This window comes from Oncorhynchus kisutch, linkage group LG24, assembly GCF_002021735.2.
Source record: "Oncorhynchus kisutch isolate 150728-3 linkage group LG24, Okis_V2, whole genome shotgun sequence".
NCBI classification, from domain to species: Eukaryota; Metazoa; Chordata; class Actinopteri; order Salmoniformes; family Salmonidae; genus Oncorhynchus; species Oncorhynchus kisutch.
The window spans coordinates 39,701,834-39,773,922 of NC_034197.2; the positions used below are offsets into that span (position 1 = coordinate 39,701,834).

General features: G+C 42.1%; 1 protein-coding gene and 1 pseudogene across 6 annotated transcripts; both read right to left on the reverse strand.

The window, feature by feature from the left end:
* Positions 1–3,211: 3,211 nt before the first annotated feature.
* Positions 3,212–10,269, reverse strand: LOC109884828 (RNA-binding protein 15 pseudogene; annotated as a pseudogene). Its single transcript, XR_002254432.2, has one exon. The product of XR_002254432.2 is annotated as an RNA-binding protein 15 pseudogene (transcript).
* A 9,207-nt stretch (positions 10,270–19,476) lies between these two features.
* On the reverse strand, positions 19,477–44,866 carry alx3 (ALX homeobox 3). Of its 5 annotated transcripts, none has more exons than XM_031803714.1 (4): positions 44,396–44,839; positions 23,098–23,375; positions 20,976–21,038; positions 19,477–20,502 (listed from the first exon to the last, which is right to left on the reverse strand). In XM_031803714.1, exons 1-4 carry the CDS (start codon positions 44,757–44,759, stop codon positions 20,140–20,142), a joined length of 1,068 nt encoding a protein of 355 aa, XP_031659574.1. In that variant the 5' UTR covers positions 44,760–44,839; the 3' UTR covers positions 19,477–20,139. The 5 variants fall into 5 exon arrangements, with proteins under 5 accessions (XP_031659574.1, XP_031659573.1, XP_031659577.1 ...); XM_031803713.1 differs by having other exon boundaries at positions 19,488–20,502; positions 20,931–21,038; positions 44,396–44,866; XM_031803717.1 differs by lacking the exon at positions 44,396–44,839 and adding an exon at positions 23,823–23,908 and having other exon boundaries at positions 19,490–20,502.
* Positions 44,867–72,089: the final 27,223 nt, after the last annotated feature.

The following is a 72,089-nucleotide window of genomic DNA, read 5'->3' on the forward strand; positions in this document are numbered from 1 at the left end:
CTATGGCTGTAATGTAACAAGTAGTAATATAATAAGTTGCTAGTGAATCGATTACAGCCAATGGAGGTGGAAAATCATGTTCGGTTTTATTTTAAGTTGCCTACCAGGCTAGACTGAATGGATTGTAGGTGCTGGGTAAAAAGAGAGGAACCACTTATATGTGGTATCCTACTTACTGTAATATAATATTGGCATCACCAGGGTCTCCTATTCCTGTCATTTGTGGGGGCGTGAGTTAGAGGAATCTTAGCTGGGGCTAGGGTTGGGCTGAGGGCTCCGGCTCGAAATGGACAACAGCCATCAACCATTATTTTGGGGGACGCTCCATGGTTAGATTTGGCAGAAATCCAAAATACCCGTAGACGTTGTTTTCCTGGAGCTAAGATAATTTTTTTATTTTACTAGGCAAGTCAGTTAAGAACAAATTCTTATTTTCAATGATGGCCTAGGAACAGTGGGATAACTGCCTGTTCAGGGGCAGAACGACAGATTTGTACCTTCTCAGCTCGGGGGTATGAACTTGCAACCTTCCGGTTACTAGTCCAACGCTCTAACCACTAGGCTACCCTGCCGCCCCGAATAGGATTTATCAGAAGTCATCAAGAAACAGATTCCTGCTCTGAAAACAGTTGTGGGGCATATTGGATCTAATGATATTATGCGAGTGAACTCTGTAAAGCTAAGAGACTATTTTCTTACAGCTCAGATATTAGCAAAACATATCATTGTCTCGGGCTCAATTGCATGCTTTAGTCGTCTTTTGGTCTCGTCACCAGTGGTTAATGCGTCTGACTAAGGACTTGGGCATGTCCTTCGTCGTCAATTAATGACTCATCCGGGTGAAAATGGCTCCCGGCTGTTGTCATCAAACATTGGAAAGGTTGTTGGTCAACTAAATTGATGTGAGGACAATATTAGCATTTACATGTCAGTGTGTTTTTACCATCTCCTCTTTGGTCACTGTGAGAGTTCCACATGTTGTATCTGAACGTGGTGACATGCCGAATGGTGCTTAGCGGAGAAATGTCATTGCTATTTTCCTAAAAGGTATAATCCAATCTTTGTTCTATTTTCCTAATAGGTATAATGTTGTTCTGAAATCTCAAAGTAAATCTGACTTGTATTGAAACTACATGTGATTTTAAATGCGGAAAAGGTATGACATTTTTACATATTAACATGTGTAGTTTATTACCTAAAAATGGATCATGTCAATTGATCTGGGTCTCTCAGGCAGACCCTGACATTTTTATTTTATATTTTATATGAAACCTGGTTAACTGGACTCTGAGGTTGCTATGGATGGTTACAATGTGTTTAGGGCTGATAGTAAAGGCAAAGGGGGTGGCGTTGCTATTTACACAAATACTCTTCTTTCGGTGTCTCTGTTAAAGGCGACCTCCAGTCCTAAACAATTTGAATTGTTGGCTTTAAGTCTCCAGTTGGGTTCAAACTCAAAAATAACAGTTATAGGAATCTATCGTCAGCCCTCCGCCAAGAAGTGTGTACTAAACGAACTCACTGATTTTAATTGCCATTTTTACTACCACAGAGGTGTTGATTGCTGGAGATTTTAATCTTGCATGGGGAATGCAGGATGCTGACTGTTTAAAGGATTTTTGTACTAATCTAAATTTGACCCAGCTGATGACAAAGCCTATTCGTCCAAATTTAAAAGGGATCAACTTTGACTGACCTCATATTCACAAATACTCCAGAGAAATATAATGGGAGTGGGGTATTTGCTTTGGATATTAGTGACCACTGTCCCATTGTATGTGTCAGGGATATACGGATGCCTAGATCCAAACCTTGTTTTATCAACAAGAGGAATTTTAAACATTTTAATGAAGGCCTTTTATTGTGACCTTTATTTTGGTGACTTTGATTGTATTGCATCTATACCGGACACAGAATTGGCTCTTGAACCACTTCTCAAAATGTATTGTAGATAAACATGCTCCCTTTAAAAAACTGATCATTAAAAATAGGTATTGCCCTTGGTTCAGTCCAGAGCTATCTGAAGTCATACAGAACCGAGATGCTGCCTGGGCCAAAGCTAGATTCACAGAGTCAGGCCCAGACTGGCACTTAACAAAACAGATAAATACTTAATTTCTCTTTCACAATCTTTCAGGCGATTGAGAAATCTGTGTGTAAACCTAATTTAAAAAGCGAATTCAGATTATTATGTTAATACACTATCTGATGTACAGGGAACCCAGCTAAATTCTGGAAAGCTGTTAAATCACTGAAGGGTTGTGTCCCCTCTTCTCTCCCCCAATAAACTAATTCAGATTATGTCCCTATTACTGAAAAATGTATATCTTTATAATGTATTTAAATCACCATTTTATCTCTGCAGGCTTTTTGTTTTAATGTATTTCAAAGCCAGCTCTTGAAAAGTGTAGTTTGGATGTTGAGTTTGGTGTAGTGTCGTTTGGAATGATACTGAAAATGCTGGTCAGCAGTTTTATTGTTGGAAATTCACTGTTAGGTCCTGGATAACATTAGACAACAACAACAAAAATCCACAGGTGCTAATCATTTGGAGCCTGGTCTGCTTCAGTGTGCAGCACCCATTAATGCTGGCTCAGTAGCCCACATTTTTTATTTCACATTGTTATCAGGAAGTATTCCAAAAGCCTGGAAATCTGTGTATGTGCTGCCACTCCATAAGGGTGAGGATACAAATGATCTTGACAAATATCGCCCCATTTCAAGACTAGTATTGTTTAGCTAAGATTCATGAATCCTTGTTTAATGTACAACTTAGTTCTTTTTATCTGATAATTGTATTTTCAATATAAACCAAATCAGGGTTTAGGCCTGGGCACTGTACTACCACAGCAACTATGCTAGTTGGTAATGATCTTGTCAATGCCTTGGATGCTAAAAATCGTTGTGCTGCCTTGTTTATTGATCTGTCAAAGGCGTTCGACACTGTTGATCATTCTGTTTTGCTGAAGAAATTATCAAGAGTCTGCCTGGGCTATACAGCGGGTTTTTGGTTTCAGAATGATCTTAGCGACAGAACTCAGCCCATCTTGATAGATGGGGTTAAATCTGAATTATCTTAGCGACAGAAGTCAACCCATCTTGATAGATGGGGTTAAATCTGAATTATCTTAGTGACAGAAGTTACCAAACCATTCTCAGGAATGGATAAATCTAGAGATCCCTCCAGTCTCCACAGATTTGTGGAAATCTGCATTTTGTTGCACTTAATTTGTGGAACAATCTGCAGAGTTCACTGCAGTTAGTTGTGCTGTGGCCACTCAGTTTAAATTATTGATGTAGAACCTCTATGTAGTTGCTTGTGATTGCTTGTATTAAATATGTGTATTTTGTTATTGTGTACTGAATTAGGTTTTTATATACATATGTGTATGTTGTGTTATCATTCTGTTTTTATTGTAATGTATACAGGGCTCTCTTGTAAAAGAGATTTTTAATCTGTGTCTTCCTGTTTAAATAAAGGTAGAATAAATTAAATATACATACCTCTGCTTCTTCCAGATTTATAATAAAGGCCAGGCAGCAGACTCCCCTCTCCTTATTCCCCAACAGGGAGTGACAGCAACAAGCTGTCTCTCTCCATGCCATCAGTGTAGTGTAGTGGCTACCTATGGCTCTTACAGTATCTACAGCAGCGTCCTCTGGTCCCGCAGTTCCTCCATGATCCTCTAGAGGTCATTTCTCCAGTGGCAATGTCTTTTTTTCTCAGCAACAACGGCAGGTGGGATTTAATCTCTGCTATTATTGCACTTGTACTGAGGGGAGGCCGTGATGCACTCGTACTGGGTAGGAGCTATAGGGGATAAATATGAAATATTTCTTCATTTGGATAAGAGGCCTTTTGGTTGAACTGTCACAAAATAAAAACAAATTAAAAATATATATATATGGATCCTTTCACGACGTGGAAATGTTGAGTCAAACTACTCACTTGATCTTTTCTGTTTAAATTCCCCTTGTTCACGTGAAATGTGAAGTTGATGATGTCGGATGTTATTCTGCGGTCGTCGTGGGAAACCGTAGCAGAACAAACATACTCCTGATCCTCTTTCAGGAAAAAGATTCAATCAATAAAAGCACAGCGACAATAAACAATATTCCTATTCATGACATGGGGGCGATCTTCCATCCATTCACTGCATACATGGGAGTCAAATCATAAACTGAAGAAATCTAAATTATGATGGCAACAAATAATCATTCTTCTGGGAGATGTTGACAGGTCACTTGGAAAAGGTCACAGGTCAAGGTGACTCCCTCAGCAGTGCAACAGCTTGCAGTGGTACTGTAGAGCTGCTGTGCGAGTTAAGAAACTGCACCCAAAGAGGTGCATTATGCGTGGCAGCCGGTGACAGGACCTCTGCTTGTGTAGGGAACCGTGGACAAGGCGGAGCCACAGACACACCCCAGGCTGTGGTCAACTCAAACAGACCAGCATTGTAGAAGACAACAGTGAAAGACATGGGGGCATGCGGCAAATCCAGCCTGTGAAGACTCAAACCTTGTAGAGGACAATGAAATGAAAAGGAGCTGCTACTGTATTCCAGCTCCATTCTCCCACATACTGCACTAGTGTGTCAGCCTGCCACTGTTCCACACAGCTGAGCAGCAGGACATGGGCTGGTGGTTGAAAACCAGCAGGACACGGACACAGTGGGCACAGTGGGAGGCTCCTCCATTGATCCTGTGATTCCTGCCCCACTGTGTACTGGGTTCACCTGCTAGGGCAGTAGGACTAACACGAGGAGCCCGGCCCTGGAGGGGTAAAAAAAAAAAAAAAAAGTACTGGGTTCAAAAGGTATGCTATTAATTAGCAACAACTTCTGAACAGCGCCTGTTAGCTAAACAGATTACCAACAGCTCCTAAAAAGGTGTGTATAAGAGAACACACACAGGCGATCATCAGTCTCTAACAATCAGCAAAGAGGTGTTTGGTTCCCTTCTCTTGTGCAACAATTCAAAGTGATAAACCATTTCCTGTTTGGGAACACAATAGACGTGGTAGTCAGAGCAGTTCCCTCTGTTCAATTCATTTCCAGGGCAGAAACAGGTTTCCCTCAAATGAAACAATTTATTGATATTTAGAGGACTAATAAGTGCGTAAATGCACTCTCTCTTTGAGTGTTTAAACAACTTGGCAGTAAGACGAGTGTGGGAAGAGGATTTTCCATTTCTTGTCTTCCCAATGAAATCAGGTACACAAGAACAAAGCGAGAGGGTCCTAATTATTCCACTTTAAACAACACAAAATTACACCACAACTTAAAAGCTGCCTTCTCAGTGAAAATTTAACAAATACTAAGTAGTTTCCTTCTCTTCAGAGATTCCTGTAAAGGTTTTAAAGACATTTAAAAAAGTCCACAGTTGAGGCAGTGAACTTGGGAGACAAATACATCTTTTTCTTCTCAGACAATTTTGTCGTCAACAGATAAAAAATAAACCCTACCTCATCTTAAAACAGTCATATAATGGTACCAACAGTAGGCTATAAATATAAGTCTTAAAAATATAACTGTTGGCTGACAAAGGGGAAAACTGTGGTTAAAAAAATAAAAATAAATCCTACAAAATAATAGCACTACAACTTATAAAACGTACAATCCCCCCCCCCAAAAAACTAAATGATCCGTTTATATATTGAATACCTTTTTACTTATTGATTATTAGGTTTACTGTATATAATTTGTTAGCAAATAGCATTAAAATATTGTCATATTTCAGACAAACTTGGCGACAGAGCATATTGATTGAATGAAACCGGACCAACAAATAAAAGTCAGTTTTTTCGCTAGTGTAATCTTATCACACATTATAGGTCAAAGGTTATAGGTCACAACGTACTACCAAGGGTCAAGTGGTGCTAAAGACAATGTACACAATAAAATCTACCCGTAGCATCTCTCTTAGTAGGCTATATGTTTGTCGCGTCATTGCATTGATGGACCCATCTATATCAGCTGGGCAAAAATCACTTCTAAATTCCTCATTCAGCCTCTCAATATGTTCAAATGTTACTGGAGAGTCGCTTAAACATTAAAACACTTCTGAAAACCGATTGAACACACTGTATTTAAGCTACACCACAGCCAAGTTAAGAATTTACACTCAGCAACTAAAACCCATGTATAGGTGTTTCAACCTCCTTTACACATTTTTGTCACAATCCACTTTGTAGTGTTCCATTAACCATTCCATGAACACACAGGATTTTCAGGTGTAACCGAACCAATTACACAGGGTAAAACACCAGGTGTAACCGAACCAGTTACACAGGGTAAAACACCAGGTGTAACCGAACCAGTTACACAGGGTAAAACACCAGGTGTAACCGAACCAGTTACACAGGGTAAAACACCAGGTGTAACCGAACCAGTTACACAGGGTAAAACACCAGGTGTAACCGAACCAGTTACACAGGGTAAAACACCAGGTGTAACCGAACCAGTTACACAGGGTAAAACACCAGGTGTAACCGAACCAGTTACACAGGGTAAAACACCAGGTGTAACCGAACCAGTTACACAGGGTAAAACACCAGGTGTAACCGAACCAGTTACACAGGGTAAAACACCAGGTGTAACCGAACCAGTTACACAGGGTAAAACACCAGTTGTAACCGAACCAGTTACACAGGGTAAAACACCAGTTGTAACCGAACCAGTTACACAGGGTAAAACACCAGGTGTAACCGAACCAGTTACACAGGGTAAAACACCAGGTGTAACCGAACACCAGATAGCCTACCGTGCATATAGGTACATTCAGATTTCTAGGTTTAGAACACGTTCATGTATTAGAGAAAGCCAGTAAGGACATATCCCAACATTAATGTCCCCAATCATTTTTTTTATGAGAAATCCAAACAGAATGATTTATAGCCTCACCATACCAGTCAAAACAGGGCCTGATGATATCTTTCTCAAAATGTGACATTTAGAATAAAGAAATGGTTAGTGAACAAAGGGTTTTGAGGTGACTATTTTGCTAAAAATATATAATTAACTTTAAATGACGCCAACTGATTGTAATAAGCATAAAGTAGTATAACGTATACATAATTCAACCAAACACTAACAGCAGAGCAAATCTTAAGAGAGAAGTTTAGACTTTTACAAACAGCGGTTGGTTCAAGTTTTCCTAAATGAAAACAAAAAAAGGGGCCATTATACCTCATTTTAAATTACAGTAGATTTTTCATTTTATTTATAGAATGTCCCCCTTTTATAATATTCCAGCAGAATTGTTTCTGCAAATACTGGCTAGAAATGATCACACCCTTTATAAAACAGGGTTCCAAAATTACACATTTGTTGACTTTCAGGGGACATATTATACTTATTTTGGTGGGAAAAATAGTGACATAGCCTATCCTCCCTATCCTCCCCATAACCCTACTCTCTAGTAGCACCCCATGAGGCAGAACTCAACACACAGCATGCAATAGTCGTTTTTCTTCTTCTTTTTTTACAATATCATTGATGTTTTGCTTCCTCTATCTGATTGTAGTTATGATGGACCTCGCACCACGACCATCACCAGATAGTCCTCGTCGGTTTTGGCCAGAGCTTTAGCCGAGGCATCAATGAACTGCTGTGAGAACTCACAGGGAGGGAACGCATGGAGAACACCCTGGTGGTCCTTATCCCGGCTGCCTCCAACAGGCAGGCTGATGACTCCGGCTGCCTGCTTCTGTTTCAGGTAGGACACCAGATTTCGGAGAGGACGCTGTGTTGAAGCTGCAGGGTCCGTCGACGACACCTCCTCGCCGCCGGAACCGGGAACCGCCAGGAGGACGGCGTAGCCGCCGGGGCCGGCAGCTTTGATGCGTCTGGAGACCTCGTCCAGCTTGGGCTGGTCGAGGCGGAGACGCTGGGTGATCTTGAGCTCCCCAACCTGTCTCCCCGTGGGGCCGTCGACGAGGAGGTCCTTGGCCACGCCCTGGTGACCCTCCAGGAGGTGCATGTTGGCGGGGAAGTTGCTGTTCTTCAGGAGGAGCATGCCGTGCCAGGCCAGGCTCAGCTTGGATGACTGACTGCCTTTAGAGCCGCCCTGGTCTGAGGAGCGATCCCTCTTAGCTCCGGGTCCTTTGCTGCTGCTGTCGCCGGCTTTACGTTTCCGTTCCCCTGCTGAGGATGAGAGGCCACTGCTGGAGGCCCCTCTTTCGGCAAGACTCCCCTGGCTCTTTAGTCTCCTGTCCCCCCCGCCAGGATGCTCCAGACTGAGGCGACGGTCTCGTCCAGGGGAGGGTCTGTCGTCGCCGCCACGAGGGGTACGCTCTGAGTCACTGAAGCGGCCCCCGTTGGGGCTACCATCTGGGGTTGGACCCCCTCGGTGTCGGCGTGCCGTGCGGTCAGTGCTGTCAGGAGAGACGTCAAGATGGCGACCGTCATCCATAAGGTGTCGTTTCCGTCTTGGGTCACAGCCGCGCCCCGCCAGCTCTCGCTCCAGAGACCAGGGTTCCCTCCCTCCCGGCCGCCGGTCCCGCTCCAGCGGCTCAAAGGTCCCGGGACGTACTCGCTCACGCATAGCCGGGATGGGGGGCCACTCGGCCCCGGGGAAACCCAGTTCTCTCTCTCTGAAGTGGAGCAGTGGTGGAGTCCTGTCCCTCGGGGGCTCAGCTATGGCGCGGTGGATGAAAGCCTCTGCCACCATGTCGAAGGAGGGTAGAGGAAGAGGCTGAAGGAACTGCTGCTGGTAGTGGTGCTCTGTGTCTGCAAAGTCCACCCTGAGTCTCCTCTCAGGCCCCCCCAGAGGGAAGCCACGCATGTGAGTGCACGCAGCCTGAGCAGCGTCAAGGCTCTCGTACTGTATGTAAGCCCAGGTGTCCCCCTTTCTGTAGTCAATGGTCCTTATTGTACCAAAGCGGTCAAACTCTCTGGCCAATGCTGCTAGGGGGACCCAGGGTCCGAGCCCACCCACCCATAGGCGTGTGGTAGGGGTGGCCTTACCATAGCCAATCTTTATGGGGTTACGACCCACTATCTTCCCAGACATGGTGAGTTTGGCGCGGTGGGCCATGTCGAGATTCTCAAACTTGAGGAACCCGTATGTGCTGGTCTGTCCTCGTGTGGGCTTAATATCCACCTCTGTTATCAACCCAAACCTGTCGAAGGCCCGTCTCAGGTCTGTCTCTGTGACAGTGATGTCCAAGTTGCCCAGAAACAGCGTTCTGTTAGCTCTTTGGTCATCCTCTGGGGAGATAAAATCCTCATCGCGGAAAGCAGAAGCTCTCTCTGCAATGAAAGCTGGACCTGGGCGCACCCTGGCTTCAAACAGGGCAAACTCCCTCTCCCGCTCTAGGTCTCTGGGCAAAGGAGGGGGTGGGGGAGGAGGGAGGCGCCCAAGGGCCAGCTGCTGTAGTCTGTAGTCTCTGTATCCAAGCACAGATGGGGAGAGGGGTCTCTGGGTGTGTAAGTGTCTGTGGCCTGGGGCTCCAACATATGGGTCTCTGTCAACTCGCTCAACTGGAGAACGGCTTCTCCTCCTGTTAATGTACACTGCATCGATTTTCAGAGGTCGGTCATAAAGTACTAACCTGCCCCGTGCGTGTTTAGCAGCTCTGGCATCCTCGGGCTTTCTGAAGTTGACAAAAGCAATTCTCTCGTCGTTGCTGCGGCTTATTTTGACACTCACGTCCCCGAATTTTTTGAATTCGTGGAAAAGTCCATCTTCTATGTCTTCATCGCTCAACTGGGTACCCAGTTCACTGATTTTGAGAGTTTTGTACTCACTCTCGTTGTTGTTAGGTGGAGGCGGAACACGCTCGCCGCGAGCATTAGTCCTTGCCGCGGCTAAATCGAGTGTCAAACCCAGGTTGTGGTTCTTACCGGTAGAGGTTGCAGCAGCAACGGGATAGCTATGGTTACTCCCACCGGTTCGACTCGATACATGTCCATCAAAATCCCGGCCTCTCTTGTCACCCAACAAACTCCTTCTTGTAGATCCTCCGTCACTTTTAGTCGAGCTATTTCCATTATTACTCCCACTGGAAACCGAGATAGCCCTCATTTTCTTGCTGGGCGGGTGGCCTCCTCCCCTGTCTCGGATATCATCCAAAGCCCGAGAACGCTTTTTAATCGGTGACCTTTCTTTGCCTTTCATTGCAGCTCACCATACAACGATTATGACTTGTCTTATATTATTTCTGTATAATGTCTTGCAGTAAATCAGTGAAAAGGTGAACTCCGATTATCACTGACCCTGCCGCAAATCAACAACATCCGCCATTTTGTCTAGAATTCTATCAGAGCCCGCCCCTTCGAGCTGATTGGACTGAAAACTGTGTGGAAAACAACCACCATGTTTACAGTGGATGTCAGTCAAATCAGAAATAACAGAAACTCGAACAATATTTGTTTTGGTTAAAAGTTGTTTAGCATACAGCCATGCGTTCTATATTTAGTTATCTATGTTTTAAAATAACTAGTATTATTGATCATAATAAAGTGTACTACACATTTTTTGTAAAACACTGCACAAAGGAGGAATACAACACCATTCTATTTTGCGCTAGGTTTTTAAAAGGCATGCATTGTGAGAGTTTTTTTTAATGAATTGTATAAAACTATTTCAGTGGGGTTAGAAAATTGACAATCTTTTTTTAATTTCCAATTTTCTCTGTCTAAAGCGGTACTTTTGCAATCTCTCCAGATGATGGTGCCATCTGAGTAGCATACTAAAACGTACTTGTAACCATGCAGTGGTTAGTGTCTTGTAACCATGCAGTAGCGGCTTAAGCAAATACATTAACTACTGTATGTGTTGTGTTTTTCAGAATATACTGAAAGTGCTTTTGGTCAAAATGTTTATAAGACAGCCAATAGTCAGTCTCAGTAGGCCTATATCGGCCTCTATGTGACAGGGTAGGAACCTTAGTTTTGGTCAGTGTTTCCCCTTGGGATGGGGTCAATTGTACTAAGTAGGCAGGCCTATGTGTTAACTGGCTATCATTGTTTGTTTTTTCAAGATTGACATACACTACAGGACCAAAAGTATGTGGACACACCTTCAAATTAGTGGATTCAGCTATTTCAGCCACACCCGTTGCTGACAGGTGTATAAAATCGAGCGGATGGCCATGCAATCTCCATAGACAAAATATTGGCAGTAGAATTGCCCGTACTTTGCTACCAAGTGGCACAGCGGTCTAAGGCACTGCATCTCAGTGCTAGAGGTGTCACTACAGAAACTGGTTAGATCCCGGGCTGTATCACAACCGGCCGTGATCAGGAGTCCCATAGGGCGGCGCACAATTGGCTCAGCGTCGTCCGGGTTAGGGGAGGGTTTGGCCAGGGTAGGATGTCATTGTAAATAAGAATTTGTTCTTAACGGACTTCCCTAGTTAAATAAAGGTTCAATACAAATAAGAGCTCAGTGACTTTCAATGTGGCACCATCATTTTATTTAACTAGGCAAGTCAGTTAAGAACAAATTCTTATTTTCAATGACGGCCTAGGAACAGTGGGTTAACTGCCTCTTCAGGGGAAGAACGACAGATTTGTACCTTGTGAGCTCGGGGGTTTGAACTTGCAACCTTCCGGTTACTAGTCCAACACTCTAACCACTAGGCTACCCTGCCGCCCCATAGGATGCCACCTTTCCAATGAGTCAGTTTGTCAAATTCCTGCCCTGCTAGAGCTGCCCCAGTCAACTGTAAGTGCTGTTATTGTGAAGTGGAAACGTCTAGGAGCAACAACGGCTCAGTGGTAGGCCACACAAGCTCACAGAATGGGGCCGCTGAAGTGCATAGCGCAAAAAAATGGTCTTTCCTCGGGTGCAACACTCACTACCCATTTCCAAACTGCCTCTTGAAGCAATGTCAGCACAATAATTGTTCATTGCGAGCTGCAGGAAATGGGTTTCCATGGCCAAGCAGCCACACACAAGCCTAAAATCACCATGTGCAATGCCAAGCGTCGGCTGGAGTGGTGTAAAGCTCGCAGCCATTGGACTCTGGAAATATGTTCTCTGGAGTGATGAATCACGCTTCACCATCTGGCAGTTCAACGGATGGATCTGGGTTTAGCTGATGGCAGGAGAACACTACCTGCCCGAATGCATAGTGCCAACTGTAAAGTTTGGTGGAGGAGGAGTAATGGTCTAGGGCTGTCTTTAATGGTTTGGGCTAGGCGTCTTAGTTCAATACAATGACATTCTACACAATTCTGTGCTTCCAACTTTGTGGAAACAGTTTGGGGAAAGCCCTTTCCTGTTTATGCATGACATTGCCCCCGTGCACAGAAATGGTTTGTCGAGATTGGTGTGGAAGAACTTGCCTGACCTGCACAGAGCCCTGACCTCAACTCCATCACACACCTTTGGGATGAATTGGAACGCCGACTGCGAGCCAGGCCTAATCGCCTTACTACATTAGTGCCCGACCTCACTAATGCTTTTGTGGCTGAATGGAAGCAAGTCCACACAGCAATGTTCCAACATCTAGTGGAAAGCCTACCCAGAAGAGTGGAGGCTGTTAAAGCAGCGAGGTGGGGGGGACCAATGCCATATTAATGCCAATGATTTTGTAATGAGATGTTCAATGTTTTGATAGCAGTGTTTTTTGATACCTAGTAAGTCTTAACTAGGTTTTAACTTCACCCCCCCCCCCCCTCCCTTCAGATCAGCTGCTAAATCTATTCTACCCTTTCTTCTCTCTCCTTTGAAATAAAACCCAAAGCAACCTGACACTTATAGCTGAGTTCTCTCTCTCTCACCTTAATTCTATTACCTCTCATGTTGACAGTTACAGTAGGGCCCTTTAGGCCTACACTGCATGCTGGCAATTATGAGCTTATAGGTACAAAACTGTTCATGCCGATTAATCACATCAAGCGTCTCAGAGTAGGATTGCTGTTATAGGATCAGTTTCCCCCTGCCCTTATATTTTATGATTTTATTCATTTTTTTATTTTTTTATCTCAAATTATAATAATGCTAAACTGATCCTAGATCTGCACTCCTAATCTGAGATACTTAATGATTACTGGCCTAGATCACAGCAGTTAATTGGGGGAGGACGGGCTTGAATGGAATGGCTGGAACGGTATTGAATGGAATGGTATTGAACACATTAAGCACATGGTTTCTGTATGTTTGATGCTATTCCATTCACTCCATCCCAGCCATTACTATGAGCTTTCCTCCCCTCAGCAGCCTCCTGTGGCTTAGATGCCTGATCATGAGCATGATGTGAGAGGTCAGAATAGCAGCACAGACACGGTTTATGATTCAGGGCAGTCAAGGTACGTCTGTGGCATAGATCAAAAGCTTGGTGTACTTCTTGAAACTACGGTCGGAACGACAGCTTTGCAGATTTAATGACACGTTCAGAGGTATTTCTTTGGGTAATGAGGTCAATATATGTATGTACAGGCGCCAGTGACAGCCCTCACCCAATGACCCCGAATAAAGAGCCTGTGTGTGTGTGTGTGTGTGTGTGTGTGTGTGTGTGTGTGTGTGTGTGTGTGTGTGTGTGTGTGTGTGTGTGTGTGTGTGTGTGTGTGTGTGTCGGACATGGATGAGGAACGTTTGTCGCACACCTAAGACCTAAGCCATTTTCCACTCTATGGTGTTTTTGATGGATGACACTGTTGCACTAATGATAAACAGCAACGCAGGGTAGGCCTGCATATTTTAGCCTGGTTTACTGAGTTAAGATACACTAGCTCCTGTACTCCTGAGTTTACTTGGAATGCAACTTAAGTAGCTAATTCAATGAGCTCTACACACTATTTTCCAGTTAAAATAGTTCATTTTCATTCTGACTGACCAGGCTTTAGAGAAATGTTGAGTCATCTTGTCTCCAGAGTATTTTGCAATGAATAGGGACAGATGATGAACTACTGTCATTTTAATAGAAAACGTTTATAGTACTCACTGTACTGACTGGCATTTTTTACAATCGCCTGAAGTAAAGCAAATCTAATGACACATTTTACATGTCAATTTCACTGCATCATCCTATGTAATGTTAACTATTGTCTGTTTTTTTATAGTTTAACACCTCTTTATTGAGAGTCTGATACCTCACCTTTAAACATTACAGTAAATGTTACTTTGAGAGACCACATGACTCATTCATTGTGAGTCGGAGGCCTATACGCTATTACACTATTTCCTCTTCTTGGTTTCCACAGGGCCATTCATCCGTCTCCTTCATTTCTGCTCTGTTCTGAAGGCTCCTCTTATCTCTTCCACTTCATCTGAGGTTTAATCAGTGCTGGGGCTGTGCAGCTGGAGAGTGAATGCCGGGGTGTATTCATTGGGACTCACAAGGGAAAACGTTTTAAAACAGTCTGAAACAGAAAATGAATATGTGCATTTCTTATTGCACAAGTCCAAGTAGTCGTCCCTCCCTGTTTCCGTCTGCTTTCTTCCATTTAGTGCCTAATGAATATGGCGCTGCTGCTGTCTCCTAGGGTCTGGCTGGAATTTGAAAGCTGTATGTGGGTGTGGAAAGTGTCTCTGACGGGTTTGCTTTTCACTCCCTCTACTATGCTCAGCTCCTCTATTGAAACCACATGTTGGCTTACACAAAACAAGGCACAGATCAGGGGAGGCCGGGAGGGGACTGGCTGGCATCTAATCTGTTCCAGCATTGCTGTCATAGCACTGAAGTAACGAGAGGGAAGGGAGGATGGGAGTAAGAGAGAGAGCACCAAATATTTGCCCATAGCAATCTAACCACTTGGGGAAGAAAAGTAGCTTTGAAGGATCTGTCTTTCACTGTGAATCATTTTAACCCAGAGAAGATGCATTACCCAAAAAAATCTCCCAGATTGTCCGGTATGGCTAGCTGACACGTATTGGGCATCTTGTCATGTTCATCATCTTGTCATGTTCATCATCTTGTCATGTTCATCATCTTGTCATGTTTACCATCTTGTCATGTTTACCAGATGGGGTGGTGCCACGCAACTCTACAGTTCAGAGCAGCACCAGCCATTGATGAGAAGACATTACACACAGAAAGAGCATGTAGTTATCTTCATCTTCCTCCAATCAATAGTAGCCAGCAACCACACCATCCTGCTGCATCCTACTGCTGGCTTGTTTGCCTCTGAAGCTAAACTGCCCTGCAGGGTTGGGCATGTTCGACCCTTGGATGGGAGACCAGATGCTGCTGGAAGTGTTGTTGGAGGGCCAGTAGGGGCCACTCTTCCCTCTGGTCTAAGGAGACCCCAATAACGGTGGTGTATAAAAATGACAAGACCATGCATTTACCACCAATCCCTTCTTATACATTGCTCTCCATTACATCTATTTTTGTATGGGTCATTATCACAGTATACATGATCCCAATATTAGCGCCAAGACATCGCCAATTTAAAAAAGAACATGTCAAGTGGATTGTGAGGATTTATTGGCGCATTGAACCATGCCTTAGTTTGAAAACCATTTGGATATGTTTAAAACAATGACGTCATGTCTGAACTCCAACATCTTTGTGCACGTTCGGCCATTGTCTCCATGAGTTACAATAACTCATGAAGGCTTTCCCTGGGTCATTGAAACCCATATGTAATGTGGAAAATCATGCCACACCACCACTGTGTCAAGTCAAGGGCCTATCAGTATACAGTAATTAATCACCTCTCCATAAAATACTCCTTGTGATAAAAAAAATTATAATGAAGAAACGACCAGGGAATTATAACCCCAATTTCTTCATAGCTCATCATTCATTTGAGTTTTTGGGTTGACCCTCTCTGTTGCCAGATGTGAACTAGGTAGACCCTGCATTCTCAATACGGAGCGGGGACTCTGGAGGGATGCCTGATAGCCGTCCTACACTTCATCATCAATGGCATAGTGCAGTCGCTCAGTTAGTTTTTCATTAATAGGCCTACCACTTTAAACTGATGCATGGGGTGCCATCCGAAGGCCTCTTGATGTGAGGCCAGCTATACTGCTACATACACACCACACACACAGAGCCCCTCCCTCAGCACACCTCAATGGACAAACCTGGATGTTGTGTAGGAATATTGTTTCTTCTGTACTTCCTTCTTTTCACTCTGTCAATTAGGTTATTATTGTGGAGTAACTACAATGTTGTTGATTAATCTACAGTTTTCTCCTATGAAAGCCATTCAACTCTTAACTGTTTTAAAGTCACCATTGGGCTCATAGTGAAATCCCTGAGCGGTTTCCTTCCTCTCCGGCAACTGGAAGATATAGGACGGACGCCTGTATCTTTCTAGTGACTGGGTGTATTGATACACCATCCAAAGTGTTATTAACAACTTCACCATGCTCAAAGGGATATTCAATGTCTGCTTTTTATTTTGACCCATCTACCAATAGGTGACATACTTTGCGAGGCATTGGAAAACCTCCCTGGTCTTTGTGGTTGAATCTGTGTTTGAAGTTCACTGCTCGACTGAGGGACCTTACAGATATTTGTATTTGTGGGATACAGAGATGAGGTAGTCGTTAAAAAAAAATCATGTTAAACACTATTATTGCACACAGAGTAAACTTATTATGTGACCTGTTAACCAAATATTTCCTCCTGAACTTATTCAGTGTTGAAAGTGTTGAATACTTATTGACCCAAGACATTTCATTTAAAAAATAAATAAATGTGTAAAATGTTCTACAAACATACCGTACATTACCAAAAGTACAGTACTGCAGATGTTTTGGTACCCTTCCCCAGATCTGTCCCTCGACACAATCCTGTCTCGGAGCTCTACGGACAATTCCTTCGACCTCATGGCTTGATTTTTGCTCTGGCATGCCCTGTCAACTGTGGAAGCTTATGTAGACAGTGGTGTGCCTTTCCAAATCATGTCCAATTAATTTAATTTACCACAGGTGGCCTCCAATCAAGTTGTAGAAACTGCTCAAGGATGATCAATGGAAACAGGATGCACATGAGCTTAATTTCGAGTCTCATAGAAAAGGGTCAGAATACTTATGTAAATAAGGTACTTCTGTTTTTTTATGTTTAATACATTTGCTAAAATGTCTAACAACCTGTTTTCACTTGGTCATTATGGGGTACTGTGTATAGATTTATGAAGAAAACAATGTTTTTAATATATTTTATATATTTCTATATTTAATATATATATTTATGCCCAACTAAGCAAGAGACGCCTCACAAGTCCTCAACTGGCAGCTTCATTAAATAGTACCCGCAAAACACCAGTCTTAACGTCAACAGTGGAGAGGCAACTCCGGGATGCTGGCCTTATAGGCAGAGTTGCAAAGAAAAAAAACATATCTGACTGGCCAATAAAAAGAAAAGATTAAGATGGGAAAAAGAACACAGGCACTGAACAGAGGAACTCTGCCTAGAAGTCACCTCTTCACTGTTGACGTTGAGACTGGTATTTTGCGGGTACTATTTAATGAAGCTGCCTGTTGAAGACTTGTGAGGCGTCTGTTTGTCAAACTAGACACTCTAATGTAATTCTCCTCTTGCTCAGTTGTTCACCGGAGCCTCCCACTCCTCTTTCTATTCTGGTTAGACCCAGTTTGCGCTGTTCTGTGACGGGAGTAGTACACAGCGTTGTACGAGATGTTCAGTTTCTTGGCAATTTCTCGCATGGAAAAGCCTTAATTTCTCAAAACAAGAATAGATTAACGAGTTTCGGAAGAAAGTTATTTGTTTCTGGTAATTTTGAGCCTGTAATCGAACCTACAATGCTGATGCTCCAGATACTCAACTAGTCTAAAGAAGGCCAGTTTTATTGCTTCTTCTTAGTTTTCAGCTGTGCTAACATAATTGCAAAAGGGTTTTCTAATGATCAGCTAAAACAACGTGCCATTGGAACACAGGAGTGATAGTTGCTGATAATGGGCCTCTGTACATTTATGTAGATATTCCATTAAAAAAACTGCCATTTCCAGCTACAATAGTCATTTACAACATTAACAATGTCTACACTGTATTTCTGATCAATTTGATGTTATTTTAATGGACAAAAATGTGCTTTTCTTTCAAAAACAAGGACATTTCTAAGTGACTCAACTTTTGAACGGTAGTGTATATATACTGTATATTTATTTTCTGGAGTCTGACATTGCTAGTTCGGATATTTCGTCATTTGTATTTTTGGAATTTGTGTGTATTGTTTGTATTGTTAGGCATTACTGCACCTGCAATAACATAATGTGTAAATGACCAAAACTATTTTATTTAACAGTACAGTAGAATTCACTACAGTAAAGTATAATTTAGTTCAGTACAGTGTACTATACTCTACTTGTCTTTACTGTACTGTATTGTGCTCCACTCACTGTACTGTACTGCACTGCACTGTACTGTACTGCACTGTACTCCACTGTACTGCACTGTACTCCACTGTACTGTGCTGCACTGTACTCCACTGTACTGTGCTGCACTGTACTCCACTGTACTCCACTGTACTGTACTATACTCCACTGTACTGCACTGTACTCTACAGTACTGCACTGTACTCCACTGTACTACATGGACATCCTGTGTTGGTCGGTGCTCAGTGGATTAGAATGCTTGTTACAGTAAATGGAAAGAGAGGGTGCTCATGGGTAGGTGTCAGTGAGAGAGAGAGAGAGAGAGAGAGAGAGAGAGAGAGAGAGAGAGAGAGAGAGAGAGAGAGAGAGAGAGAGAGAGAGAGAGAGAGAGAGAGAGAGAGAGAAGAGAGAGACAGACAGACAGACAGACAGACAGACAGACAGACAGACAGACAGACAGACAGACAGAGGGAAAGACAGACAGACAGACAGACAGAGGGAAAGGGAGAGGGAGAGAAAGAGAGAGAGAGAGACAGAAAGAGAGAGAGAGAGAGGGCGGTTGTCCGGACAGACTGTTTTAACACTCTTGCTTTGACCACCAGATGATGAGTTGAACATAACAGTATGTCAGTGGAAGAGAGGACAGTAACAGGAGACACTATGAGCTGAACATAACAGAATGCCAGTGGAAGGGAGGACAGTAAGCAGGAGACACTATGAGCTGAACATAACAGAATGAACATAACAGTCAGTGGAAGAGAGGACAGTAACAGGAGACACTATGAGCTGAACATAACAGTCAGTGGAAGGGAGGACAGTAACAGGAGACACTATGAGCTGAACATAACAGTCAGTGGAAGGGAGGACAGTAGCAGGAGACACTATGAGCTGAACATAACAGTCAGTGGAAGAGAGGACAGTAGCAGGAGACACTATGAGCTGAACATAACAGTCAGTGGAAGAGAGGACAGTAGCAGGAGACACTATGATGAGCTGAACATAACAGGAGACACTATGAGCTGAACATAACAGTATGTCAGTGGAAGGGAGGACAGTAACAGGTGATCCAACTGTGGTTTGTGACTACTACGATTTCCTATCGTAGCCAATTCAGTTGCAGTCATTATGTTACAGATTGCTTGGTATTTCAAATTACGAATTTTTATCACTTAATATGTCAAAAACAAAATTTGATATCAGTAAAATCACTATAACTAATTGGTATGTCTCATGAAGGAGATATGTGGCTGTTTGGTAACGGAATGACAAATCACAATTACAAAGGAAATATTTATTATACTTACAGATGGTACATTTAACCAAAAATAAAAGTAAGTGTTGATTTTAGTTGGCAGGGGTCTTTATACTACAATATTATTGTGTTTTGATGTATTTCTGATACCTTTAAAACTTTTTTTCTGGTAGATGTTTTCTAAGACCCCCTTTATCCATCTGTTTGACCAGAAATCAAAGCCTTTTACTTTATGACAAATGTTCAAGATGGAAAATGGTTTCTATGCATTCATTTCCACAAAAATATAGACTCTTAGTTTTCATTTGACACCCAGTTTTACCTGTTCGTATTCACTTTATATGTTGGTCCTTTTTACATGGAAATGCCCAGGGGACAAAATACCTAACAAACTCAAAGGTTGATCATGTCATGTTTTGAAATCTGTGGGTTTATGTTTTCGGGAGAAAAATAGCAGAGTGTGTGTATACATATTATAGTGAACCACAGGAGAGAGTTTAGACTTCTGCTGTTATCAACATGCAGTAACACAAACACATGTGGCCATAACTATCCATGGCGTAGCTAGTATACAAGATTGAGTTTGAATGTGTGTGTGTACATTGGCTCAGTCAGTACATAGTAGGGCCCTGACACTGTGGTGATCATGTAGGCCAGGATAGAAGACTCCCAGGGTCCTTAGCCTTCATCCGCAGGGCCAACAGGCTGGATGGCTTATACTCTGTCTCGGGCCCTGGCTCAAAGGAGTGGCCCCCGAGGGCCCCAGGGAAGCTGTGGAGAGAGTAGAGGCTATTGATGCCAGGGTGGTGTGGGGGGTGATGGTGAGGGTGGTGGGGGTGGCTGGAGGACGGGGGCATGCCCATGAAGCCCATGGAGGAGAGGTTGCTGTGGGGATGGGGGTAGGGACTCATACAAGAGGAAGACATGGTGTCAGGGCTCAGGACACAGCCCCCGCCGGACCCCCCGCCCCCTCCTGCACCAGCTCCTGGCCACAGGTTGCTCTGCATCTAGAGAGGAAGAGAGTACGTCAGATTAGATTGAGGGATGAGCGTGCGTAGGAGTGACGCCACCTGTCGGAAGACAGTACCTGGTAGGTGGAGATATCATATGTAATAGCAAAGAGAACTATGTGTGTCAGTGTTTACCTGGTAGGTGGAGATATCTTAAGTAGTAGCAAAGAGAACTATGTGTGTCAGTGTGTACCTGGTAGGTGGAGATATCATATGTAATAGCAAAGAGAACTATGTGTGTCAGTGTGTACCTGGTAGGTGGAGATATCATATGTAGTAGCAAAGAGAACTATGTGTGTCAGTGTGTACCTGGTAGGTGGAGATATCTTAAGTAGTAGCAAAGAGAACTATGTGTGTCAGTGTGTACCTGGTAGGTGGAGATATCTTAAGTAGTAGCAAAGAGAACTATGTGTGTCAGTGTGTACCTGGTAGGTGGAGATATTGTATGTAGCAGCAAAGTGGTTTCGCACCTCCTGGATCTTCCCATAGCGTTCCCTCTTCCTCCACTTGGCCCGGCGGTTCTGGAACCACACCTGAATGGAGAGAGAGAGAAAAGGATCAGAGGACATCTGCCACTTACCGTAATTCACGTTCAAATGCCAACGTTTGTTGTAAGGCAACAAACAAAAATCTTAATTTAAAAGGACTGAGCAGCAGTTCTACTTTGCATTTCTGCACATAAATATTGTAGCCTATAATCTGGATGTATTAACTGTTTGCAGGATGGTACTGCAAACTATTACAGTTGCAAACTGAGATAGTTACTGTAGCAGCCAGGATAGGGGACTGAGATAGTTACTGTAGCAGCCAGGATAGGGGACTGAGATAGTTACTGTAGCAGCCAGGATAGGGGACTGAGATAGGTACTTTAGCATCCAGGATAGGGGACTGAGATAGTTACTGTAGCAGCCAGGATAGGGGACTGAGATAGTTACTGTAGCAGCCAGGATAGGGGACTGAGATAGTTACTGTAGCATCCAGGATAGGGGACTGAGATAGTTACTGTAGCATCCAGGATAGGGGACTGAGATAGTTACTGTAGCATCCAGGATAGGGGACTGAGATAGTTACTGTAGCATCCAGGATTGGGGACTGAGATAGTTACTGTAGCATCCAGGATTGGGGACTGAGCCAGTTACTGTAGCACCCAGGATAGGGGACTGAGATAGTTACTGTAGCATCCAGGATAGGGGACTGAGATAGTTACTGTAGCATCCAGGATTGGGGACTGAGATAGTTACTGTAGCATCCAGGATAGGGGACTGAGATAGTTACTGTAGCAGCCAGGATTGGGGACTGAGATAGTTACTGTAGCATCCAGGATAGGGGACTGAGATAGTTACTGTAGCAGCCAGGATAGGGGACTGAGATAGTTACTGTAGCAGCCAGGATAGGGGACTGAGATAGTTACTGTAGCAGCCAGGATAGGGGACTGAGATAGTTACTGTAGCATCCAGGATAGGGGACTGAGATAGTTACTGTAGCAGCCAGGATAGGGGACTGAGATAGTTACTGTAGCATCCAGGATAGGGGACTGAGATAGTTACTGTAGCATCCAGGATAGGGGACTGAGATAGTTACTGTAGCAGCCAGGATAGGGGACTGAGATAGTTACTGTAGCATCCAGGATAGGGGACTGAGATAGTTACTGTAGCAGCCAGGATTGGGGACTGAGATAGTTACTGTAGCAGCCAGGATAGGGGACTGAGATAGTTACTGTAGCAGCCAGGATAGGGGACTGAGATAGTTACTGTAGCAGCCAGGATAGGGGACTGAGATAGTTACTGTAGCAGCCAGGATAGGGGACTGAGATAGTTACTGTAGCAGCCAGGATAGGGGACTGAGATAGTTACTGTAGCATCCAGGATAGGGGACTGAGATAGTTACTGTAGCATCCAGGATAGGGGACTGAGATAGTTACTGTAGCAGCCAGGATAGGGGACTGAGATAGTTACTGTAGCAGCCAGGATTGGGGACTGAGATAGTTACTGTAGCAGCCAGGATAGGGGACTGAGATAGTTACTGTAGCATCCAGGATTGGGGACTGAGATAGTTACTGTAGCAGCCAGGATTGGGGACTGAGATAGTTACTGTAGCAACCAGGATTGGGGACTGAGATAGTTACTGTAGCAGCCAGGATAGGGGACTGAGATAGTTACTGTAGCAGCCAGGATTGGGGACTGAGATAGTTACTGTAGCAGCCAAGATTGGGGACTGAGATAGTTACTGTAGCAGCCAGGATAGGGGACTGAGATAGTTACTGTAGCAGCCAGGATAGGGGACTGAGATAGTTACTGTAGCATCCAGGATAGGGGACTGAGATAGTTACTGTAGCAGCCAGGATAGGGGACTGAGACAGTTACTGTAGCATCCAGGATAGGGGACTGAGATAGTTACTGTAGCAGCCAGGATAGGGGACTGAGATAGTTACTGTAGCATCCAGGATTGGGGACTGAGATAGTTACTGTAGCAGCCAGGATAGGGGACTGAGATAGTTACTGTAGCATCCAGGATTGGGGACTGAGATAGTTACTGTAGCAGCCAGGATAGGGGACTGTAGGATGTGTAGGATGTGATGGAGAGGGGGATTACCTGTACACGGGCCTCTGTCAGTTCGGTCCTAAGGGCCAGCTGTTCCCGGGCGTAAACGTCAGGGTAGTGAGTCTTCTGAAACACTTTCTCCAGCTCCTCCAACTGAAAGGTACTGAACGTGGTACGGTTACGACGCTTCTTGTTCTTGCCCGATAGGTCGATGGAGTCTGCGATTGAGTCCCCTGTTTGGAGACCATTGGTTGGCTCCTTCAGCTTGATGCAGAAGTCTGAACCAATCACTGGGTAGCCCATGGGCTTGGGACCCACCTTCTCTCTGGCTGAGGGCAGGTAGAGAGAGAGAAAGGAGGAAGATAGGGCTTACTATAAGAAAAAAGTAAATTGCTGTGTTTAAGCGAGGCTCTGATGTCTACCAGTGGTAACATTGTCACACAGAGATATTCAGATTAAACAGCCAACCTAACATTAATGTCCACTGAGGCATCAGTGTATTCTCCGTTAATAATAAACAGGATTCATTAGCGTCCACTGTAAGAGGCATCAGCGTAATATTCTCCATTAATAACAAACAGGATTCATTAACGTCCACTGTAAGAGGCATCAGCGTAATATTCTCCATTAATAACAAACAGGATTCATTAACGTCCACTGTAAGAGTATCACAATGTTCTTAATAATGATGGTCGGACCAAGGCGCAGCGTGAGTATAGTTCCACATCTTTTAATTCATGAATAAGTGAAACTGAAAACAAAATAACAAAACTTACAAAGACCCGTGACTACGTAGTGCTCAAACACAGTTATACATAAACACTATCCCATAACCCACAGGTGGACAAAATGCTACTTATAAGTATGATCCCCAATTAGAGACAACGATAACCAGCTGCCTCTAATTGGGAATCATACAAATCACCAACATAGAAAATCAAACCTAGAACCCCACATAGAAAATATAAACTAGACCTACTCTACCATAGAAAATACAGGTTTTCTATGGTCAGGATGTTTCAAAGAGGCATCAATGTAATATTCTCCATTAATAACAAACAGGATTCATTAACGTCCACTGTAAGAGGCATCAGCGTAATATTCTCCATTAATAACAAACAGGATTCATTAATGTCCACTGTAAGAGGCATCAACGTAATAATATTCTCCATTAATAACAAACACGATTCAGCCACGTAGACTTGTCTTTTGTCAGGAGATTTGACTAAGATCTGAAGGAGGACGTTGGTTTGGAAAGGAGTGAACGTTCCTATGTTGTCTCAGGGGTCCCACTGGTCTCTTACAGACCCCTGATAAGAGGTGAGAAAAACAGGCCAGATGAGCCACGAATACAAGACAAGCAACTATATGTGCAAAACACTAAGTGAGCTGCTGACGGAATTGTTTTACAGTTATGCACAAATTTGTATGAGATGGAAATAAACATGCGTTGCTATTAAAACTTGCTTTTTTTTCTCTTAATTTAGTATTTTAGTTTGAAGTCTCCTTGTTATGGTTTTAATCAGATCTGACCAGACACAACATTCCAGACCACTGAAACACTGTTTGTTTTGACCCGCATTAAATGAAGGTCAAGACCCCCTGAGCAGAACTCAAACTGATGTGTTTTGGGTTTGAGGAGGTTTCACATGGACCTAGTGTTTTGGGATCATGTTATGGACAGAATATACTACAGATTCTTCCAACTAATTTAACAAGTTCAAAGTTTATTTTTGAAGACTGAAAATCTCGTTATGTGATATCTCTTATTGCAAGAACACATTTTTGACATTGTGAGTCCCAAATCATTTGAGTTTTTAATTCAATTTAGAAAGTTAGACATTTGACCAAATTTGATACAAAGTATCATTGTGTGTATAAAATAACAAGGCATGGTCAAATATATGCATTTCATGACTATGATTGATATGACACACAGACCATCTATTCATTTATGTGATACAATTCATTTCCTTGTAATTGTACTGGACAGTACCATTATGGACTGGGTGTGTTTGGATCACTGGACAGTACCATTATCAACTCCCTGTGTTTGGTTGACTGGACAGTACCATTATGGACTATGTGTGCGTTTGGATGACTGGACAGTACCATTATCAACTCCCTGTGTTTGTTTGACTGGACAGTACCATTATGGACTCCCTGAGTGTTTGGATGACTTGACAGTACCATTATGGACTCCGGGAGTGTTTGGTTAACTGGACAGTACCATTATGGACTGGATGTGTTTGGATGACTGGACAGTACCATTATGGACTCCGGGAGTGTTTGGTTAACTGGACAGTACCATTATGGACTGGATGTGTTTGGATGACTGGACAGTACCATTATGGACTGGATGTGTTTGGATGACTGGACAGTACCATTATGGACTGGATGTGTTTGGATGACTGGACAGTACCATTATGGACTCCGGGAGTGTTTGGTTAACTGGACAGTACCATTATGGACTGGATGTGTTTGGATGACTGGACAGTACCATTATGGACTGGATGTGTTTGGATGACTGGACAGTACCATTATGGACTCCGGGAGTGTTTGGTTAACTGGACAGTACCATTATGGACTGGATGTGTTTGGATGACTGGACAGTACCATTATGAACTCCGGGAGTGTTTGGTTAACTGGACAGTACCATTATGGACTGGATGTGTTTGGATGACTGGACAGTACCATTATGGACTGGATGTGTTTGGATGACTGGACAGTACCATTATGGACTGGATGTGTTTGGATGACTGGACAGTACCATTATGGACTGGATGTGTTTGGATGACTGGACAGTACCATTATGGACTGGATGTGTTTGGATGACTGGACAGTACCATTATGGATGTCACTGGACTAAAAGATTATGGATTTTTCTGTGTTTGGATGTTGTTCTTCATGTTAATGATGGGGTCCCAGAATATAATTATTCTCTCTCGGTCCCCTTTGTCTTATCTAGACTTTCCCCATGTCCTATCATTAGGCTCACTCAGAGGACAGTTGAGAGCAGTCATTCAGCATAGTCCTAATTAACTTCCTGTCCCAAACAGAGTATTTTCTTTGAAAAACCCTATTCCCTACAGAGTGCACTACTTTTGACGAGGGCCAATAGGTCTTTGCTCAAAAGTAGTGCACTATTTATGGAATAAGGAGTCATTTTGGGATGCACCCCTGATGTTGGTTTAGAATAGATCCAACCTCACACCATAGTTCATCTGTGGTATTGTGTGACAAAACTGCACATTTTGAAAATGGCCTTTTATTGTCCCCCAGCACAAGGTGCACCTGTGTAATGATCATGAGGTTTAATCAGCTTCTTGATATGGCACACCTGTCAGGTAGATGGATTATCTTGGCAAAGGATAAATGCTCACTAACAGGGATATAAACACATTTGAGAGAAATAAGCTTTTGCTGCATTATCAGATGTCAGACATATTTTTGGTAAAATGTCAAATTTCGGGAGCATTGAATTGGGTTTAGCGGTTTCTTAGAATTTAAAATATATATATTTTTTAAATGTTGTATTATTCATTTTTGGACTGTGCAGTTAAAGAAATGTCAACATGGATGAGATCTGGGGGTTAGGAATATCTAGTCAATTCATCATCCCTCTAACTCACTATACTGAGATCTGGGGGTTAGGAATATCTAGTCAAGTCATCATCCCTCTAACTCACTATACTGAGATCTGGGGGTTAGGAATATCTAGTCAAGTCATCATCCCTCTAACTCACTATACTGAGATCTGGGGGTTAGGAATATCTAGTCAAGTCATCATCCCTCTAACTCACTATACTGAGATCTGGGGGTTAGGAATATCTAGTCAAGTCATCATCCCTCTAACTCACTATACTTACGTATATACTTTTTTATATAACATTTTAGACTATGTGCTATACCATCCCCCCTGCTTTTCAATCTCTAAACCCTAACCCTCTCCCCTTCCAAGCACCAATAGACAAAACAGGAAGACTAGTCTGCCTTTGAAGGTGTGTGAGTCTGACTGTGTCCCAGAATGTTGGACAGCAATCAAGTGTCATGTGGACACAACATATCTCTACTCAAATCTGAGTCAGAAAAACAACACTCAGGTTAAATTCACAGACAGACTGACGCCAAATGGATTATCTTGTCCAAAAAAAAAGTGTTCTAATCGTACCAATATTTGGGGCTTTCTGTATCTCATTCTTATATGGTCCACAACCCCATATGTAAAAAAAAAGTTGAATGAAAACCCTTTCATTAAGGGTTTTTATAAAAGGGCAATTCCATTGTAACAGAATTGCGATTTGACACAGATTTTTCACTTTGACATGTATGCCATACAAAAAACATTGATTTTAAAGTTTAACAAACTGTGCACTATGCACAAGGACTACTTTGGACAATTTACATTGAAAAATCTGAACCAATCATAAATGTCTATGTTTCACAAGTTTTGACGTCACAGCATAGCAGAGTACAGTACAACACAGCACAGTAGAGTTCAGTACAGTACAGCAAATATGTCCAATACTGTACATTGTACCGTACTCTACTCTAGTGTGCTCTACTCTACTGAACTCTACTCTACTGTACTGAACTCTAATGTACAGTACTGGACTCTACTGTACTGGACTGAACTGTACAGTACTATACTCTACTGAACTGTACAGTATTCTACTGTACTGAATACTGTACTCTACTGTACTGAACTGTACTCTATTGTACAGTGCTGTACTCTTCTCTACTGTACTGTACTGTACTCAACTCTACTCTACTGTACAGTACTCTACTCTAATGTACTGAACTCTACTGTACAGTAGTGAACTCTACTGTACTGTACAGTACTGAACTCTACTGTACTGTCCTGTACTCAACTCTACTGTACAGTACTCTACTTTTTGGTAATTCCGTTACCAATATGGTAACAGAATTACAAGTTTGAATCACTTAATTATTCATAAACAAACTTGATATCAGTAAAATCACTATAATTAATTGGTAGGTCTACCTTTACTTACTTACTCCTGTGAACTTTCATTATCCTCCCTCCTCATGAGCGAGAGAAACTAAAATATATCTTAAAGTTAAGTGGGTGTTTGGTAACAGAATTACAAGGCACAAGGCAATATGTGTTGATATTAGTTGGCAGGGGTCTTTATACTACAATATTATTGTGTTTTGATGTATTTCTGATACCTTTAAAACTTTTTTTCTGGTAGATGTTTTCTAAGACCCCCTTTATCCATCTGTTTGACCAGAAATCAAAGCCTTTTACTTTATGACAAATGTTCAAGATGGAAAATGGTTTCTATGCATTCATTTCCACAAAATGTTAAATCTTACGTTTTCATTTGACATCCAATTTGATATGCTCCTATGAACTTCACATGTTGGTGCTGATTGATCCATTTGGATGGAAATGGCTGAAAGGGGGACAACAGAAAGGGAAAGGGGGATACCTAGTCAGTTGTACAACAGAAAGGGGGATACCTAGTCAGTTGTACAACAGAAAGGGGGATACCTAGTCAGTTGTACAACAGAAAGGGAAAGGGGGAGACCTAGTCAGTTGTACAGCAGAAAGGGGGATACCTAGTCAGTTGTATAACAGAAAGGGGGGATACCTAGTCAGTTGTATAACAGAAAGGGGGATATCTAGTCAGTTGTACAGCAGAAAGGGGGATACCTAGTCAGTTGTATAACAGAAAGGGGGGATACCTAGTCAGTTGTACAGCAGAAAGGGGGATACCTAGTCAGTTGTACAACAGAAAGGGAAAGGGGGATACCTAGTCAGTTGTACAACAGAAAGGGGGATACCTAGTCAGTTGTACAACAGAAAGGGGGATACCTAGTCAGTTGTATAACAGAAAGGGGGGATACCTAGTCAGTTGTACAACAGAAAGGGGGGATACCTAGTCAGTTGTACAACAGAAAGGGGGATACCTAGTCAGTTGTATAACAGAAAGGGGGGATACCTAGTCAGTTGTACAACAGAAAGGGGGATACCTAGTCAGTTGTATAACAGAAAGGGGGGATACCTAGTCAGTTGTACAAAAGAAAGGGGGGTACCTAGTCAGTTGTACAACAGAAAGGGGGATACCTAGTCAGTTGTATAACAGAAAGGGGGGTACCTAGTCAGTTGTACAACAGAAAGGGGGATACCTAGTCAGTTGTACAACAGAAAGGGGGATACCTAGTCAGTTGTATAACAGAAAGGGGGGATACCTAGTCAGTTGTACAACAGAAAGGGAAAGGGGGATACCTAGTCAGTTGTACAACAGAAAGGGGGATACCTAGTCAGTTGTACAACAGAAAGGGAAGGGGGGATACCTAGTCAGTTGTACAACAGAAAGGGAAAGGGGGATACCTAGTCAGTTGTACAACAGAAAGGGGGATATCTAGTCAGTTGTACAACAGAAAGGGAAAGGGGGATACCTAGTCAGTTGTACAACAGAAAGGGAAAGGTGGTACCTAGCCAGTTGTACAACAGAAAGGGAAAGGGGGATATCTAGTCAGTTGTACAACAGAAAGGGAAAGGGGGATACCTAGTCAGTTGTACAACAGAAAGGGAAAGGGGGATACCTAGTCAGTTGTACAACAGAAAGGGAAAGGGGGATACCTAGTCAGTTGTACAACAGAAAGGGAAAGGTGGTACCTAGTCAGTTGTACAACAGAAAGGGAAAGGGGGATATCTAGTCAGTTGTACAACAGAAAGGGAAAGGGGGATATCTAGTCAGTTGTACAACAGAAAGGGGGATACCTAGTCAGTTGTACAACAGAAAGGGGGATATCTAGTCAGTTGTACAACAGAAAGGGAGATACCTAGTCAGTTGTACAACAGAAAGAGAGATACCTAGTCAGTTGTACAACAGAAAGGGAGATACCTAGTCAGTTGTACAACAGAAAGGGGGATACCTAGCCAGTTGTACAACAGAAAGGGGGATACCTAGTCAGTTGTACAACAGAAAGGAAGATACCTAGTCAGTTGTACAACAGAAAGGGAGATACCTAGTCAGTTGTACAACAGAAAGGGGGATACCTAGTCAGTTGTACAACAGAAAGGGAGATACCTAGTCAGTTGTACAACAGAAAGGGAGATACCTAGTCAGTTGTACAACAGAAAGGGGGATACCTAGTCAGTTGTACAACAGAAAGGGGGATACCTAGTCAGTTGTACAACAGAAAGGGGGATACCTAGTCAGTTGTACAACAGAAAGGGGGATACCTAGTCAGTTGTACAACAGAAAGGGAGATACCTAGTCAGTTGTACAACAGAAAGGGGGATACCTAGTCAGTTGTACAACAGAAAGGGAAAGGGGGGTACCTAGTCAGTTGTACAACAGAAAGGGGGATACCTAGTCAGTTTTACAACAGAAAGGGGGATACCTAGTCAGTTTTACAAAAGAAAGGGGGATACCTAGTCAGTTGTACAACAGAAAGAGAGATACCTAGTCAGTTGTACAACAGAAAGGGGGATACCTAGTCTGTTGTACAACAGAAAGGGAAAGGGGGATATCTAGTCAGTTGTACAACAGAAAGGGGGGCACCTAGTCAGTTGTACAACAGAAAGGGAAAGGGGGATATCTAGTCAGTTGTACAACAGAAAGGGAAAGGGGGATACCTAGTCAGTTGTACAACAGAAAGGGAAAGGGGGATACCTAGTCAGTTGTACAACAGAAAGGGAAAGGGGGATACCTAGTCAGTTGTACAACAGAAAGGGAAGGTGGTACCTAGTCAGTTGTACAACAGAAAGGGAAAGGGGGATATCTAGTCAGTTGTACAACAGAAAGGGGGATACCTAGTCAGTTGTACAACAGAAAGGGGGATACCTAGTCAGTTGTACAACAGAAAGAGAGATACCTAGTCAGTTGTACAACAGAAAGGGAGATACCTAGTCAGTTGTACAACAGAAAGGGAGATACCTAGTCAGTTGTACAACAGAAAGGGGGATACCTAGTCAGCTGTACAACTGAAAGGGAGATACCTAGTCAGTTGTACAACAGAAAGGGAGATACCTAGTCAGTTGTACAACAGAAAGGGGGATACCTAGTCAGTTGTACAACAGAAAGGGGGATACCTAGTCAGTTGTACAACAGAAAGGGGGGATACCTAGTCAGTTGTACAACAGAAAGGGGGATACCTAGTCAGTTGTACAACAGAAAGGGGGATACCTAGTCAGTTGTATAACAGAAAGGGGGGATACCTAGTCAGTTGTACAACAGAAAGGGGGATACCTAGTCAGTTGTATAACAGAAAGGGGGGATACCTAGTCAGTTGTACAAAAGAAAGGGGGGTACCTAGTCAGTTGTACAACAGAAAGGGGGATACCTAGTCAGTTGTATAACAGAAAGGGGGGTACCTAGTCAGTTGTACAACAGAAAGGGGGATACCTAGTCAGTTGTACAACAGAAAGGGGGATACCTAGTCAGTTGTATAACAGAAAGGGGGGATACCTAGTCAGTTGTACAACAGAAAGGGGGATACCTAGTCAGTTGTACAACAGAAAGGGAAAGGGGGATACCTAGTCAGTTGTACAACAGAAAGGGGGATACCTAGTCAGTTGTACAACAGAAAGGGAAGGGGGGATACCTAGTCAGTTGTACAACAGAAAGGGAAAGGGGGATACCTAGTCAGTTGTACAACAGAAAGGGAAAGGTGGTACCTAGTCAGTTGTACAACAGAAAGGGAAAGGGGGATATCTAGTCAGTTGTACAACAGAAAGGGAAAGGGGGGAAACCTAGTCAGTTGTACAACAGAAAGGGAAAGGGGGATACCTAGTCAGTTGTACAACAGAAAGGGAAAGGGGGATACCTAGTCAGTTGTACAACAGAAAGGGAAAGGTGGTACCTAGTCAGTTGTACAACAGAAAGGGAAAGGGGGATATCTAGTCAGTTGTACAACAGAAAGGGAAAGGGGGATATCTAGTCAGTTGTACAACAGAAAGGGGGATACCTAGTCAGTTGTACAACAGAAAGGGGGATATCTAGTCAGTTGTACAACAGAAAGGGAGATACCTAGTCAGTTGTACAACAGAAAGAGAGATACCTAGTCAGTTGTACAACAGAAAGGGAGATACCTAGTCAGTTGTACAACAGAAAGGGGGATACCTAGCCAGTTGTACAACAGAAAGGGGGATACCTAGTCAGTTGTACAACAGAAAGGAAGATACCTAGTCAGTTGTACAACAGAAAGGGAGATACCTAGTCAGTTGTACAACAGAAAGGGGGATACCTAGTCAGTTGTACAACAGAAAGGGAGATACCTAGTCAGTTGTACAACAGAAAGGGAGCTACCTAGTCAGTTGTACAACAGAAAGGGGGATACCTAGTCAGTTGTACAACAGAAAGGGGGATACCTAGTCAGTTGTACAACAGAAAGGGGGATACCTAGTCAGTTGTACAACAGAAAGGGGGATACCTAGTCAGTTGTACAACAGAAAGGGAGATACCTAGTCAGTTGTACAACAGAAAGGGGGATACCTAGTCAGTTGTACAACAGAAAGGGAAAGGGGGGGTACCTAGTCAGTTGTACAACAGAAAGGGGGATACCTAGTCAGTTTTACAACAGAAAGGGGGATACCTAGTCAGTTTTACAACAGAAAGGGGGATACCTAGTCAGTTGTACAACAGAAAGAGAGATACCTAGCCAGTTGTACAACAGAAAGGGGGATACCTAGTCTGTTGTACAACAGAAAGGGGGATACCTAGTCAGTTTTACAAAAGAAAGGGGGATACCTAGTCAGTTGTACAACAGAAAGAGAGATACCTAGTCAGTTGTACAACAGAAAGGGGGATACCTAGTCTGTTGTACAACAGAAAGGGAAAGGGGGATATCTAGTCAGTTGTACAACAGAAAGGGGGGCACCTAGTCAGTTGTACAACAGAAAGGGAAAGGGGGATATCTAGTCAGTTGTACAACAGAAAGGGAAAGGGGGATACCTAGTCAGTTGTACAACAGAAAGGGAAAGGGGGATACCTAGTCAGTTGTACAACAGAAAGGGAAAGGGGGATACCTAGTCAGTTGTACAACAGAAAGGGAAAGGTGGTACCTAGTCAGTTGTACAACAGAAAGGGAAAGGGGGATATCTAGTCAGTTGTACAACAGAAAGGGGGATACCTAGTCAGTTGTACAACAGAAAGGGGGATACCTAGTCAGTTGTACAACAGAAAGGGGGATATCTAGTCAGTTGTACAACAGAAAGGGAGATACGTAGTCAGTTGTACAACAGAAAGAGAGATACCTAGTCAGTTGTACAACAGAAAGGGAGATACCTAGTCAGTTGTACAACAGAAAGGGGGATACCTAGTCAGTTGTACAACAGAAAGGGGGATACCTAGTCAGTTGTACAACAGAAAGGGAGATACCTAGTCAGTTGTACAACAGAAAGGGAGATACCTAGTCAGTTGTACAACAGAAAGGGGGATACCTAGTCAGCTGTACAACTGAAAGGGAGATACCTAGTCAGTTGTACAACAGAAAGGGAGATACCTAGTCAGTTGTACAACAGAAAGGGGGATACCTAGTCAGTTGTACAACAGAAAGGGGGATACCTAGTCAGTTGTACAACAGAAAGGGGGATACCTAGTCAGTTGTACAACAGAAAGGGGGATACCTAGTCAGTTGTACAACAGAAAGGGAGATACCTAGTCAGTTGTACAACAGAAAGGAGGATACCTAGTCAGTTGTACAACAGAAAGGGAAAGGGGGGTACCAAGTCAGTTGTACAACAGAAAGGGGGATACCTAGTCAGTTTTACAACAGAAAGGGGGATACCTAGTCAGTTTTACAACAGAAAGGGGGATACCTAGTCAGTTGTACAACAGAAAGAGAGATACCTAGTCAGTTGTACAACAGAAAGGGGGATACCTAGTCTGTTGTACAACAGAAAGGGGGATACCTAGTCAGTTTTACAAAAGAAAGGGGGATACCTAGTCAGTTGTACAACAGAAAGAGAGATACCTAGTCAGTTGTACAACAGAAAGGGGGATACCTAGTCTGTTGTACAACAGAAAGGGAAAGGGGGATATCTAGTCAGTTGTACAACAGAAAGGGGGGCACCTAGTCAGTTGTACAACAGAAAGGGAAATACCTAGTCAGTTGTACAACAGAAAGGGGGATACCTAGTCTGTTGTACAACAGAAAGGGGGATACCTAGTCAGTTTTACAAAAGAAAGGGGGATACCTAGTCAGTTGTACAACAGAAAGAGAGATACCTAGTCAGTTGTACAACAGAAAGGGGGATACCTAGTCTGTTGTACAACAGAAAGGGAAAGGGGGATATCTAGTCAGTTGTACAACAGAAAGGGGGGCACCTAGTCAGTTGTACAACAGAAAGGGAAATACCTAGTCAGTTGTACAACAGAAAGGGGGATACATAGTCTGTTGTACAACAGAAAGGGAAAGGGGGATATCTAGTCAGTTGTAAAACAGAAAGGGAAAGGGGGATATCTAGTCAGTTGTACAACAGAAAGGGAAAGGGGGATACCTAGTCAGTTGTACAACAGAAAGGGGGGATACCTAGTCAGTTGTACAACAGAAAGGGGGGATACCTAGTCAGTTGTACAACAGAAAGGGGGATACCTAGTCAGTTGTACAACAGAAAGGGGGGATATCTAGTCAGTTGTACAACAGAAAGGGAAAGGGGGATACCTAGTCAGTTGTACAACAGAAAGGGAAAGGGGGTACCTAGTCAGTTGTACAACAGAAACGGGGGATATCTAGTCAGTTGTACAACAGAAGGGGGGATACCTAGTCAGTTGTACAACAGAAAGGGAAAGGGGGTACCTAGTCAGTTGTACAACAGAAAGGGGGGATATCTAGTCAGCTGTACAACAGAAAGGGGGATACCTAGTCAGTTCTACAACAGAAAGGGAAAGGGGGATACCTAGTCAGTTGTACAACAGAAAGGGGGATATCTAGTCAGTTGTACAACAGAAAGGGGGGATACCTAGTCAGTTGTACAACAGAAAGGGGGGGTACCTAGTCAGTTGTACAACAGAAAGGGGGATACCTAGTCAGTTGTACAACATAAAGGGAAAGGGGGATACCTAGTCAGTTTTACAAAAGAAAGGGGGATACCTAGTCAGTTGTACAACAGAAAGAGAGATACCTAGTCAGTTGTACAACAGAAAGGGGGATACCTAGTCTGTTGTACAACAGAAAGGGAAAGGGGGATATCTAGTCAGTTGTACAACAGAAAGGGGGGCACCTAGTCAGTTGTACAACAGAAAGGGAAAGGGTGATATCTAGTCAGTTGTACAACAGAAAGGGAAAGGGGGATACCTAGTCAGTTGTACAACAGAAAGGGAAAGGGGGATACCTAGTCAGTTGTACAACAGAAAGGGAAAGGGGGATACCTAGTCAGTTGTACAACAGAAAGGGAAAGGTGGTACCTAGTCAGTTGTACAACAGAAAGGGAAAGGGGGATATCTAGTCAGTTGTACAACAGAAAGGGGGATACCTAGTCAGTTGTACAACAGAAAGGGGGATATCTAGTCAGTTGTACAACAGAAAGGGAGATACCTAGTCAGTTGTACAACAGAAAGAGAGATACCTAGTCAGTTGTACAACAGAAAGGGAGATACCTAGTCAGTTGTACAACAGAAAGGGGGATACCTAGTCAGTTGTACAACAGAAAGGGGGATACCTAGTCAGTTGTACAACAGAAAGGGAGATACCTAGTCAGTTGTACAACAGAAAGGGAGATACCTAGTCAGTTGTACAACAGAAAGGGGGATACCTAGTCAGTTGTACAACAGAAAGGGAGATACCTAGTCAGTTGTACAACAGAAAGGGAGATACCTAGTCAGTTGTACAACAGAAAGGGGGATACCTAGTCAGTTGTACAACAGAAAGGGGGATACCTAGTCAGTTGTACAACAGAAAGGGGGATACCTAGTCAGTTGTACAACAGAAAGGGGGATACCTAATCAGTTGTACAACAGAAAGGGAGATACCTAGTCAGTTGTACAACAGAAAGGGGGATACATAGTCTGTTGTACAACAGAAAGGGAAAGGGGGATATCTAGTCAGTTGTAAAACAGAAAGGGAAAGGGGGATATCTAGTCAGTTGTACAACGGAAAGGGAAAGGGGGATACCTAGTCAGTTGTACAACAGAAAGGGGGGAAACCTAGTCAGTTGTACAACAGAAAGGGGGGATACCTAGTCAGTTGTACAACAGAAAGGGGGATACCTAGTCAGTTGTACAACAGAAAGGGGGATACCTAGTCAGTTGTACAACAGAAAGGGGGGATACCTAGTCAGTTGTACAACAGAAAGGGAAAGGGGGTACCTAGTCAGTTGTACAACAGAAAGGGGGGATATCTAGTCAGTTGTACAACAGAAAGGGAAAGGGGGATACCTAGTCAGTTGTACAACAGAAAGGGAAAGGGGGTACCTAGTCAGTTGTACAACAGAAAGGGGGGATATCTAGTCAGCTGTACAACAGAAAGGGGGATACCTAGTCAGTTCTACAACAGAAAGGGAAAGGGGGATATCTAGTCAGTTGTACAACAGAAAGGAAAAGGGGGATATCTAGTCAGTTGTACAACAGAAAGGGAAAGGGGGATACCTAGTCAGTTGTCCAACAGAAAGGGGGGATACCTAGTCAGTTGTACAACAGAAAGGGGGATATCTAGTCAGTTGTACAACAGAAAGGGAAAGGGGGATATCTAGTCAGTTGTACAACAGAAAGGGGGGCACCTATTCAGTTGTACAACAGAAAGAGAGATACCTAGTCAGTTGTACAACAGAAAGGGGGATACCTAGTCTGTTGTACAACAGAAAGGGAAAGGGGGATATCTAGTCAGTTGTACAACAGAAAGGGGGGCACCTAGTCAGTTGTACAACAGAAAGGGAAAGGGGGGTACCTAGTCAGTTGTACAACAGAAAGGGGGATACCTAGTCAGTTGTACAACATAAAGGGAAAGGGGGATACCTAGTCAGTTGTACAACAGAAAGGGAAAGGGGGATACCTAGTCAGTTGTACAACAGAAAGGGAAAGGGGGATACCTAGTCAGTTGTACAACAGAAAGGGAAAGGGGGATACCTAGTCAGTTGTACAACAGAAAGGGAAAGGTGGTACCTAGTCAGTTGTACAACAGAAAGGGAAAGGGGGATACCTAGTCAGTTGTACAACAGAAAGGGAAAGGTGGTACCTAGTCAGTTGTACAACAGAAAGGGAAAGGGGGATATCTAGTCAGTTGTACAACAGAAAGGGGGATACCTAGTCAGTTGTACAACAGAAAGGGGGATACCTAGTCAGTTGTACAACAGAAAGGGGGATATCTAGTCAGTTGTACAACAGAAAGGGAGATACCTAGTCAGTTGTACAACAGAAAGAGAGATACCTAGTCAGTTGTACAACAGAAAGGGGGATACCTAGTCAGTTGTACAACAGAAAGGGGGATACCTAGTCAGTTGTACAACAGAAAGGGAGATACCTAGTCAGTTGTACAACAGAAAGGGAGATACCTAGTCAGTTGTACAACAGAAAGGGGGATACCTAGTCAGTTGTACAACAGAAAGGGAGATACCTAGTCAGTTGTACAACAGAAAGGGAAAGGGGGATATCTAGTCAGTTGTACAACAGAAAGGAAAAGGGGGATATCTAGTCAGTTGTACAACAGAAAGGGAAAGGGGGATACCTAGTCGTTGTCCAACAGAAAGGGGGGATACCTAGTCAGTTGTACAACAGAAAGGGGGATATCTAGTCAGTTGTACAACAAAAAGGGAAAGGGGGATATCTAGTCAGTTGTACAACAGAAAGGGGGGCACGTAGTCAGTTGTACAACAGAAAGAGAGATACCTAGTCAGTTGTACAACAGAAAGGGGGATACCTAGTCTGTTGTACAACAGAAAGGGAAAGGGGGATACCTAGTCAGTTGTACAACAGAAAGGGGGATACCTAGTCAGTTGTACAACATAAAGGGAAAGGGGGATACCTAGTCAGTTTTACAAAAGAAAGGGGGATACCTAGTCAGTTGTACAACAGAAAGAGAGATACCTAGTCAGTTGTACAACAGAAAGGGGGATACCTAGTCTGTTGTACAACAGAAAGGGAAAGGGGGATATCTAGTCAGTTGTACAACAGAAAGGGGGGCACCTAGTCAGTTGTACAACAGAAAGGGAAAGGGGGATATCTAGTCAGTTGTACAACAGAAAGGGAAAGGGGGATACCTAGTCAGTTGTACAACAGAAAGGGAAAGGGGGATACCTAGTCAGTTGTACAACAGAAAGGGAAAGGGGGATACCTAGTCAGTTGTACAACAGAAAGGGAAAGGTGGTACCTAGTCAGTTGTACAACAGAAAGGGAAAGGGGGATATCTAGTCAGTTGTACAACAGAAAGGGGGATACCTAGTCAGTTGTACAACAGAAAGGGGGATACCTAGTCAGTTGTACAACAGAAAGGGGGATATCTAGTCAGTTGTACAACAGAAAGGGAGATACCTAGTCAGTTTTACAACAGAAAGAGAGATACCTAGTCAGTTGTACAACAGAAAGGGAGATACCTAGTCAGTTGTACAACAGAAAGGGGGATACCTAGTCAGTTGTACAACAGAAAGGGGGATACCTAGTCAGTTGTACAACAGAAAGGGAGATACCTAGTCAGTTGTACAACAGAAAGGGAGATACCTAGTCAGTTGTACAACAGAAAGGGGGATACCTAGTCAGTTGTACAACAGAAAGGGAGATACCTAGTCAGTTGTACAACAGAAAGGGAGATACCTAGTCAGTTGTACAACAGAAAGGGGGATACCTAGTCAGTTGTACAACAGAAAGGGGGATACCTAGTCAGTTGTACAACAGAAAGGGGGATACCTAGTCAGTTGTACAACAGAAAGGGAAAGGGGGGTACCTAGTCAGTTGTACAACAGAAAGGGGGATACCTAGTCAGTTTTACAACAGAAAGGGGGATACCTAGTCAGTTTTACAACTGAAAGGGGGATACCTAGTCAGTTGTACAACAGAAAGAGAGATACCTAGTCAGTTGTACAACAGAAAGGGGGATACCTAGTCAGTTTTACAAAAGAAAGGGGGATACCTAGTCAGTTGTACAACAGAAAGAGAGATACCTAGTCAGTTGTACAACAGAAAGGGGGATACCTAGTCTGTTGTACAACAGAAAGGGAAAGGGGGATATCTAGTCAGTTGTACAACAGAAAGGGGGGCACCTAGTCAGTTGTACAACAGAAAGGGAAATACCTAGTCAGTTGTACAACAGAAAGGGGGATACATAGTCTGTTGTACAACAGAAAGGGAAAGGGGGATATCTAGTCAGTTGTAAAACAGAAAGGGAAAGGGGGATATCTAGTCAGTTGTACAACAGAAAGGGAAAGGGGGATACCTAGTCAGTTGTACAACAGAAAGGGGGGATACCTAGTCAGTTGTACAACAGACAGGGGGGATACCTAGTCAGTTGTACAACAGAAAGGGGGATACCTAGTCAGTTGTACAACAGAAAGGGGGATACCTAGTCAGTTGTACAACAGAAAGGGGGGATACCTAGTCAGTTGTACAACAGAAAGGGAAAGGGGGTACCTAGTCAGTTGTACAACAGAAAGGGGGGATATCTAGTCAGTTGTACAACAGAAAGGGAAAGGGGGATACCTAGTCAGTTGTACAACAGAAAGGGAAAGGGGGTACCTAGTCAGTTGTACAACAGAAACGGGGGATATCTAGTCAGTTGTACAACAGAAAGGGGGATACCTAGTCAGTTGTACAACAGAAAGGGAAAGGGGGTACCTAGTCAGTTGTACAACAGAAAGGGGGGATATCTAGTCAGCTGTACAACAGAAAGGGGGATACCTAGTCAGTTCTACAACAGAAAGGGAAAGGGGGATATCTAGTCAGTTGTACAACAGAAAGGGGGATACCTAGTCAGTTCTACAACAGAAAGGGAAAGGGGGATATCTAGTCAGTTGTACAACAGAAAGGAAAAGGGGGATATCTAGTCAGTTGTACAACAGAAAGGGAAAGGGGGATACCTAGTCAGTTGTACAACAGAAAGGGGGATACCTAGTCAGTTGTACAACAGAAAGGGAAAGGGGGATACCTAGTCAGTTGTACAACAGAAAGGGGGATACCTAGTCAGTTGTACAACAGAAAGGGGGATACCTAGTCAGTTGTACAACAGAAAGGGAAAGGGGGATACCTAGTCAGTTGTACAACAGAAAGGGGGATACCTAGTCAGTTGTACAACAGAAAGGGAAAGGGGGATACCTAGTCAGTTGTACAACAGAAAGGGGGATACCTAGTCAGTTGTACAACAGAAAGGGGAAGGGGGATACCTAGTCAGTTGTACAACTTAAATGTGTCTTCAGCAAGGGGCTGCCTTAACCCTTGTGTTGTCTTAAGGGTAAAAAATGACCCGCCACTATGTTCAACAGCAAACAATTATGACAGGTGTGTTGTAATAGAAACAAGGGGTGTCCACTGATTAAGTGCAGTCTTTCTGCATTGTGAAGAGGGAAAAACCCAGATATTCACAAAGTTTCTTCATGCAAAATAGATTTGGGGTTTAACATTCAATGAAGCTGCTTTTTTTTGTGAAGGCGGGTCTTTTTGTTTTTACCCTTAGGGCAAGGGGAGTATACATAATATACACATAGTATACATAGACTACACAAGGGTTTATCGACAGCCACGCCGCCTGGGTAACAGTGGGTTAACTGCCTTGCTCAGGGGCAGAATGACATGTTTTTTTTTACCATGTCATCTCAGGGATTCGATTCAGCAAACTTTCGGTTATTGGTCCAACGCTCTAATCACTGTGTGTGTGTGTGAGTGTGAGTGTGAGTGTGTGTGTGTGTGTGTGTGTGTGTGTGTGTGTGTGTGTGTGGAAGCGTGTTTGCATGTGTATAAAAAGTATTAATTCGAGACCAAAGAAATAGAAAAGTATTCATTTTAAATCAGACCATGGTATTATCTAGATGAAGATTAACTGTAGAGATAGAGTATCTCTATCCACGGTTGTCTTTGGCAATAACATGAATCAGACTGATGTATGTTATTCTGCACACACAGATATATCACTGTCCTTAACAGAACTCACATCCCTTAATAAAGGCAACTTTAGAGGATAGATTACAAACGTCAATAAATAATACTGAAGAACCACGTCATTTCCTAAGACTCGAGTTCACGGGATATTACGTTTACTAAAGTGTTTCAACTTGGAACGCTGTGTTGGTGCATGTCTCAGGCCGAAGAAAATCATCTTTATCTTTAAGTTAATCTAGTTCTTTAAGTTTATTATTATTTAGAGAATGTTCTGAATGTGCTTAAATATAATAGATAATATTGCACCTGAAAAATATTATGATGTAAAAAAGAAAAAAAAAGGGCCAGGGTCTTCCAGAGTCAATATTTGCAAATAGGGCCTGTTGCATAAAACACATATTGAGAATCTAATTAGGAAATGTGTAACTTTTTTTGCGCTTCAGAAACAAAACAGAACTTTTTGATTAAGAAACCTTCTCAATTTAAAATGAACTCAAGTTGTATTTGGTTTTTGTTTGTTTCGTTTATTACTGTATTTTGTGCAGAATGCATATTATTGGTGTGTTTATAAGATGTTTATGGCACGGTGGAAGCTCCCTCCACCGACGCCGTAATCACGCACCTAGACGGCTCAGGCTAAAATAATGACGTTTTTTGATGTCGTTGCACATTCATTTGAGTCGGCCTAGACAATTTCGGTGGGCTGGCTATATTATGTTGTAGTCTTCGTCTAGGCCTATAATATTCCATGACTTTAAAATCGTGTTTAAACATCTGATTCACATTTTATTTTCTAATAATTCGAAAGGGCAACATTGGGGATATTAGGTTCACCAAAACAACTAAATTCTGAAAAGGAGCTCACAAGGAACAAAATCACAGGCCTAATTCAAGATGTTCGCTCTACAAAGGCATTCAGGGCCTCGTTTCCCGGAGTCTTCGTAGCGTTAAGATAGATCATAATTAGAACCATTTTACGATGTATCTTTAGTAGCCGAGCTGTTTCCCAGAACCTTCGTTAATAACGTTGCTGTTAAAAATCTTCACACGTCTACGAGTGATCCAGACCACTCACAGAGCAGGCAATGTGCACCATTAGATGTGTTTGGCCCTTCCGCGTCACTTTATTCACAGACATCTCAGCTAGTAACGCGAGCGGAGTGGTCAGTATGTTAGAGTTAAGTTTAGGCAATATTCCGAAATCTTAATTTAGGTATTAACTCTGAGTTCAGGTAAATTCAGGTAAGGGCTAAGGTTTGGGATAGGCTTAAAAAAAAACATCCCAAAAACAACTTTCTATCGCCTGATTCGAAAGTGTAACCTTTGGAATCAAAGACAGATGCTTGAAGGTACCAGCGCTCATTGTTGCCTCCCGATGACCGTTGAATACTGACTTGCATCACGGGTGACCTGTCCTGCCTGTGTTTAGGCTGGGTATCTGTCTGACTTTGACGGCTGATAACTTCAGAGCGAAGTGGACTACAAATACAAAGTTGCCAAAGTATTTGCAATTGTTACAAACAAGTGAAAGATAAAACAAATCTTCAAACGAAAATCGTGATGACAACATTAAAATGTAAATAGGCTAAGCCTAAATGGGTCGATATATTTCAATCATATTTAAATCATATTGAGCTTTATTTTGCCACTAGGCTACTGTCTGTATTTTTTTTTGTCTCAATATGTTTCATGTGTAACAACATGTGCCCAATGTGATTTAGTGCATTATTATCGGGTAAACATAATACGCCACCTCAATAGTTGCAGCCATAGATGGTAATATCTCTCTAGGAGCTAATCCGTCGTCAGTATTGTGGAATAATCCGAATGTTAAAGTAAGATTTGAATGGAGAAAGCTGATCCGACAGCAGCGCGGCTTTTTCTTTCGATCCAATCAATAGGACTACTAACCACACGACACATGGTCTAACGATGCACTTAGCGAAGGTACTCTCTACTTGTTTGTTTGGGACACACTTAGAAAGTTGGCTCGTAAATAATGATGCAACTGGTACGATCATCGTAATGCTTAAATTACATCGCAACTGGGAAACGAGGCCCAGATCTACAAAGTCATTCCGTTATTTTTGAGGGATTTCTTCAGCCGGGGCCTGCTGTGTGGACTAATAAACACCCGTCCTTTGATGGTCCTTTGGAACGTTATCCTAAATGATAGAAAACAAGCTAAATAATTAGGTGAACAATTAAAAACAGACATTTGGTGAAAAGGAATCACGATCATTAGACTGTACATAATGATTCAGCCCCCCCCCCCAACCCCCAAAAATGTAGGATTTTCACATAAAAACGCATGTTCCTGGTTTTACTTCAATATTTGAAAGTGTTAATTCAATTTAATGTATTGTTTAATTTACCATTTTTGTCTTGACATTTACTCTCAATTTAAGAATTTGAGAGTACTTGCCGTGTAGCTCAATTTTGTGGTTAATACATTTTTTTGTTGTTACTTTTATTATACTCTTAAACAACATTATATGCAAATTTACGTTGAAAAATGAGATGACCCATTCCCACTTTAAACAAGGTCATGCGCATAACTGCGCATAACACTTCATGCTGGAGACACATTAAGCATCTTACTGTGCTTGCAGTTCCACCTCCACTTCCGTGTTCAGCAATGCGTGATAAAGTGTGTTAAAATGGCAACAACAACAAATCAACATTAAGATATGATCACTGAAAGTAACTGATCAAAAAGAGGAAGTAGATCTAACGAATAATAACAGTTTGGGAATTAATACACTTCTGTTGGAACTACGCCCTTTTTTTTAGACGCTGGACTTAATTTATTAGTGTTTGTGAAACAGCAAAAGTGAAGTATATTATACATCAGAATACCTCATGTTGGAAATACAAAAAAAGCTGATGTAAATAGTTACGTAATTTAAAAAAAGGTAGAACTAGCACAATATTGTTTACAGTGTTAACAAAGTTTTTATTCAAGCCCTTGAAACATATGCATATGTGCAGCGCCAAAGAAACCCTGAAAATATATTTATCCACTGGTCTACAAAATAGGTGAAAATGTAATTTTGAAACAATTTGAAGTAGCTGACAACAAATGTTGGTCGCAATTATCTTATCACGGGTATGTATCTTCTTCAGAATGGATATTGCATAATGTTTGACAAGTCAAACGGTTTCTACACGCAATAGAATATTATTCAGTTAGGCCTATACCATTTAGGTAAATACATAATTATTATAATTATTGTGAGTATTATTATTGCATTTCCCCCTATTTTCGTAGAGAGGCTATATTTTTTTCACAGTTAGCCTCACACTGATGGCCGTGATGTTTTAATTTACAAAAAAATAAAATCTCCACTTACCCTCGGAGTTGTTTTCATAAAACGAGCCCTTCCCGCTTATTGATAAACCATTTTGATTCTGATTCATATTTTCCATATATTTGCTATGTTTGTTGGGCGAGGCGCGAGGGTTCGTGGGAGCTGCCCCGTGCGTAAAGTCCGCGGGTGCGCCGTCATTAAATCGTCCCATGGAGCTCGAGCTGTAGAAGTCACCCTGACCCCGGAGACTCAGGCGGTGCGCGAGAGGAAGGTGTACGTTTTTCTGAAGTTCGTCACAGGGAAGAAACGAACCCGAGGAACTATGCTGTTCCAAACCCGGTGAGTTCTCTGGTGGTGTCCGGTTTGGCTGCGAAGAGAAAGACAAACAACTATCCGTCTCCATCATGAGGATGGTCCGGAACGCACTTTAACGACTACCGGTTACAGTGAAAGCAAGGCGCCTGTGCGAGCCCGAGAGAGTGGGTTTTTTCTTCTTCTCTTCATTTCAAATGGGTGGGATTTAGGAGATCAGGAACAAAGACCCGTGAAACAGGGAGGACCAGGCGGGACAGCGGGCAGATAGGCCTATGATCCGCCAATAATTCAATCACGTGTGATTCCTGTCGCTACCATTAACAATCGAACTCCTCTTTCATTTTGTTGCAAAAGCAAACATATTACAAATCGGGGCAGGGATAGAGAGAGCATTTTACGCAAGGCGAATTACGCACAGATCCAGGCCTTTTGTTATGTTCAGTGCCAAATGGCCAAATACGCACAAGGAAAATAATGTTGCCAATGATGCCCTAATTTTTTCCACTGGGTTTACAGGTAACATTCTTGTTACATTACCTGGGTTTATTAAATGTCAATGTAACAGTAAATTATAGTGATTGAGGTCAGCGAATGTAGGGGATATCTATGAATATCTCTTGTATTAGTTTGGATCATAATCTATTGGCTAATGCATGCACAACGCTTGATTTATAAGCAACCATAAAATTCGATGTTGTTTTTTTGTACGCATTTCTAATCTAAATGGCATTAGATACATAATTTCAGGATAACACTGCCCAAACAGATTGAGCGATTTGAAGAAAACTAATGGTGTACCATTTGTTAGGCAAAAAAAAAAGAACATTGAAACGACATGGCTACATTTTCAACAAAATTGAACTAAAGCATTTTGGTTGAAGATAAATATTACCGAAAATCTGCTAAATAGACCAGATAACAGTAATGCGATAGCTTTTTTTGTTGTTTTTTTGCCCATCATTGAATAAAACGCAGGCCATCATAGAACCAACCGTTCAAGCAATATCAACAGGATTTGACCATCTACTTCTGGGGAAGTTGAATAATGCATATAGTACAAATAAAACGGACACTCAATTAATTATTTTTGACCACTTCTATTTGCCAAAGTCTCTGGACCATCTGAGCGTGTTGACAGCGTCGGTCATGTGCAACCTCTGTTTTCTAAGGCCTACAAGAAACTTGTTTTCATAATGATAAGAACAATAATAGCTATGTAATTAACAAAATATTTTAAGACCCGTGTGAATATTCTTTCCCTAGTCTATATTGTCAAACATATCGATATGATGAGACCAACATTTAATTTTGTCAGTGTGAAATTGTTGATCTTATTACATGTTTTAGTTGGGTAATGGTAATACTATTTGTGGGGATTTAAAAAAAATCAATATAGCTATTTCTTGCATTCTTGTGGCGTTTGCTTGTATTCATTTATATATAGGTTTTATAAAGGAAATAGCACGGAATCAAATCGGGCATCAAATAAAAGGACATTTAACAAATGTTTTGCAATAACTCAGTTGCAATTGGAGAATTGCAAATCAGAAAGGTCAAAACAAAAAGGGAGTTGATTATTTCAAAGGTCCGAGGTAAATAGAAACGGAAGATATTCAGAATACCTATTCAAAATATCGAATTAAATGAACCAGATACATTAGAAAGACCCTTCACGTGTTAGAAATGTCCGTGGAACACGATCAAACATATAACATGCAAATACTCTGATTCATTAGACTGAAACAGTATTTACACCAAAACATCGTAAATCACTAGCCATAATAGGCTACATTGAAAATAAAGACTTTATTTAAAAAAGGTTCGTTAAATAGTTGTCAGATCACTAGGGCCTAGGCTATATAGGATACTTTATAATAAGCACATCACTCAATTTTTGTTGCCTATTTTCGAGGCTAAATAGTGCAGGTGGGCATCGCCACTACCTGAAACTTTAGTTAATAATTGGAGTGTAAAATCACCGAAGTTTTGATTTCATTGAACATATATTAGATTGTAAGGGAATCATTTTTAGGCCTATACAACTGAACGAGAAGAGATTAACCAATTTAGGACACTGTCAAAATTAAATGATTCCCAGTTAGCTTTCAAATTCAATCAATTCACTTTTCACTACTCATAAATATATTTCAATGTGAATGGAAGGAACCTTGAATAACGTCAGCTTCTAGTGAAATTGTGCTTGGAACTTGAGGTTTTGACAACAACTATAAAGTTACTGGAAATACTGAAAAAGTTACCTCTTTACTGTGACAAACAAAATGTCACTATACAAATAGACCTATAAACACGCTCTTAAAATTAAAACGTTTTTATGGCAGTCCAGGGTAAACTATTATTTATTGTTTCTAAAATAAATAATAGCTACAGGATTGGCAAAATAAAGTTGACGCATGAGCAAACAAGACATACATGCACTCATTTTCTGATTAAAATGTTCACTCTAAAATATAAAACACACACAGTTTGACTACTTTGTAGAGACTTGTAGCCTGTAAGATTAAAGGAATCTGACTATTGAGGTTGACATGGGATCTCTAATCTGCGCCTCCATCTCTAAACACGGTGCACTTACGGAGCTCAGAAATGGCAACTTTGGTTTTGAAGACGTCTCATAATCTTTCTGAATACCTATGGAGGCCGCATGGAGCCTGAACTGATGGACAAGTGTGTAAACACCCGGTCCATTTGGCTATACAGGGGACATAAGCGTCGTTTTATTTAGTGTGGAGGCCAAAAAAGTACAACTGTCGACAGAGAAGGGGAGCGTATCACTTCACTATAACAGACCAACATTGCATGACGTGTGCAGTTATAGGAAAAACATGTCTACCATTAAATAACTCGTTTTCTAGTTTCTAGTCTAGTTTATACTGTATTACTAACATCTATGCCTAAATTCACTTTTCTGTGCAGAATACAGCCTCCACCAACCTATTTGATGATCCACAACCAGCCACACTCCCAAGTTGGTCATTTGATAACACAATTAAATGTCAATGCAACACTCACAAACAAACATCTGCATTTTTAGCTTTTACCCTATGAACCCAAAAGGAGCAGTCATGATGCAAAGCCATAGTGTGAGCTGGTTCTAAAAGTTGCTCACACAAATTACAAAGACATGACTATTTAACAAGTGAACAAGACTGGCTGCTTTAAATGTCCAATGCGGACGTTTTTTTATTTTTTTATCTCAATATGAAATTATTTCTGGGCAATAATGAAGTACTATACTCAAAAAAAAACGTTTTAAAAAAGCTTCTTAGCAAAGAGAAATTTCTCAAGCAAGAATTTTGCTAGGACTGTCTTGGAGTGGTCTGAGTGTGGAGGGGAAAATTGGAAACAAACTGTTATTGGCAGAGAGGTTTGGAGCGCTTTCTTATTGGTCTATTAACTAATTTACCACTAGTCATGTCACCAGGAAGGCCAAAACTCCATCGCACCAAAACAGGCTGAAATTTCAGGTGGTCTTTTCAAACATCTATTACACTAAAATGTCATTATCATCATTTTCACAGTATTATTCCAACATCAGTGTGAAAATATCTAGAAAACACAGAAAATCACGTTTTTGACAGCACTGGGCCTTTAAGATTGTTATAGAGAAATGAGAAGGAAAATAAACGTTTTAAGATAGAAACAGGAGGACACGGTTAAAATGTTGTTGCTTAAATCTCATGACAACCATGTCCACTCAGCCTGAGGCGACAGAGAGCTCTGGAACTCAAAAACCCAGCTGAGTAAATGCATTCCAGATATGCAGAGTAAGAGGAGGGAAATCTCTGTGCTGCTATGATCTCTGGAGTATTTCCTCAGGTAACAACAGGGTTTTCACAAATCTTGCCTAAAGAGAGAGGAGGAGAGAGGATAATGTTGGAAGAGAGAGGACGTTGTTGAGGGTTATGGGAAATATGAGTCTTTGTGTACCTCTGTGCACTGTGTTGTTGGCCTAGGCTAGGGTTTTTTTAAGCCAGGTCTCTGTTTGTATATGCTGCAGGGAATCCTAACCAGGTCTCTGTTTGTATATGCTGCAGGGAATCCTAACCAGGTCTCTATTTGTATATGCTGCAGGGAATCCTAGCCAGGTCTCTGTTTGTATATGCTGCAGGGAATCCTAACCAGGTCTCTGTTTGTATATGCTGCAGGGAATCCTAACCAGGTCTCTGTTTGTATATGCTGCAGGGAATCCTAGCCAGGTCTCTGTTTGTATATGCTGCAGGGAGTCCTACCTGACCCAGAGGTATATACACTCTTAGAAAAAAGGGTTTCAAACGGGTTCTTTGGCTGAAAAAGAGTTTCAAAGGGGTTATTTGGCTGTCCTCGTAGGAGAACCCTTTTTGGTTCCACATAGAACCCTCTGTAGAAAATGGTTTTACCTGCAACCAAAAAGGGTTCTTCAAATGGTTATCCTATGGGGACAGCCAAATAGCACCTTTTTTTCTAAGAGTGTACTATAGATCCAAATGCCCCCTTTACCCACCATGATCCACCTTGACCCTCCTTGACCCCCTTGACCCTCCTTGACCTTGATTCACCTTGACCCTCCTTTACCCACATTGACCCACCTTGACCCACCAATCTATATAAACATGTGCATAGTGTTTTTGGGCTTCATGTGAGATCTTCCTGAGTCCGACATAATTATATTACTCTGGGCTCCGGCTTATGGTACGCGGGCCCAAATTTGCTTAACAAATCGCATAATAAGTTAAATTGACTCATTCTGTGTTCAATAATAGTGCTCAACATGATTTTTGAATTAATACCTCGTCTCTGTACCTCACACATACAATTCTCGGGAGGTCCCTCAATCAAGTAGTGCATTTCAATCAAAGATACAAAGATCAGGGAGGTTATTCAATGCCTCGTAAAGAAGGGCACCGATTGGTAAATGTGTTAAAAAAAACTCAGGGTGAATCAATTAATTACACTTTGGGTGGTGTATCAATACACCCAGTCACTACAAAGATACAGGCGTCCTTCCTAACTCAGTTGCCGGAGAGGAAGGAAACTACTCAGGGATTTCACAATGAGGCTAATGGTGATTTTAAAACAGTTACAGAGTTTAGTAGTTGTGATATGAGAACAATGAGGATGGATCAACAACATTGTAGTTACTCCACAAACCAAAAATGACTGAGTGAAAATAAGGAAACCTGTACGTAATTAAAATATTCCAAAACATGCATCCTGCTGATGAGTACTTTTGTCTGCTCACAGGAGTAATAAAGGCATAGTTCACAAATTCTATGATTAAAATATTTGTAAACTTTGTATTATTATTTGTATTATTATTTTGATTTATCAGGGGCTGCAACACCCTCAGCACCCCTAATTCCCTGGGGCTATGTTCGGGCTGAGTCCACTTCATCTTACCCCCCCCCCGATTAATATTTTCAGGAGTAGGGCCATTTGAGCTTTTTATTCAGCAGGTGATGGAATGCCAGTTGAAAAAAACAAATAAATATGACATATTTCACATCAAAGTCATCGAATTTGCTAGGTCATTTGATCTCTGCAGTCCTATAGCTATCAGAGATGGTCCCTAATTTAGAGAATCCTGATGCCGTAAACATTTTTTATTTTACTACAGGCTATGGCAATGTTTATTGTAGTTGCAGTCCACCCAATTGAAAGGTGCACATTCACTTCCATGACATTTGTTCTAGGCTACCAACACATAGCCTAAGATAAACATGCACAATAATACAGGATACCCTTACAAAAATTCCCTGCTGTTAAAATACAGTAAAACTGCAGTACAATTAAAACATGGTTGTTTAATTAATGATATCTGGTAGCTTCATTTAGAGATTTTAGCATGTAAATGTTGATGGGGCAAACTCGTGAAAAAAAAAACACGTATTAACTCAATTATGTCATATTTTTTTTTACTTGTTTACAAACTGATATATGACATGCAGTTGAAGTCGGAAGTTTACATACATTTAGGTTGGAGTCATTAAAACTTGTTTTTCAAACACTCCACAAATTTCTTTTTAACGAACTATAGTTTTGGCAAGTCAGTTAGGACATCTACTTTCTGCATGACACAAGTAATTTTTCCAACAATTGTTTACAGACAGATTATTTCACTTATAAGTCACTGTATAGCAATTCCAGTGGGTCAGAAGTTTACATAATACACTAAGTTGACTGTGCCTTTAAACAGCTTGGAAAATTCCAAAAAATGATGTCATGGCTTTAGAAGCTTCTGATAGGCTAATTTACATAATTTGAGTCAATTGGAGGTGTACCTGTGGATGTATTTCGAGGCCTGCCTTCAAACTCAGTGCCTCTTTGCTAGACATCATGGGAAAATCAAAAGAAATCAGCCAAGACCTCAGAATTTGTTTTACAGACCTCCACAACTCTGGTTCATCCTTGGGAGCAATTTTCAAACGCCTGAAGGTACCACGTTCATCTGTGTAAACAGTAGTACTCACGTATAAACACCATGGGACCAAGGAGCCGTCATACCACTCAGGAAGGAGACGCGTTCTGTCTCGTGGAGATGAACGTACTTTGATGCAAAAAGTGCAAATGAATCCCAGAAGAATAGCAAAGGACGGTGGCAGCATCATGTTGTGGGGGTGCTTTGCTGCAGGAGGGACTGGTGTACTTCACAAAATAGATGGCATCATGACACAGGAGAATTATGTGGATATATTGAAGCAACATCTCAGGACATCAGTTATGAAGCTAAAGCTTGGCCGCAAATGGGTCTTCCAAATGGACAATGACCCTAAGCATACTTCCAAAGTTGTGGCAAAATGGCTTAAGGACAACAAAGTCAAGGTATTGAAGTGGCCATCACAAATCCCTGACCTCAATCCCATAGAAAATGTGTGGGCAGAACTGAAAAGGCGTGTGCGAGAGAGAAGGCCTACAAATCTGACTCAGTTACACCAGCTCTGTCAGGAGGAATGGGCCAAAATCCACCCAACTTATTGTGGGAAGCTTGTGGAAGGCTACCCGAAACGTTTGACCCAAGTTCAACAATTTAAAGGCAATGCTACCAAATAATAATTGAGTGTATGTGTAACACTCGTCCTCTTCTTCTGACGAGGAGTAAGAGATATCGGACCAATTTGCAGTGTGGTAAGTGTCCATTTAATATGTACAACTGAACACTACAAAATACAAAATAACAAAGTGAAAGAATGAAACAAACGAAACAGTCCCTCCCGTGTGGCACAAACACTGACACGGGAAATAAGCACCCACAACTCAAAAGTGAAACCAGGCTACCTAAGTATGGTTCTCAATCAGGGACAACGATTGACAGCTGCCTCTAATTGAGAATACCAGGCCAAACACAGAAATCCCAAATCATAGAAAAAATAACATAGACAACCCACCCAACTCACGCCCTGACCATACTAAAGCAAAGACATAACAGAAGAACTAAGGTCAGAACGTGACAGTATGTAAACTTCTGCCACACTGGGAATGTGATGAAAGAAATAAAAGCTGAAATATATCATTCTCTCTCCTATTATTCTGACATTTCACATTCTTGAAACAAAGTGGTGATCCTAACTGACCTAAGACAAAGAATTTTTACTCTGATTAAATATCAGGAATTGTGAAAAACTGAGTTTTAATGTATTTGGCTAAGGTGTATGTAAACTTCCGACTTCAACTGTATTAATGCCAAAATAACATGCAAAACAGGCAACAACAAAAAACAGGTGAGGGCTCCTAGCCCCACCTGCCCTGAATGACGGTTCGCCACTGGGTAGCTTGCTGTGTGTGTTGGCTTCTAATTATAATACTTTGTTGACGTTAATTGCACTGTTTATTGTGATGCACATTTTCTTCTGTTCCACTGAATGCAATTTTGATGTTTTATTTTGACTCTACATTTGTTTTCAGAATATAACACAGAACACATAGGGCTATTTTTTAAATGTTAATATCCCACAATCCACCAGGATTAACAAAACCCTATTGTTATCCCATTCATTTCCATCAATAATTAGTCAAAAATAATTGCACCTGAATTTATCCCTGAAAATATGACAATTATATGTTCCCTTAAAGCTTTTAAGCAATTAACATAATGTATTAACATAATGTGTCCTGAAATTTTTAATTGTAATATCAGTAGCTAAATAATGAGGTAGGCATATAATTTCCAGCTTAATCTTGGTTTGGGAATCTATGCCTCGCTTAGCAATAGATCTCTGTTGTAGCCTGCTTGCTCGAGCACATCCGTCAACATTCCATACTGCATATTGGGACAAAACGCCTAGTAGGCTATACAACAACGCAGCTGGAAAACATCCACAGATTCTTGAAATAAACTCAGCAAAAAAAGAAACTGTATTTATTTTCAGCAAACATAACGTGTAAATATTTGTATGAACATAACAAGATTCAACAACTGAGACATAAACTGAACAAATTCTACAGCCATGTGACTAACAGAAATTGAATAATGTGTCCCTGAACAAAGAGGGGGGGTCAAAATCAAAAGTAACAGTCAGTATCTGGTGTGGTCACCAGCTGCATTAAGTACTGCAGTTCTTCTCCTCCTCATGGACTGCACCAGATTTGCCAGTTCTTGCTGTGAGATGTTACACAACTCTTCCAAAAAGGCCCCTGCAAGTTCCCGGACATTTATTGGGGGAATGGCCCTAGCCCACACCCTCCGATCCAACAGGTCCCAGACGTGCTCAATGGGATTGAGATCCGGGCTCTTCGCTGGCCATGGCAGAACAATTACATTCTTGTCTTGCAGGAAATCACACACAGAACGAGCAGTATGGCTGGTGGCATTGTTATGCTGGAGGGTCATGTCAGGATGAGCCTGCAGGAAGGGTACCACATGAGGGAGGATGATGTCTTCCCTGTAACGCACAGTGTTGAGATTGCCTGCAATGACAACAAGCTCAGTCCGATGATGCTGTGACACACTGCCCCAGACCATGACGGACCCTGCACCTCCAAAACGATCCAGAGTACAACCCTCGGTGTAACGCTCATTCCTTCGACGATAAACGACGATAAACGTGAATCCGACCATCACCTCTGGTGAGAGAAAAAGCCAGTCCTGGCTGGTCCAGTGACGGTGGGTTTGTGCCATAAGGCGACGTTGTTGCCGGTGATGTCTGGGGAGGACCTGACATACAACAGGCCTACAAGCCCTCAGTCCAGCCTCTCTCAGCCTATTGCGGACAGTCTGAGCACTGATGGAGGGATTGTGCGTTCCTGGTGTAACTCGGGCAGTTGTTTTTGCCATCCTGTACCTGTCCTGCAGGTGTGATGTTCGAATGTACCAATCCTGTGCAGGTGTTGTTACACGTGGTCTGCCACTGCGAGGACGATCAGCTGTCCGTCCTGTCTCCCTGTAGCGATGTCTTAGGCGTCTCACAGTACGGACATTGCAATTTATTGCCCTGGCCACATCTGCAGCCCTCATGCCTCCTTGCAGCATGCCTAAGGCACGTTCACGCAGATGAGCAGGGACCCTGGGCATCTTTCTTTTGGTGTTTTTCAGAGCCAGTAGAAAGGCCTCTTTAGTGTCCTAAGTTTTCATAACTGTGACCTTAATTGCCGACCGTCTGTAAGCTGTTAGTGTCTTAATGACTCTTCCACAGGTGCATGTTCATTAATTGTTTATGGTTCATTGAACAAGCATGGGAAACAGTGTTTAAACCCTTTACAATGAAGTTATTTAGATTTTTACAAATTATTTTTGAAAGACAGGGTCCTGAAAAAGGGACGTTACTTTTTTCACTGAGTTTAAAAACAAAAAAAACAAAACAAAAAATATTTGACTGCTAAGTGGTAGTTCCTGTTCTCCTGCATTCTGGTTTTATTTTTGTAAGTAAAGCGACGGTTTGTTGGCGAGAAGAACGTCAAGAAAAGTTTTGCTAGCTAGTTAGCTGGCTAATTTTATCTAGCTAACATTAGCGCTCTGGCTAATGCCCTGTACACATCACAACATATTTCATTACACTGTATGTCATCTTCACACACCAAACGCCATCTTCACAGAGTTGCCCCGCTACTGAATGGAGATGTGTAGTGTTTGCAACGCAAGATGGATATCTCTCGTCAGAGATCGCACTCTGAACAAAAATATAAATGCAACATGTAATGTGCTGGTCCCATGTGTCATGAGCTGAAATGAAAGAAACCAGAAATGTTCCATATGCACAAAAAACTTGTTTCCCTCCAATGTTGTGCACACATTTGTCTACATCCCTGTTAGTGAGCATTTCTCCTTTGCCAAGATAATCCATCCACCTGACAGTTGTGGCATATCAAGAAGTTGATTGAACGGCATGAATATTACACAGGTGCACCTTATTCTAGGGACAATAAAAGGCCACTCTAAAATGTGCAGTTTTGTCACACAACACAATGCCACAGGTGTCTTAAGTTTTGAGGGAGCGTGCAATTGGCATGCTGGCTGCAGGAATGCACAGGTGCACCTTATTCTAGGGACAATAAAAGGCCACTCTAAAATGTGCAGTTTTGTCACACAACACAATGCCACAGGTGTCTTAAGTTTTGAGGGAGCGTGCAATTGGCATGCTGGCTGCAGGAATGTCCACTAGAGCAAAATAATTTAATGCTAATTTCTCTACCATAAGCCGCCTCCAACGTTATTTTAGACAAATCGGCAGTACGTCCAACCGGCCTCACAACTGCAGACCACGTGTATGGCATTGTGTGGGCGAGCAATTTGCTGATGTCAATGTTGGGAACAGAGTGCCCCATGGTGGTGGTTGAGTTATGTTATGGGCAGGAAGAAGCTATGGACAATGAACACAATTGCATTTCATCGATGGCATCCGTCACCATCAACTCATGTTTCATCATGATAATGCACGGCCCCATGTCCTGGAAGCTGAAAAAGTCCCAGTTCTTCCATGGCCTGCATACTCACCAGACATGTCACCCATTGAGCATGTTTGGGATGCCCTGGTTGGACGTGTACAACAGCGTGTTCCAGTTTCAGCCAATATCCAGCAACTTCACACAGCTATTGAAGAGGAGTGGGACAACATTCCACAGGCCACAATCAACAGCCTGATCAACTCTATGCAAAGGAGATGCATGATGCAAATGGTGGTCATGCCAGATACTCAATGATCTACTCCCCTACCGTTAAAAGAAAAGATATCTGTGACCAACAGATGCCAATCTGTGTTCCCAGTCATGTGAAATCCATAGATTAGGGCCGAATGAATTTATTTCAGTTGACTGATTTCCTTATATGAACTATAACTGTAAAATATTTGAAATTGTTGCATGTTGTGTTTATATTTTTGTTCAGTATATTTTGGCAGATATTACTTTTTTTTTCTAGGGAGTTTTTCCTAGTCACCATGCTTCTACATCGGCATTGCATCCTGTTTGGGGTTTTAGGCTGATGTAAAAAAAGGCTTTATAAATACATTTGATTTGATTTAAGACAGGATAGCTGTATTGTTTCAGGTGATAAAATGTTTTCTTCAGTTACTTTTTTCTAAACTTGTTTCTCTAACTTTATAACAAATGACATTACCATCACAATAAAGTTAAATGGAAGGCAACAGTCATAATATAATTGGCTTAAAACTGCTTCAGGATTGGTGCGTCCCCTGCGGGACAGTTGAGCTAACGTAGGCTAATGCGATTAGCATGAGGTTGTAAGTAACAAGAACATTTCCCAGGACATAGACATATCTGATATTGGCAGAAAGATAAATTCTTGTTAATCCAACTGCAATGTCCAATTTACAGTAGCTGTTACAATGAAATAATAACATGCTATTGTTTGAGGAGAGTGCACAGTTTGAACATGAAAAGTTATTAATAAACACATTAGACACATTTGGGCAGTCTTGATACATTTTGAACAGAAATGCAATGGTTCCTTGGATCAGTCTAAAGCTTTGCACATACACTGCTGTCATCTAGTGGCCAAAATATAAATTGCACCTGGGCTGGCATAATACATTATGGCCTTTCTCTTCCATTTCAAAGACGATGGTACAATTTTTTTTTAAACAGTTGTTTTTTTCTTTGTATTATCTTTTACCAGATCAATGTGTTATATTCTCCTACATTCCTTTAACATTTCCACAAACTTCAAAGTGTTTCCTTTTAAATGGTATCAAGAATATGCATATCCTTGCTTAAGGGCCTGAGCTACAGGCAGTTAGATTTGGGTATATCATTTTAGGCAACAAAAACAAAAGGGGCCAATCCTTAAGATAATATAAATGGGTAATTGTTTACAAGTTGCTAGCTATCCCATAAAGCCTTCACCTGTAACAAGTGAGCTGAGAGTCGGGAAGCAAGTTCAGGGAGTGTGTTTTAATAAATAAATGTAACATGTACAAAACAAGAAACCACGAACAACGCACAGACATGACACAGAAACAGAAACAATGATGCCTGGGGAAGGAACCAAAGGGAGTGACAGATATAGGGAAGGTAATCAAGGAAGTGATGGGAGTCCAGGTGAGTCTGACGACGCACAGGTGCACGTAACGATGGTGACAGGTGTGCACCATAACGAGCAGCCTGGTGACCTAGAGGCCGGAGCACACGTGACATCACCGAAAACCACATATTTTAATATTCTTCTGTGGTTTGCTGTCTATCTCTCTCCATCTGTCTGCCTGGCTGCCAGATTGATGAGGGAAAAAATAATCAATGTACTTGCTGGGCTAAGTCTAACTTAGTATAGACAGGTTTTCTGTAGTAGCTAGGTTAATGAACTTAATGGTTTTTCATGATTTGTCTCTGTCTTAATAGTTCCTGAAACATGTCAATGGCCTGATGCATGGCCTCTACAGCAGTGCTTGGCCACCCACTCAGTTACCGGTGACCTATTCTGCCACATCCCAGGGGAAGGAGAGAGCAGAACTACCCCTTCCTTGATAGTTTTGTGTGTTAGTAGTTATTTTTTTGTGTCTTTGATACTCTGATGTTCAATGTTTTATTGATTCCTACTGACCAACTCGGTAAGAGCAAGGTCGGTAAGAGCTAGGTCGGTAAGAGCTAGGTCCGTAAGAGATAGGTTTGGACTAGCTATGCTGATGATCATTCACATTTTTTTTTTCTCTGCATCAGGTCTCCCTGAGACTAGATTCCCTAAAGGGACATGCTATTCAGCTGCCCATAATTGCCTGATCTTAGTGTACATAGATTAAGGTTGGTGGCGGTGGTGTAATGGTGTGGGGAATGTTTTCACCTTAGGTCCCTTGATACCCTTGATACCGCCTCTCCTTCCAGTTCTCTGCTGCCAATGACTGGAACGAACTACAAAAATCTCTGAAACTGAATCTCTGAAGGCCGGCTCATAGCCTGTGGCAAAAATGAGGGGACACGAACAACAGGTATTGGCCAATCAAAAAGGTTCTTTATTATAAACCAAACCTATTAACTTTAAACAAAGGAAAAGGAATAAGGTGTGAAAGTATCATAATGTAAGGTGTATGTAAAGTGCAGTGATGCGTGAATCTGTGTGTGTGAATGACTGAGTGAAAACTATGCAAAACTACAAAGGAACAAACAAAACAGGATCATACCTGGAGGAGCAGAGAGAGAGACAAGAGTGGTTAGTGAAGCAGTTTAAATACCCTGAAGCCCAGGTGACTCCGATCACTAACGACCCTCCTCTGCCTGCAGGAGAAACCGCCCCTGCACTGCAGAGGAGGGGCCGTGTCAGGAAACTCTTACCTCCCTCACTAGCTTTAAGCACCAGCTGTCAGAGCAGCTCACAGATTACTGCACCTGTACATAGCCCATCTATAATTTAGCCCAAACAACTACCTCTCCCCCTACTGTATGTATTTATTTATTTAGCTCCTTTGCACAACATTGTTTCTATCTCTACCTTGTACATTCTTCCACTGCAAATCTACCATTCCAGTGTTTTACTTGCTATATTGTATTTCCTTTGCCACCATGGCCTTTTTTTGCCTTTACCTCCCTTATTTGCTCACATTGTATATATACTTATTTTTCTACTGTATTATTGACTGTATGTTTGTTTTACTCCATGTGTAACTCTGTGTTGTTGTATGTGTCGAACTGCTTTGCTTTATCTTGACTAAGGTCGCATTGTAAATGAGAACTTGTTCTCAACTTGCCTACCTGGTCAAATAAAGGTGAAATAAAAAAATACCAATGGAGCAACGTTTCCATGCCCTGAAGAATTCAGGCTGTTCTGAAGGCAAAGGAGGGTCTGACCCGGTACTAGATGTGTGTACCTAATAAACTGGCCACTAAGTGTGTAGCACAATCAGTAGGGGTGACTACTAGGCGCTGTCTACAAGTAGTCCTACTCACTGGCATTTGGGTCGTTGTCTATAAGTAGTCCTACTCACTGGCATTTGGGTCGCTGTCTATAAGTAGTCCTGCTCAGTGGCATTTGGGTCACTGTCTACTAGTAGTCCTACTCACTGGCATTTGGATCACTGTCTACAACTAGGCCAACTCACTGGCATTTGGGTCGTCGTCTACTAGTAGTTCTACTCACTGGCATTTGGGTCGTTGTCTATAAGTAGTCCTACTCACTGGCATTTGGGTCGTTGTCTATAAGTAGTCCTACTCACTGGCATTTGGGTCGTTGTCTATAAGTAGTCCTACTCACTGGCATTTGGGTCGTTGTCTATAAGTAGTCCTACTCACTGGCATTTGGGTTGTTGTCTATAAGTAGTCCTACTCACTGGCATTTGGGTCGTTGTCTATAAGTAGTCCTACTCACTGGCATTTGGGTCTTTATCTATAAGTAGTCCTACTCACTGGCATTTGTGTCACTGTCTACAACTAGGCCAACTCACTGGCATTTGGGTTGCTGTCTGTGGTGCTGAAAGTCGCCTGTTTGTGCAGGGCAATTGTGTAGGGCACAAGCTATGTGAATGTTTGTGTAATGGTTACACCACCTACCTGCTGCTGTATGGTGGTTGGTTGTGGTTGTTTGATGATTATCTTTGTGGTTGTGTCATAGCAATAAACACATCAGCAGAAATCTGCTTTATGAGCCTTTAAGAAGCTCAATAGAAAGTGCCAAAACGGCCTCAGACCTCACCACACGTCACTGGGTTCTAAAGCCTAAAGTCCCGGTCGGTTCTCTGATCTGAACCTACCCTTGGCATGACACCACACAGGAAATCAGTTCAGCCTGTTGGGAGTTTCAGGGCTCCCTTCTCCTGCCCCTCCCCCCTTCTCCCCCCTTCTCTGCCCGATACTGGATAAGGGCTCCCCTGCAGTCTCCTCCCCCTGCCTTGTCCTGACCCTCTCCACTTCCTTGCTGCCCTCCATGGTTGTGGTCTTAGTCCTGGCTTTAAGGCACAGACAGACAAACAGACAGCCAAGTAGGGTGACCCCAACCTTCTGAGCCCTTCCCCTCTCACCCTAGTAGCCCCAGGCCATAGGCTGCTTCCTGTCTCTCTTTTGCATTCACTTTCTTGTTATTGTTGTGGTTCTCTCTCTCTCACTCTCTCATTCTCTCTCTCTCTATTTCTCTCGCTCGCTCGCTCTCTATTTCTCTCTCTCTCAATTTCTCCCTCTCTCTCTATTTTTCTCTCTCCCCTCCTCTCTCTCTCCCCCCTCTATCTCGCCCCCCTCTCTTTCTCTCTGTCTGTCTTACTCTCTCTACACACACTCACACATCTCAAGGCACTAGTTTTTTTCAGACAATTGCTCAAATAATGTGACACAGTCAAAGCACAAAGAGAGGAGGTCAAAGGTTCGCATATCCTCTGGTTATGAATGAGTAGTACAGCAGGTTATGGATGAGTAGGCGGGACTTTAACAGGCCTATTGTATCATGTTGAATTGCAAAGAAAGAAAAGTAACAGAGCTAACCTCTTCCTTCCATGGACACGGTGGGTGATCCTCCTGATCCTCCAACAGCATGTAGATGGAGAGTTGACAAGCTGCTCGTCAGTCGATCCTCATACAAGACTCCCACTATTAACCCAAATTCGGTCAGGGCCTGAGTATACACATTGTCAACATGTGTCTGTCTTTGTCTGGCTGTCAGCCCCTGAAGCCCTTCCTCTCACTATAGACCAGGGTGACGGTCGGTCCAACCTGGGGTTTGCATTAGGATAGGAGAAGGAAACATGAGAAAGAGGAGGGAAGGGGTAATTAAATTACACACCATGAATGCACAGAGATGATCCCATATGACCGTCCTGGGCCTTTCCTTCAGAGGTCCCCTCACAGAGCCCAGTCTGTGGTCAGCGGTTCGTGAGAGGAGATGCTCGGAGGCCAGCTGAGGGACGTGACTGGCAGCTACCGACCCCTGGGTCAGCACTCAGACAGGAAGAGAGGTGCAGGCTGGGAAATAGGAGTTGTAGTTGGGTTTGTGTGGAGAATAGTGAATGAAGGGAGAGGGGAGACATGGGGTGTTCTGTCCTCTCTCTGACCTTTTATTCAAATGAGGCCAAATACACTGAGGCACTGAGGTCCAGTGAATCAGTGAATGTGATTCATTCACAGATGACTACATCAGAGAGAAGGGCTACAGTGTGTTATTTTCTAAGCAGATTCTGCCAGTAACACATCCGTCTGCCAGTAACACATCCGTCTGCCAGTAAAACATCAATGCTGCGTTGTGTCCAAAATGGCACCGTCTCAGGCCAAACATAATGCTACTTAGGAAATAGGATGACATTTCAGATTTGCCCCTGGTAAAACCTACCAAAGTCCATTCTGAGCTATGGAGGAAGCTGCGTAAGGTAACTGATACTCTGACTACATTTTCTTGTTCCATGTAAACGACGTAAAACCTTTTTTTTTTCGTCATCATTGAACAGTAGCATAGTGCTGTGTGTGGAGGACCAGAAGGGTTAAGCTCCGTCAGTCAGTCCGATTGTGATAAATACCTCTCTCCTAATGAAGGACAGGCCAAAAGAGAGAAACCCTTTCTTCACTTACAACCCACAATCTGCAAGAATCCACCTTAGCAGAACCATCTGGGGTAGCTGCGGTTAGCTAGGCCCGAACACAGGAGAGTACTGAGTGGACCCGCGCTAAAGCTAAAAATAAATAATCCCTAAATGTGTTTATAGTGGATGGGACCTCTGGCGATGCGTCCCCATGGCCCGAGGGACATGATTGAATTAGAGGTGGTCGGAGGAACAAACCAACAATGGCCGTGAAGCTGCAGTAGAGCCAGAGCAGTGTGTGCGTGTGTGTGTGTGTGTGTTTGTGTGTGTGGGAGAGAGAGAGAGCAAGAGAGTGAGGATGCAAGGCCATGGGATTTTGATTAGGCGTCCTAGGCCGGAGGACAGGAACCTCCTCTCGGGTCCTCCTATTCTAACCTCCAACCTGTTGTCACGCTTCACCTCTTCCCCGGATACCAGGCACTGGTAGAACATCTTAAGCCGTTACACATGGGGACAGAGTACTGAGAGCAGCACCTGTGGAAGGAGAGGATTAAATCACCTTTCAGGACTTGTTAAGAGAATAGCCTAAAACAGAAAGAGAGGAAGCATCATCCACATGTAGAAGTGCATTAAAATTACATTAATAATTGTTACAACCAAATACAGGCCTAAAATACAGAGGGAAGTGTCTTCTAAAATAAATAAACCAACAAAAATGAACAAAAATGATTAACTAATATTAGAATAAATATATAGCCATACTGATTGAAAATATGTGTTGGCTATCAAAAACATCACTGTGATCAAATAAACTCTGAAGAAAAACATTAAATCTAAATAATGAAGTGGCATATCCGTTTCTGGCTCCAATGTCACAAGCTTTTTAGACTAGACATTTCACAACACAATCTAACATTATTTTTGGGAGCCTTATTTGTCTGATTCATCCAGTCATGAATGAGAGGAAAAGAGAGTCTCTTTATATTGACGCGGCAGAACGGTTGAGCTCTAGGCTTTAGTGTCTTCAGAGCGCTACACGACATTCACTGCAGTTTTCTGCCATCATTACCACACCAATGATTTATCACAGAGTGGCTGAACGTAATGTATGATGAAAACAATTAAACCTTTGAAAAATATAGCGAGCAAACGAAGTTCAACTGGGGACACTATTGAGAGAGATTTCATTTTTGTTGAGTTGCTTTTTTTTTTTTGCAGTGGCCTATTGTAAATGTAAGCCTACATGGATTTGAATACACTCAAATGTGCTTACAGTAATTTCAGAAATAATTAATTAGAAGATTATTCAGTATAGACTAAAGATAATTATATTAGAAGCGCATACATGTTTCCAAATTATTTTCAAATTTGATCTAAATATCGAAACAGCATAACAGCATAGGACGTTGCTGTTAGAGAGAATATAAAATTGTCATAGAAACCAAAATAGCATAAAATAGACTATTACAATAACTTGTTGAATAGGCTGCAAGTCAAGAGTTAAAATATGTTTTAACAGGACTTATTACTGTGTAATTATCCAGCAGTGTGACAATATTGCAATATCCATTGCAATGTACTCAGTTAGGCCTACTATATTAGGCCTACAATAGTCTAATCATGTTGTAATTATTTTATAAGAAAGTTTGTAAAATTGGTTAAATCATCTGAAACTGGGCAAATGTCTCATCTAAACATTAAAATGTTATGCCTTTACTAGTGTTGTGGAATGTGTCTTTAATATTTAGGGGTGATATTTTCATAACAGGCCATCGAAATGCAGCGATGGTAAACAGCCAAACGTGCTTAAAGCTTCACCCGCAGTCTCGGGACGGACATCACTTGAGAACACTCCTCACGCGAACGAGTTCCTGGGGACCATTGTTATATTGCTTATATATTTGAGAATAAAGCATTGAAACGGGGCTTAACACTGTCAGCAAAATTCGGGATAAATCGTTACGAAGTCTACAGAGTAAACACTGATAATTACTCACGTTTGTTTTCTTCTCAACTCCAGGCTGAGCGTCCAGGACTCGTGCTGACAACAACAGGAACACTTTGCTGCACAAAGTGTTTTAACAACGTTTTTCTCTGGATAATTTGTAATGTCCCAGACTCATTTTGGCCCCTAAAAGCTATGATACAATTTAAACATTTGAGGAAAATTATCCATTTTAAACAGGAATCTCCTTGCAATTATTTAGCCACAAATAGCAATCAAAAGTCAGGCTGGTGGAGGACAGTCAACAAAGTCGGGGTGGGATACAGAGCGGTGGCAGGCCTAATCAATGTGACAATTACAATTTGATTTGAATCTGGGGAATGATAGGCCTACCCTGAAGACGAACTGTGGGTTGCTTTTAACACCCTGCTTTCCTTTACAGCAAGATTAAGTATAAAAGGAAAATGTGATTAAAGAAAATGGCTTATTTAAAGTTGTGCCCTATAGAAGTCAGTCTCAAATGACACCCTACTCCCTATGTAATGTACTACTTCCCTATGTAGTACACTATTTTTGACTAGGACCCATAAGCCCCTGGGCAAAGGTAGTGCCCTATGGTAAGGGAAAGGAGAATACCTAGTCAGTTGTCCAACTGAATGTATTCAACTGAAATGTGTCAGTCACATTTAACCCAACCCCTCTGAATCAGAGAGGTGCGGGGGGGCTGCCTTAATCGACATCCACATCTTTGGTGCCCGGGGAACAGTGAGTTAACTGCCTTGCTCAGGGGCAGAACGACAGATTTTTACCTTGTCAGCTCAGGGGATTCGATCTTGCAACCTTTCAGTTACTAGTCCAACGCTCCAACCACTATGGGGGTGGGCTCTTGTCCTTCGCTCTCTGTCTGCAGAGCTGAAACGTAATACAGGAAGATAGTACAGTTCAGTATATGAGTCTAAACAAGGCCTAAAAGAAAGAGATGACTTCTTCTTTCTCCTTTTACAGACTGATAGAGATTGCTGTCAGATGCTCGGATCATGTAGGAGGCTTGTTGATACTTTATTATAACAGTTTTATAACAATTCCTCAACTGAAACCTGACACTGTTATAACGACGCCTTATTCCGTATCTTCACATTCTGTCTACATGACATGATTGGGAGGTGCTCAGCCTACAGAGCCAAGAATATAACGAAAGCAAGTTCTCTCTTTGACAGAACGATTCCATATTGTTTAAAAACCACTCAGTCATATTTGTTTTGGGGCAGAGGCAGAGAGCCAGTTTGGGAGAAGGAGAGAGGGAATAGGATGGTTAGTATCTAGATAAAGTGCAGCTCAATAGCCTCTGGTCTGGGCTTGGGTTTGGGTTGACTGTAGCTCTGTGTAGCTACGTACTTGCCAAACGCGGGTGCAGCCATCGCAGGCCTTTGTTCCTAGCCAATCAGAGGCAGCTGTGTAAGCCCAGCACTGCAGGATAGCTGAGGTCATCTCTTCGGATGCTGCTACAGCCTCCAGCACAGAGCCATTTACGCTGAGTATACAAATCATTAAGAAAACCTTCTCTTTCCATGAAATAGACTGACCAGGTGAATCCAGGTGAAAGATATGATCCTTTAATGATGTTACCTATTAAATCCACTTCAATCAGTGTAGATGAAGGGGAGGAGACAGGTTAAAGAAGGGTTTTTAAGCCTTGAGTCAATTGAGACATGCGTTGTGTATGTATGCCATTCAGAGGGTGAATGGGCAAAACAAACGATTTAAGTGCCTTTGAAGGGGTTATGGTAGTAGGTGACCGGTTTGTGTCAAGAACTGCAGCGCTGCTGTTTTTTTTACGCACAACATTTTCCCGTGTGTATCAAGAATGGCCCACCACCCAAAGGACATCCAGCCAATTTCACACAACTGTGGGAAGAATTGGAGTCAACATGGGCCAGCTTCCCTGTGGAACTTTCTACAACCATGCATAGAATATTTTAAGTTGTTCTCAGGGCCAAACGTCGGGTGCAATTCAATATTAGGTGTTAGGCCAATGCAGTTGAACGTTCTGAGAACGACACTTTGTCATCCATAGCCGTTGATAAGTGATAATTAGTTTTCAAAACCTATGTAGATGTCCAATGAAACCAGATATGCAATTTGTTAGCACTACAACACAGTAAAGACTTGGATACATTATCCCAGATGCTAATCAATAAAAATGTCTGTTAAATTTGCTGCTCTGTTCTGCTTGTTTACAGTGGGTCATTTCACCCGGAACATCAATACATGACATATTGTTACATCCCCAACATGACGTATTGTTACATCACCAACATTACATATTGTTACATCACCAACATGACATATTGTTCATTCACCAACATGACATATTGTTACATCACCAACATGACATATTGTTACATCACCAACATGACATATTGTTCATTCACCAACATGACGTATTGTTACATCACCAACATTACATATTGTTACATCACCAACATGACATATTGTTACATCCCCAACATGACATATTGTTACATCACCAACATGACATATTGTTACATCACCAACATGACATATTGTTACATCACCAACATGACATATTGTTATATCACCAACATGACATATTGTTACATCACCAACATGACATATTGTTACATCACCAACATGACATACTGTTACATCACCAACATGTCATATTGTTACATCCCCAACATGACATATTGTTACATCACCAACATGACATATTGTTACATCCCCAACATGACATATTGTTAATTCACCAACATGACATATTGTTACATCACCAAATGACATATTTTTACATCACCAACATTACATATTGTTACATAACCAACATTTCATGAACAAAGATCTATATGGGCGCTAACATGGCGGCCGTTCTAGAACCTGGCCTAACTCTCTATATCAGTTTCTTCAGGTTATTCAGCTTGAGACTCAAGTGAGAAATGTACTGTCCTCGATCGACCCAAATTAAGAAGAAATATTGTGTGATTAGAAATGTTTACTCATATCTCGCACCTCACCTCTCACATGCTCAAGGCCCACTTTGGGTTACAACCCATAGTTTAAGAAACCCTGTTGGTAGTCAAATCGAAGGTGTCCGTATCAATTCCAATATTAGGATTTTATTCTTTTTTTTTCTAAAAATAAATTCTGGAAAGAGATATAGGTTAAATAAATAAGATTCTGTTTCGATTCAAAATATGTGTGGTTTTTCCCACTCACAAAATATAATGTACCTACACTGTGAGCGCTGTGGCTTAGCTGGTTGAAGTACCTGTCTTGAAAACAGGAGCTCCTGAGTTTGAATCTCATTGGGGGAGAAGGTTAGAGGGGTGGGATCTCTGGCTTTCTCATCCAATGGGTTTTGAGAAGGAGGCGAGGAGGACTCCTTTTAAGTGAGCTAGCTAACAAGCTAACTTTGACATTCAGCCAGAGTGTTCCCCTGTGGCTTGTCCACATCACTGTATTATTGAGTACCCCAATATCTCCCCCTAATGCTCAAGTTCAGGTAGCTCGCTGTGATAGTATAGAGGTTAGTACTCTGTCTTGTGGCTGCAGCAGATTCGAGTCCTGATCATGGCATTGCATTACACAATGTCATGGCCAAAAGGCTGTATTCTGAACTAGTTAAAACTTACTGTGCAAGCTAAATATCTAGGCAACCCTGCCAAATTCCCCCAGATCATGGTAGCTGCCCCCGACCTCCCCCTCTTGGGTGCATGATTTGGTTTTTACCCTTGCACTACACAGCTGATTCAAATAATCAAAGCTTGATTATTTGTCGGTTATTTGAATCAAATGTTTAGTGCTAGGGCAAAAATCTAAATGTGTGCCTCCTGAGGGGCGCAGTGATCCAAGGCACTGCGTAGCAGTGTTTTGGTGTCACTACAGCCTGTGATTCGATCCCAGTCGTGACCGGGAGCCCCATAGGGTGTCGCACAATTGGCCCAGGGGAGTGTTTGGCTGGTTGGGCCTTACGTGGCTCATTGCACTCTAGAGACTCCTTGTGGTGGGTCGGGTGCCTGCAGGCTGTTGTCAGTTGAATGTTGTTTCTTGTGACACATTGGTGCAGCTGGCCTCTGAGTTGAGTGGTTGGTTAGAAGCGTGGCTTGGTGGGTCATGTTTCGGGACCTTTGCCTCTCCTGAGCCTGTTGGGGAGTTGCAGCGATGAGACAAGATCATAATCATGGAATTGGGGAGAAAAAGGGGTTAAAAAATACAATATGTTCACCCGGGGAGAAGAAGGAGTTTTGAGAAGGAGGGAAGGAGAGAGGAAAGTGAACGTGAGGAGTAATGCAATTGAGATTCTCCCAATGTCACGACAAAAGGGCTCTTTTCGAATGAATTAAAATGCACTAACTGTGTAAATCTAAACTGTAAATCTAACTACAAACTGTGACATTAGCTGAATTGGCTAACAACTCAAGCATTTAGCCAGCTTGTACATGTCACAGTGCCAGTTTGAGTAGCCCAGTATCTCATCTCTACAATCAAGCTCTGGTAGCTCGCCGTGATTGTATAGTGGTTAGTACTCTGAGTCACAGCATTGCGATGTCCTGGCAAATGGGCTGTATTTTGAAGTTAAAACATTCTGTTTAATCTAACTGGTAAGGCTAACATGCTGACTCGACCAGGCGTTCGAATGCGCCATTGCGCACATGTTGATTTTGCCCATCCAGATCAGACACGATCAGGACATCCGATTTAGCTAGCTAAATTGCCACAAATGTTTAATCTCTTTTCAACCTCTCCCCAAATTAATATCGTTGGTTCGGAGTTTGTTTTGATATTTCAACCTCCTTGTCCTGATTGCGTCTGGTGTGGATGGACAAAATCAACATGCGGGCGATGGCGCACACGGACGCACGCATGTGCCTGTTCTAGTAACTGTAAGTTAACTAATTAATGAGACAACCCTGCTATTGGACACAGTCCTTCAGCTCATAGTAGGTTAATACATTTGATTAATTTGCTAGTCCAGAGGTTCTTAAACTTTCAGGATATTTTATTTTGCTGGACAAAGATATGGGTTAAATAAATAAGTTTCGGTTTCAATAAAAATATGTGTTGCTTTTCAGACCCGCAATCAATAATGTATTAACGGTTAACAGGACATCCTGAGTTCGAATCTCAGCAGTGGGTCTGAACTGGTTTTGCCTCGGGACCTAAATTGAACCAGGTTGTCTCAGTCGTGACCAAACATTTGCGAAAAATAATCCCCAAAAATACCATCTAGAAAATATGTTGTATTCTATATTGATAGTACATGTAGCATTAATATGACAATTGAACAACATTCCCAACTCTTTCATTTTCAATAATACAATTCTCTTGAGGAAGAACTTTTATAAAACACTGTTTTGAGAACAAAAACAACCTAATAGCCCTACACTGAGAATAATTTCTTAATATTTAGTTACACACAGTGGCGACCCGTCATTTTTTTGGGGGGGGGGGGGCCTTGTCTGTTTTGCATGTTAGTTTGGAATTAATACGTGTCACATATCAGTTTGCAAACAATGTAAAAAAAATATGAGTTAATAAAGCCTGCATAAAAACATGGTAGCTTTTTTGTTTTCATGATTAAGGCAGCTCCAAAATGCAGGTTTTTCAGCCTAGCTCAGTGCTTCCTGTGGTGATGGAGCAAGCCATCAGAAAATACGGAGCACTGCACCGTCATTGGCACAGTGTTCTGTCACTCATGGGAACACAACGTCACCATCAAGTCTAAGGGTAGAGCTAGAAAGTTCTAGCCCCTTTGGTGCTGCTATAGAGTTACATTAGAAGTGCCCATCCCCGAAGGCTCAAGGTCATTGACCACGAATTAAATTATGTCAAATCACGTTATATGTACAGTAGCTTTGATTGGAGTGATCATGTCCACATCATACATTCAAAATCGTAGCTAGCAGTCATCATCATGAATCAAGTTGGCAATCCACTGGCAAATCCTTTTTAATCCTGAAGATAAATTATAGATGAAACGCATTGGTTCTCATCGGCCATTGGACATGAACATTACACAACAAGTTGGAAATCGTAAATTCAACAATGAGTGGTATGGAAGGAATCAGTGACAGTGGCTAACTGCAAGCATTGCAAAGCAATCACTAGCCTGCTATTCAGTGGTGTGGCTGTGTGGTCACAAATCTGGGATTAATTTCCAATTTTAAAATGATAAACATTCAGCATTGGCCATGCCGTCAATGAAGCATGATTTGTGCTGCGCTCAAAACAACTGTTAACTTGGAACTGTGAAAACTTGACTTCAGTGAGTTCCATACAAATTGTAAATACGAATTGTAAATCCGGCCTGTTTCTAGAGCTACGACCTGAAGATCAATGACGTCATTATGATTCAACCGTTTCGACCGTTTTTTTCCAGAGTTCCCAGTTGTTTTGAAAGCACCATAAATCCAGAGAATGCCAGACTGATGACAAAATTATCCCATGAAGGACTGCCACATCACCTTCCTGTTGAAGTGGGCACAGCATGACAAGGGGAGTCGAAAAACATATTGTATGCTGCTGCATAAATGATGTAATATGCCAGGGAGTTATGTATACTGTAGCTAATAAAGTAAATTAAAGTTGTGAGGTCAGATGTTAGTAGCCCATGAGCCTTACCCCTTAATAATTTGGTCTATTTACTCCTCTTCATTTCACCTACTGTTCTGACTTGATGGTGCACATGTAGCCTATAACCTGTTTTAGAGAAATGTAGTTATTGAACATTGTAAGAGCTTTAATTGTCTGCTTATATGCCCCTTTTATTTATCCTATATTTCTGACTTGGTGTACAGGGAGAACACTAAAAGAACGGCCCATGTTTTGAATTATGTCACTGTAAATTATTTCAAAAGTGCTAAACAAATAGTTATATTGACTGTGTCATAGTTTATACATCTCAATCGTCATTAGAAACCACATTTGTTCTTATGGCTGCAGGGGCAGTATTGAGTAGCTTGGATGAAAAGGTGCCAGAGGTGCCACGAGTAAACTGCCTGCTCCTCAGTCCCAGTTGCTAATATATGCATATTATTATTAGTATTGGATAGAAAACACCCTGAAGTTTCTAAAACTGTTTGAATGATGTCTGTGAGTATAACAGAACTAATATGGCAGGCAAAAACCTGAGAAACAAATCCAACCAGGAAGTGGGAAATCTGATGTTTGTAGGTTTTCAACTCATCGCCTATTGAATACACAGTGGGATATGGGTCAGTTTGCACATCCTACTGCTTCCACTAGATGTCAACAGTCTGTAGAACCTTGTTGATGCTTCTACTGTGAAGTGGGGCTGAAGGAGACGGGAATGAGTAAGGTCTATCATGAGCTGACCATGCTCTGACCATGCGCGTTGACATGAAGGGGCTCTGTTCCATCGCACTTCTGAAGACAATGGAATTCTCCGGTTGGAACATTATAGAAGATTTATGTTAAAAACATCATAAATAATGAGTCAATAAATCGTTTGACATGTTTCTACTGACTGTTACGGAACTTTTCGACATTTCGTCTGCTTTTAGTGAATGCGCTTCCTGATTTTGGATTTGTTTACCAAACACGCTAACAAAAATTGCTATTTGGACGTAAATGATGGACATTACCGAACAAAACAAACATTTCTTGTGGAAGTGGGAGTCCTGGGAGTGCATTCCAACAAAGATCAGCAAAGGTAAGTGAAGATTTATAATGCTATTTATGAGTTTTGTTGACTGCACAATTTGGCGGGTAATGGCTTCCTTCTGTTGCTGAACGCTGTTCACAGATTATTGAATATTGTGCTTTTGCCGTAAAGCTTTTTGAAATCTGACACAGTGGTTGCATTAAGAACAAGTGTATCTTTAATTCTATGTAAAACATGTATCTTTCATCAAATTGATGATGAGTATTTATGATATTTGATGTGGCTCTGCAATTTCTCCTGATATTTTGGAGGCATTTCTGAACATGGTGCCAATGTAAACTGAGGTTTTTGGATATAAATATGAACTTTATCGAACAAAACATTATATCTATTGTGTAACATGAAGTCCTATGAGTGTCATCTGATGAAGATCATCAAAGGTTAGTTATTAATTTTATCTCTATTTCTGCTTTTTGTGACTCCTGTCTTTGGCTGGAAAATGGCTGTGTTCTTCTGTGATTTTGCTGTGACCTAACATAATTGTTTGTGGTGCTTTCGCTGTAAAGCCTTTTTGAAATTGGACACTGTGGTGGGATTAACAAGAAGTGTATCTTTAAAATGTTGTGAAATACTTGTATGCTTGAGGATGCTTGTTGTTTGAATTTGGCACCCTGCACTTTCACTGGCTGTTGTCATATCGATCCTGTTTACGGGATTGCAGCCATAAGAAGTTTAAGCAAGTCTCCTATATCAGCAATGTTTTTTTAAAGGCAGTAAATAAGGCTGAATGAACTGTTTCTCTGCCAGACAAGGCTCCGCCACTGATGCCAGGTGTAGTAGTGGTAAGATGTTGGGACTGCTGTTGGTACTCTGCTGTTGGGACAGCTTTATGTAGGCCCTAACAGTTTCTGGGCACCCTTTGACACCGTTATAGTGCAATAATGTATTGTTTAGTGTTGTGTT

What these genes read in the sequence shown, in the direction of transcription:
- alx3 (XM_031803713.1), bottom strand. Translation starts at nt 44,759, where the DNA reads ATGATGGAGACGGATAGTTGTTTGTCTTTCTCTTCGCAGCCAAACCGG. An exon ending in TGACAGAGGCCCGTGTACAG is followed by an intron (nt 21,039 to 23,097) that starts GTAATCCCCCTC and finishes CTCTCCATTCAG; the next exon opens with GTGTGGTTCCAGAACCGCCG. An exon ending in ACAATATCTCCACCTACCAG is followed by an intron (nt 20,503 to 20,930) that starts GTACACACTGAC and finishes CTTCCTCTCTAG; the next exon opens with ATGCAGAGCAACCTGTGGCC.